This window comes from Lathamus discolor, chromosome 8 (assembly GCF_037157495.1).
Source record: "Lathamus discolor isolate bLatDis1 chromosome 8, bLatDis1.hap1, whole genome shotgun sequence".
Taxonomy (NCBI): Eukaryota; Metazoa; Chordata; class Aves; order Psittaciformes; family Psittacidae; genus Lathamus; species Lathamus discolor.
The window spans coordinates 7,409-76,624 of record NC_088891.1 but is presented as its reverse complement, the minus strand read 5'-3'; the positions used below and the strand labels follow the sequence as shown (position 1 = coordinate 76,624).

Here is a 69,216-nt window from a genome sequence, read left to right as displayed (position 1 = left end):
TGGAGAACTTAGCGTTTTGCTGGAGAACTAAGCGTTTTGCTGGAGAACTTTGTGTTTCAATTGAGAAATTAGTTCGGTAATGCAGAACTTCTTGTTTCACTGGAGAACTTAGCGTTTTGCTGGAGAACTTTGTGTTTCAATTGAGAAATTGGTTCGGTAATGTAGAACTTATCTTTTCTGAGAAGAACTTAACGTTTCGCTGGCCAACTTAGTGTTTCGCTGGAGAACATAGGGTTTTGCTGGAGAATTTAATGTTTCGCTGGAGAACATAGCGTTTCGCTGGAGAACTTAGCTTTTCGATGGAGAACATTGTGTTTCAATTGAGAAATTGGTTTGGTAATGCAGAACTTATTGTTTTGCTGGAGAACTTAGCGTTTTGCTGGAGAACTTAGCATTTTGCTGGAGAACTTTGTGTTTCAATTGAGAAATTAGTTCGGTAATGTAGAACTTATCTTTTCTGTGGAGAACTTAGCGTTTTGCTGGAGAACATAGCGTTTTGCTGGAGAACTTAGCGTTTCGCTGGAGAACTTAGCGTTTCGCTGGAGAACTTAGCGTTTTGCTGGAGAACTTAGCGTTTCGCTGGATAACTTAGAGTTTCACTGGAGAACATTGTGTTTCGCTGGAGAACTTAGCGTTTCGCAGGAGAACATAGCGTTTTGCTGTAAAACTTAACGTTTTGCTGGAGAACATTGCATTTCACTTGAGAAATTGGTTCGGTAATGCAGAACTTATTGTTTCGCTGGAGAACTTAGCGTTTTTCTTTAGAACTTAGCTTTTTGATAGAGAACATGTCGTTTCAATTGAGAAATTAGTTCGGTAATGCAGAACTTATTGTTTCGCTGGAGAACTTAGCATTTTGCTGGAGAACTTAGCATTTTGCTGGAGAACTTTGTGTTTCAATTGAGAAATTAGTTCGGTAATGCAGAAGTTAGCGTTTCACTGGAGAACTTAGCGTTTCGCTGCAGAACTTAGCGTTTTGCTGGAGAACTTTGCATTTCAATTGAGAAATTGGTTCGGTAATGTAGAACTTATCTTTTCTGTGGAGAACTTAGCGTTTTGCTGGAGAACATAGCGTTTTGCTGGAGAACTTAGCGTTTTGCTGGAGAACTTAGCATTTCTGTGGAGAACTTAGCGTTTTGCTGGAGAACTTAGCGTTTCGCTGGATAACTTATAGTTTCACTGGAGAACATTGCGTTTCGCAGGAGAACTTAGCGTTTTGCAAGAGAACATAGCGTTTTGCTGTAAAACTTAGCGTTTTGCTGGAGAACATTGCATTTCACTTGAGAAATTGGTTCGGTAATGCTGAACTTATTGTTTCGCTGGAGAACTTAGCGTTTTGCTGGAGAACTTTGTGTTTCAATTGAGAAATTAGTTCGGTAATGGAGAACTTAGCGTTTTGCTGGAGAACATAGCGTTTTGCTGGAGAACGTAGCGTTTCGCTGGAGAACTTAGCGTTTCGCTGGAGAACTTAGCGTTTTGCTGGAGAACTTAGCGTTTCGCTGGATAACTTAGAGTTTCACTGGAGAACATTGTGTTTCGCTGGAGAACTTAGCGTTTCGCAGGAGAACATAGCGTTTTGCTGTAAAACTTAGCGTTTTGCTGGAGAACATTGCATTTCACTTGAGAAATTGGTTCGGTAATGCAGAACTTATTGTTTCGCTTGTGAACTTAGCGTTTTTCTTTAGAACTTAGCTTTTTGATAGAGAACATGGCGTTTCAATTAAGAAATTAGTTCGGTAATGCAGAACTTCTTGTTTCGCTGGAGAACTTAGCATTTTGCTGGAGAACTTAGCATTTTGCTGGAGAACTTAGCATTTTGCTGGAGAACTTTGTGTTTCAATTGAGAAATTAGTTCGGTAATGCAGAACTTAGCGTTTCACTGGAGACGTTAACGTTTCGCTGGACAACTTAGTGTTTCGCTGGAGAACTTAGCGTTTCACTGGAGAACTTAGCGTTTTGCTGGAGAACTAAGCGTTTTGCTGGAGAACTTTGTGTTTCAATTGAGAAATTAGTTCGGTAATGCAGAACTTAGTGTTTCACTGGAGAACTTAGCGTTTTGCTGGAGAACTTTGTGTTTCAATTGAGAAATTAGTTCGGTAATGCAGAACTCAGCGTTTCACTGGAGAACTTAGCGTTTTGCTGGAGAACTTTGTGTTTCAATTGAGAAATTGGTTCGGTAATGTAGAACTTATCTTTTCTGAGAAGAACTTAACGTTTCGCTGGCCAACTTAGTGTTTCGCTGGAGAACATAGGGTTTTGCTGGAGAATTTAATGTTTCGCTGGAGAACATAGCGTTTCGCTGGAGAACTTAGCTTTTCGATGGAGAACATTGTGTTTCAATTGAGAAATTGGTTTGGTAATGCAGAACTTATTGTTTTGCTGGAGAACTTAGCGTTTTGCTGGAGAACTTAGCATTTTGCTGGAGAACTTTGTGTTTCAATTGAGAAATTAGTTCGGTAATGTAGAACTTATCTTTTCTGTGGAGAACTTAGCGTTTTGCTGGAGAACATAGCGTTTTGCTGGAGAACTTAGCGTTTCGCTGGAGAACTTAGCGTTTCGCTGGAGAACTTAGCGTTTTGCTGGAGAACTTAGCGTTTCGCTGGATAACTTAGAGTTTCACTGGAGAACATTGTGTTTCGCTGGAGAACTTAGCGTTTCGCAGGAGAACATAGCGTTTTGCTGTAAAACTTAACGTTTTGCTGGAGAACATTGCATTTCACTTGAGAAATTGGTTCGGTAATGCAGAACTTATTGTTTCGCTGGAGAACTTAGCGTTTTTCTTTAGAACTTAGCTTTTTGATAGAGAACATGTCGTTTCAATTGAGAAATTAGTTCGGTAATGCAGAACTTATTGTTTCGCTGGAGAACTTAGCATTTTGCTGGAGAACTTAGCATTTTGCTGGAGAACTTTGTGTTTCAATTGAGAAATTAGTTCGGTAATGCAGAAGTTAGCGTTTCACTGGAGAACTTAGCGTTTCGCTGCAGAACTTAGCGTTTTGCTGGAGAACTTTGCATTTCAATTGAGAAATTGGTTCGGTAATGTAGAACTTATCTTTTCTGTGGAGAACTTAGCGTTTTGCTGGAGAACATAGCGTTTTGCTGGAGAACTTAGCGTTTTGCTGGAGAACTTAGCATTTCTGTGGAGAACTTAGCGTTTTGCTGGAGAACTTAGCGTTTCGCTGGATAACTTATAGTTTCACTGGAGAACATTGCGTTTCGCAGGAGAACTTAGCGTTTTGCAAGAGAACATAGCGTTTTGCTGTAAAACTTAGCGTTTTGCTGGAGAACATTGCATTTCACTTGAGAAATTGGTTCGGTAATGCTGAACTTATTGTTTCGCTGGAGAACTTAGCGTTTTGCTGGAGAACTTTGTGTTTCAATTGAGAAATTAGTTCGGTAATGGAGAACTTAGCGTTTTGCTGGAGAACATAGCGTTTTGCTGGAGAACGTAGCGTTTCGCTGGAGAACTTAGCGTTTCGCTGGAGAACTTAGCGTTTTGCTGGAGAACTTAGCGTTTCGCTGGATAACTTAGAGTTTCACTGGAGAACATTGTGTTTCGCTGGAGAACTTAGCGTTTCGCAGGAGAACATAGCGTTTTGCTGTAAAACTTAGCGTTTTGCTGGAGAACATTGCATTTCACTTGAGAAATTGGTTCGGTAATGCAGAACTTATTGTTTCGCTTGTGAACTTAGCGTTTTTCTTTAGAACTTAGCTTTTTGATAGAGAACATGGCGTTTCAATTAAGAAATTAGTTCGGTAATGCAGAACTTCTTGTTTCGCTGGAGAACTTAGCATTTTGCTGGAGAACTTAGCATTTTGCTGGAGAACTTAGCATTTTGCTGGAGAACTTTGTGTTTCAATTGAGAAATTAGTTCGGTAATGCAGAACTTAGCGTTTCACTGGAGACGTTAACGTTTCGCTGGACAACTTAGTGTTTCGCTGGAGAACTTAGCGTTTCACTGGAGAACTTAGCGTTTTGCTGGAGAACTAAGCGTTTTGCTGGAGAACTTTGTGTTTCAATTGAGAAATTAGTTCGGTAATGCAGAACTTAGTGTTTCACTGGAGAACTTAGCGTTTTGCTGGAGAACTTTGTGTTTCAATTGAGAAATTAGTTCGGTAATGCAGAACTCAGCGTTTCACTGGAGAACTTAGCGTTTTGCTGGAGAACTTTGTGTTTCAATTGAGAAATTGGTTCGGTAATGTAGAACTTATCTTTTCTGAGAAGAACTTAACGTTTCGCTGGACAACTTAGTGTTTCGCTGGAGAACATAGGGTTTTGCTGGAGAATTTAATGTTTCGCTGGAGAACATAGCGTTTTGCTGGAGAACTTAGCTTTTCGATGGAGAACATTGCGTTTCACTTGAGAAATTGGTTCGGTAATGCTGAACTTATTGTTTCGCTGGAGAACTTAACGTTTTGCTGGAGAACTTAGCGTTTTTCTGGAGAACTTTGTGTTTCAATTGAGAAATTAGTTCGGTAATGGAGAACTTATCTTTTCTGTGGAGATCTTAGCGTTTTGCTGGAGAACATAGCGTTTTGCTGGAGAACTTAGCGTTTCGCTGGAGAACTTAGCGTTTCGCTGGAGAACTTAGCGTTTTGCTGGAGAACTTAGCGTTTCGCTGGATAACTTAGAGTTTCACTGGAGAACATTGCGTTTCGCAGGAGAACTTAGCGTTTCGCAGGAGAACATAGCTTTTTGCTGTAAAACTTAGCGTTTTGCTGGAGAGCATTGCATTTCACTTGAGAAATTGGTTCGGTAATGCAGAACTTATTGTTTCGCTTGTGAACTTAGCGTTTTTCTTTAGAACTTAGCTTTTTGATAGAGAACATGGCGTTTCAATTGAGAAATTAGTTCGGTAATGCAGAACTTAGCGTTTCACTGGAGACGTTAACGTTTCGCTGGACAACTTAGTGTTTCGCTGGAGAACCTAGCGTTTCACTGGAGAACTTAGCGTTTTGCTGGAGAACTAAGCGTTTTGCTGGAGAACTTTGTGTTTCAATTGGGAAATTAGTTCAGTAATGCAGAACTTCTTGTTTCGCTGGAGAACTTAACGTTTTGCTGGAGAACTTAGCGTTTTTCTGGAGAACTTTGTGTTTCAATTGAGAAATTAGTTCGGTAATGCAGAACTTAGCGTTTCACTGGAGAACTTAGCGTTTTGCTGGAGAACTTTGTGTTTCAATTGAGAAATTGGTTCGGTAATGCAGAACTTAGCGTTTCACTGTAGAACTTAGCGTTTTGCTGGAGAACTTTGTGTTTCAATTGAGAAATTGGTTCGGTAATGTAGAACTTATCTTTTCTGAGAAGAACTTAACGTTTCGCTGGCCAACTTAGTGTTTCGCTGGAGAACATAGGGTTTTGCTGGAGAATTTAATGTTTCGCTGGAGAACATAGCGTTTCGCTGGAGAACTTAGCTTTTCGATGGAGAACATTGTGTTTCAATTGAGAAATTGGCTTGGTAATGCAGAACTTATTGTTTCGCTGGAGAACATAGCGTTTTGCTGGAGAACTTAGCGTTTTGCTGGAGAACTTTGTGTTTCAATTGAGAAATTAGTTCGGTAATGCAGAAGTTAGCGTTTCACTGGAGAACTTAGCGTTTCGCTGCAGAACTTAGCGTTTTGCTGGAGAACTTTGCGTTTCAATTGAGAAATTGGTTCGGTAATGTAGAACTTATCTTTTCTGTGGAGAACATAGCGTTTTGCTGTAAAACTTAGCGTTTTGCTGGAGAACATTGCATTTCACTTGAGAAATTGGTTCGGTAATGCAGAACTTATTGTTTCGCTTGTGAACTTAGCGTTTTTCTTTAGAACTTAGCTTTTTGATAGAGAACATGGCGTTTCAATTGAGAAATTAGTTCGGTAATGCAGAACTTAGCGTTTCACTGGAGAACTTAGTGTTTTGCTGGAGAACTTTGTGTTTCAATTGAGAAATTAGTTCGGTAATGCAGAACTTAGCGTTTCACTGGAGAACTTAGCGTTTTGCTGGAGAACTTTGTGTTTCAATTGAGAAATTGGTTTGGTATTGTAGAACTTATCTTTTCTGAGAAGAACTTAACGTTTCGCTGGACAACTTAATGTTTCGCTGGAGAACATAGGGTTTTGCTGGAGAACTTAGCTTTTCGATGGAGAACTTTGTGTTTCAATTGAGAAATTGGTTCGGTAATGTAGAACTTATCTTTTCTGAGAAGAACTTAACGTTTCGCTGGACAACTTAGTGTTTCGCTGGAGAACATAGGGTTTTGCTGGAGAATTTAATGTTTCGCTGGAGAACATAGCGTTTCGCTGGAGAACTTAGCTTTTCGATGGAGAACATTGTGTTTCAATTGAGAAATTGGTTTGGTAATGCAGAACTTATTGTTTTGCTGGAGAACTTAGCGTTTTGCTGGAGAACTTAGCATTTTGCTGGAGAACTTTGTGTTTCAATTGAGAAATTAGTTCGGTAATGTAGAACTTATCTTTTCTGTGGAGAAGTGAGCGTTTTGCTGGAGAACATAGCGTTTTGCTGGAGAACTTAGCGTTTCGCTGGAGAACTTAGCGTTTTGCTGGAGAATTTAGCGTTTCGCTGGATAACTTAGAATTTCACTGGAGAACATTGCGTTTCGCAGGAGAACTTAGCGTTTCGCAGGAGAACATAGCTTTTTGCTGTAAAACTTAGCATTTTGCTGGAGAGGATTGCATTTCACTTGAGAAATTGGTTCGGTAATGCAGAACTTATTGTTTCGCTTGTGAACTTAGCGTTTTTCTTTAGAACTTAGCTTTTTGATAGAGAACATGGCGTTTCAATTGAGAAATTAGTTCGGTAATGCAGAACTTCTTGTTTCGCTGGAGAACTTAGCATTTTGCTGGAGAACTTAGCATTTTGCTAGAGAACTTTGTGTTTCAATTGAGAAATTAGTTCGGTAATGCAGAACTTAGCGTTTCACTGGAGACGTTAACGTTTCGCTGGACAACTTAGTGTTTCGCTGGAGAACTTAGCGTTTCACTGGAGAACTTTGCGTTTTGCTGGAGAACTAAGCGTTTTGCTGGAGAACTTTGTGTTTCAATTGAGAAATTAGTTCGGTAATGCAGAACTTAGTGTTTCACTGGAGAACTTAGCGTTTTGCTGGAGAACTTTGTGTTTCAATTGGGAAATTAGTTCGGTAATGCAGAACTTCTTGTTTCACTGGAGAACGTAACGTTTTGCTGGAGAACTTAGCGTTTTTCTGGAGAACTTTGTGTTTCAATTGAGAAATTAGTTCGGTAATGCAGAACTTAGCGTTTCACTGGAGAACTTAGTGTTTTGCTGGAGAACTTTGTGTTTCAATTGAGAAATTGGTTCGGTAATGTAGAACTTATCTTTTCTGAGAAGAACTTAACGTTTCGCTGGACAACTTAGTGTTTCGCTGGAGAACATAGGGTTTTGCTGGAGAATTTAATGTTTCGCTGGAGAACATAGCGTTTTGCTGGAGAGCTTAGCTTTTCGATGGAGAACATTGTGTTTCAATTGAGAAATTGGTTTGGTAATGCAGAACTTATTGTTTTGCTGGAGAACTTAGCATTTTGCTAGAGAACTTTGTGTTTCAATTGAGAAATTAGTTCGGTAATGCAGAACGTAGCGTTTCACTGGAGACCTTAACGTTTCTCTGGACAACTTAGTGTTTCGCTGGAGAACCTAGCGTTTCACTGGAGAACTTAGCGTTTTGCTGGAGAACTAAGCGTTTTGCTGGAGAACTTTGTGTTTCAATTGGGAAATTAGTTCGGTAATGCAGAACTTCTTGTTTCGCTGGAGAACTTAACGTTTTGCTGGAGAACTTAGCGTTTTTCTGGAGAACTTTGTGTTTCAATTGAGAAATTAGTTCGGTAATGCAGAAGTTAGCGTTTCACTGGAGAACTTAGCGTTTCGCTGCAGAACTTAGCGTTTTGCTGGAGAACTTTGCGTTTCAATTGAGAAATTGGTTCGGTAATGTAGAACTTATCTTTTCTGTGGAGAACTTAGCGTTTTGCTGGAGAACATAGCGTTTTGCTGGAGAACTTAGCGTTTCGCTGGAGAACTTAGCGTTTCGCTGGAGAACTTAGCGTTTCGCTGGAGAACTTTGTGTTTCAATTGAGAAATTGGTTCGGTAATGTAGAACTTATCTTTTCTGAGAAGAACTTAACGTTTCGCTGGACAACTTAGTGTTTCGCTGGAGAACATAGGGTTTTGCTGGAGAATTTAATGTTTCGCTGGAGAACATAGCGTTTCGCTGGAGAACTTAGCTTTTCGATGGAGAACATTGTGTTTCAATTGAGAAATTGGTTTGGTAATGCAGAACTTATTGTTTCGCTGGAGAACATAGCGTTTTGCTGGAGAACTTAGCGTTTTGCTGGAGAACTTTGTGTTTCAATTGAGAAATTAGTTCGGTAATGCAGAACTTAGCGTTTCAATGGAGAACTTAGCGTTTCGCTGGAGAACTTAGCGTTTCGCTGCAGAACTTAGCGTTTTGCTGGAGAACTTTGCGTTTCAATTGAGAAATTGGTTCGGTATTGTAGAACTTATCTTTTCTGTGGAGAACTTAGCGTTTTGCTGGAGAACATAGCGTTTTGCTGGAGAACTTAGCGTTTTGCTGGAGAACTTAGCGTTTCGCTGGATAACTTAGAGTTTCACTGGAGAACATTGCGTTTCGCTGGAGAACTTAGCGTTTCGCAGGAGAACATAGCGTTTTGCTGTAAAACTTAACGTTTTGCTGGAGAACATTGCATTTCACTTGAGAAATTGGATCGGTAATGCAGAACTTATTGTTTCGCTTGTGAACTTAGCGTTTTTCTTTAGAACTTAGCTTTTTGATAGAGAACATGGCGTTTCAATTGAGAAATTAGTTCGGTTATGTAGAACTTATCTTTTCTGAGAAGAACTTAACGTTTCGCTGGACAACTTAGTGTTTCGCTGGAGAACATAGGGTTTTGCTGGAGAATTTAATGTTTCGCTGGAGAACATAGCGTTTCGCTGGAGAACTTAGCTTTTCGATGGAGAACATTGTGTTTCAATTGAGAAATTGGTTTGGTAATGCAGAACTTATTGTTTCGCTGGAGAACATAGTGTTTTGCTGGAGAACTTAGTGTTTTGCTGGAGAACTTTGTGTTTCAATTGAGAAATTAGTTCGGTAATGCAGAAGTTAGCGTTTCACTGGAGAACTTAGCGTTTCGCTGCAGAACTTAGCGTTTTGCTGGAGAACTTTGCGTTTCAATTGAGAAATTGGTTCGGTATTGTAGAACTTATCTTTTCTGTGGAGAACTTAGCGTTTTGCTGGAGAACATAGCGTTTTGCTGGAGAACATAGGGTTTTGCTGGAGAATTTAATGTTTCGCTGGAGAACATAGCGTTTCGCTGGAGAACTTAGCTTTTCGATGGAGAACATTGTGTTTCAATTGAGAAATTGGTTTGGTAATGCAGAACTTATTGTTTTGCTGGAGAACTTAGCGTTTTGCTGGAGAACTTAGCATTTTGCTGGAGAACTTTGTGTTTCAATTGAGAAATTAGTTCGGTAATGTAGAACTTATCTTTTCTGTGGAGAAGTGAGCGTTTTGCTGGAGAACATAGCGTTTTGCTGGAGAACTTAGCGTTTCGCTGGAGAACTTAGCGTTTTGCTGGAGAATTTAGCGTTTCGCTGGATAACTTAGAATTTCACTGGAGAACATTGCGTTTCGCAGGAGAACTTAGCGTTTCGCAGGAGAACATAGCTTTTTGCTGTAAAACTTAGCGTTTTGCTGGAGAGGATTGCATTTCACTTGAGAAATTGGTTCGGTAATGCAGAACTTATTGTTTCGCTTGTGAACTTAGCGTTTTTCTTTAGAACTTAGCTTTTTGATAGAGAACATGGCGTTTCAATTGAGAAATTAGTTCGGTAATGCAGAACTTCTTGTTTCGCTGGAGAACTTAGCATTTTGCTGGAGAACTTAGCATTTTGCTAGAGAACTTTGTGTTTCAATTGAGAAATTAGTTCGGTAATGCAGAACTTAGCGTTTCACTGGAGACGTTAACGTTTCGCTGGACAACTTAGTGTTTCGCTGGAGAACTTAGCGTTTCACTGGAGAACTTTGCGTTTTGCTGGAGAACTAAGCGTTTTGCTGGAGAACTTTGTGTTTCAATTGAGAAATTAGTTCGGTAATGCAGAACTTAGTGTTTCACTGGAGAACTTAGCGTTTTGCTGGAGAACTTTGTGTTTCAATTGGGAAATTAGTTCGGTAATGCAGAACTTCTTGTTTCACTGGAGAACGTAACGTTTTGCTGGAGAACTTAGCGTTTTTCTGGAGAACTTTGTGTTTCAATTGAGAAATTAGTTCGGTAATGCAGAACTTAGCGTTTCACTGGAGAACTTAGTGTTTTGCTGGAGAACTTTGTGTTTCAATTGAGAAATTGGTTCGGTAATGTAGAACTTATCTTTTCTGAGAAGAACTTAACGTTTCGCTGGACAACTTAGTGTTTCGCTGGAGAACATAGGGTTTTGCTGGAGAATTTAATGTTTCGCTGGAGAACATAGCGTTTTGCTGGAGAGCTTAGCTTTTCGATGGAGAACATTGTGTTTCAATTGAGAAATTGGTTTGGTAATGCAGAACTTATTGTTTTGCTGGAGAACTTAGCATTTTGCTAGAGAACTTTGTGTTTCAATTGAGAAATTAGTTCGGTAATGCAGAACGTAGCGTTTCACTGGAGACCTTAACGTTTCTCTGGACAACTTAGTGTTTCGCTGGAGAACCTAGCGTTTCACTGGAGAACTTAGCGTTTTGCTGGAGAACTAAGCGTTTTGCTGGAGAACTTTGTGTTTCAATTGGGAAATTAGTTCGGTAATGCAGAACTTCTTGTTTCGCTGGAGAACTTAACGTTTTGCTGGAGAACTTAGCGTTTTTCTGGAGAACTTTGTGTTTCAATTGAGAAATTAGTTCGGTAATGCAGAAGTTAGCGTTTCACTGGAGAACTTAGCGTTTCGCTGCAGAACTTAGCGTTTTGCTGGAGAACTTTGCGTTTCAATTGAGAAATTGGTTCGGTAATGTAGAACTTATCTTTTCTGTGGAGAACTTAGCGTTTTGCTGGAGAACATAGCGTTTTGCTGGAGAACTTAGCGTTTCGCTGGAGAACTTAGCGTTTCGCTGGAGAACTTAGCGTTTCGCTGGAGAACTTTGTGTTTCAATTGAGAAATTGGTTCGGTAATGTAGAACTTATCTTTTCTGAGAAGAACTTAACGTTTCGCTGGACAACTTAGTGTTTCGCTGGAGAACATAGGGTTTTGCTGGAGAATTTAATGTTTCGCTGGAGAACATAGCGTTTCGCTGGAGAACTTAGCTTTTCGATGGAGAACATTGTGTTTCAATTGAGAAATTGGTTTGGTAATGCAGAACTTATTGTTTCGCTGGAGAACATAGCGTTTTGCTGGAGAACTTAGCGTTTTGCTGGAGAACTTTGTGTTTCAATTGAGAAATTAGTTCGGTAATGCAGAACTTAGCGTTTCAATGGAGAACTTAGCGTTTCGCTGGAGAACTTAGCGTTTCGCTGCAGAACTTAGCGTTTTGCTGGAGAACTTTGCGTTTCAATTGAGAAATTGGTTCGGTATTGTAGAACTTATCTTTTCTGTGGAGAACTTAGCGTTTTGCTGGAGAACATAGCGTTTTGCTGGAGAACTTAGCGTTTTGCTGGAGAACTTAGCGTTTCGCTGGATAACTTAGAGTTTCACTGGAGAACATTGCGTTTCGCTGGAGAACTTAGCGTTTCGCAGGAGAACATAGCGTTTTGCTGTAAAACTTAACGTTTTGCTGGAGAACATTGCATTTCACTTGAGAAATTGGATCGGTAATGCAGAACTTATTGTTTCGCTTGTGAACTTAGCGTTTTTCTTTAGAACTTAGCTTTTTGATAGAGAACATGGCGTTTCAATTGAGAAATTAGTTCGGTTATGTAGAACTTATCTTTTCTGAGAAGAACTTAACGTTTCGCTGGACAACTTAGTGTTTCGCTGGAGAACATAGGGTTTTGCTGGAGAATTTAATGTTTCGCTGGAGAACATAGCGTTTCGCTGGAGAACTTAGCTTTTCGATGGAGAACATTGTGTTTCAATTGAGAAATTGGTTTGGTAATGCAGAACTTATTGTTTCGCTGGAGAACATAGTGTTTTGCTGGAGAACTTAGTGTTTTGCTGGAGAACTTTGTGTTTCAATTGAGAAATTAGTTCGGTAATGCAGAAGTTAGCGTTTCACTGGAGAACTTAGCGTTTCGCTGCAGAACTTAGCGTTTTGCTGGAGAACTTTGCGTTTCAATTGAGAAATTGGTTCGGTATTGTAGAACTTATCTTTTCTGTGGAGAACTTAGCGTTTTGCTGGAGAACATAGCGTTTTGCTGGAGAACCTAGCGTTTCGCTGGATAACTTAGAGTTTCACTGGAGAACATTGCGTTTCGCAGGAGAACTTAGCGTTTCGCAGGAGAACATAGCGTTTTGCTGTAAAACAGCGTTTTGCTGGAGAACATTGCATTTCACTTGGGAAATTGGTTCGGTAATGCTGAACTTATTGTTTCGCTGGAGAACTTAGCGTTTTGCTGGAGAACTTAGCATTTTGCTGGAGAACTTTGTGTTTCAATTGAGAAATTAGTTCGGTAATGGAGAACTTAGCGTTTTGCTGGAGAACGTAGCGTTTTGCTGGACAACTTAGTGTTTCGCTGGAGAACTTAGCGTTTCGCTGGAGAACTTAGCGTTTTGCTGGAGAACTTAGCGTTTCGCTGGATAACTTAGAGTTTCACTGGAGAACATTGTGTTTCGCTGGAGAACTTAGCGTTTCGCAGGAGAACATTGCGTTTTGCTGTAAAACTTAGCGTTTTGCTGGAGAACATTGCATTTCTCTTGAGAAATTGGTTCGGTAATGCAGAACTTATTGTTTCGCTTGTGAACTTAGCGTTTTTCTTTAGAACTTAGCTTTTTGATAGAGAACATGGCGTTTCAATTAAGAAATTAGTTCGGTAATGCAGAACTTCTTGTTTCGCTGGAGAACTTAGCATTTTGCTGGAGAACTTAGCATTTTGCTGGAGAACTTTGTGTTTCAATTGAGAAATTAGTTCGGTAATGCAGAACTTAGCGTTTCACTGGAGACGTTAACGTTTCGCTGGACAACTTAGTGTTTCGCTGGAGAACTTAGCGTTTCACTGGAGAACTTAGCGTTTTGCTGGAGAACTAAGCGTTTTGCTGGAGAACTTTGTGTTTCAATTGAGAAATTAGTTCGGTAATGCAGAACTTCTTGTTTCACAGGAGAACTTAGCGTTTTGCTGGAGAACTTAATGTTTTTCTGGAGAACTTTGTGTTTCAATTGAGAAATTAGTTCGGTAATGCAGAAGTTAGCGTTTCACTGGAGAACTTAGCGTTTCACTGGAGAACTTAGCGTTTTGCTGGAGAACTTAGCGTTTTGCTGGAGAACATTGTGTTTCAATTGAGAAATTAATTCGGTAATGCAGAACTTAGCATTTCACTGGAGAACTTAGCGTTTTGCTGGAGAACTTTGTGTTTCAATTGAGAAATTGGTTCGGTAATGTAGAACTTATCTTTTCTGAGAAGAACTTAACGTTTCGCTGGACAACTTAGTGTTTCGCTGGAGAACATAGGGTTTTGCTGGCGAATTTAATGTTTCGCTGGAGAACATAGCGTTTCGCTGGAGAACTTAGCTTTTCGATGGAGAACATTGAGTTTCAATTGAGAAATTGGTTTGGTAATGCAGAACTTATTGTTTCGCTGGAGAACTTAGCGTTTTGCTGGAGAACTTAGCATTTTGCTGGAGAACTTTGTGTTTCAATTGAGAAATTAGTTCGGTAATGTAGAACTTATCTTTTCTGTGGAGAACTTAGCGTTTTGCTGGAGAACATAGCGTTTCGCTGGAGAACTTAGCGTTTCGCTGGAGAACTTAGCGTTTTGCTGGAGAACTTAGCGTTTCGCAGGAGAACATAGCTTTTTGCTGTAAAACTTAGCGTTTTGCTGGAGAACATTGCATTTCACTTGAGAAATTGGTTCGGTAATGCAGAACTTATTGTTTCGCTTGTGAACTTATCGTTTTTCTTTAGAACTTAGCTTTTTGATAGAGAACATGGCGTTTCAATTGAGAAATTAGTTCGGTAATGCAGAACTTCTTGTTTCGCTGGAGAACTTAGCATTTTGCTGGAGAACTTAGCATTTTGCTGGAGAACTTTGTGTTTCAATTGAGAAATTAGTTCGGTAATGCAGAACTTAGCGTTTCACTGGAGACGTTAACGTTTCGCTGGACAACTTAGTGTTTCGCTGGAGAACCTAGCGTTTCACTGGAGAACTTAGCGTTTTGCTGGAGAACTAAGCGTTTTGCTGGAGAACTTTGTGTTTCAATTGGGAAATTAGTTCGGTAATGCAGAACTTCTTGTTTCGCTGGAGAACTTAACGTTTTGCTGGAGAACTTAGCGTTTTTCTGGAGAACTTTGTGTTTCAATTGAGAAATTAGTTCGGTAATGCAGAACTTAGCGTTTCACTGGAGAACTTAGCGTTTTGCTGGAGAACTTTGTGTTTCAATTGAGAAATTGGTTCGGTAATGCAGAACTTAGCGTTTCACTGTAGAACTTAGCGTTTTGCTGGAGAACTTTGTGTTTCAATTGAGAAATTGGTTCGGTAATGTAGAACTTATCTTTTCTGAGAAGAACTTAACGTTTCGCTGGACAACTTAGTGTTTCGCTGGAGAACATAGGGTTTTGCTGGAGAATTTAATGTTTCGCTGGAGAACATAGCGTTTCGCTGGAGAACTTAGCTTTTCGATGGAGAACATTGTGTTTCAATTGAGAAATTGGTTTGGTAATGCAGAACTTATTGTTTCGCTGGAGAACATAGCGTTTTGCTGGAGAACTTAGCGTTTTGCTGGAGAACTTTGCGTTTCACTTGAGAAATTGGTTCGGTAATGTAGAACTTATCTTTTCTGTGGAGAACTTAGCGTTTTGCTGGAGAACATAGTGTTCTGCTGGAGAACTTAGCGTTTCGCTGGATAACTTAGAGTTTCACTGGAGAACATTGTGTTTCGCTGGAGAACTTAGCGTTTCGCAGGAGAACATAGCGTTTTGCTGTAAAACTTAGCGTTTTGCTGGAGAACATTACATTTCTCTTGAGAAATTGGTTCGGTAATGCAGAACTTATTGTTTCGCTTGTGAACTTAGCGTTTTTCTTTAGAACTTAGCTTTTTGATAGAGAACATGGCGTTTCAATTAAGAAATTAGTTCGGTAATGCAGAACTTCTGTTTCGCTGGAGAACTTAGCATTTTGCTGGAGAACTTAGCATTTTGCTGGAGAACTTTGTGTTTCAATTGAGAAATTAGTTCGGTAATGCAGAACTTAGCGTTTCACTGGAGACGTTAACGTTTCGCTGGACAACTTAGTGTTTCGCTGGAGAACTTAGCGTTTCACTGGAGAACTTAGCGTTTTGCTGGAGAACTTAGCGTTTTGCTGGAGAACATTGTGTTTCAATTGAGAAATTAATTCGGTAATGCAGAACTTAGCGTTTCACTGGAGAACTTAGCGTTTTGCTGGAGAACTTAGCGTTTTGCTGGAGAACTTTGTGTTTCAATTGAGAAATTGGTTCGGTAATGTAGAACTTATCTTTTCTGAGAAGAACTTAACGTTTCGCTGGACAACTTAGTGTTTCGCTGGAGAACATAGGGTTTTGCTGGAGAATTTAATGTTTCGCTGGAGAACATAGCGTTTCGCTGGAGAACTTAGCTTTTCGATGGAGAACATTGTGTTTCAATTGAGAAATTGGTTTGGTAATGCAGAACTTATTGTTTCGCTGGAGAACTTAGCGTTTTGCTGGAGAACTTAGCATTTTGCTGGAGAACTTTGTGTTTCAATTGAGAAATTAGTTCGGTAATGTAGAACTTATCTTTTCTGTGGAGAACTTAGCGTTTTGCTGGAGAACATAGCGTTTCGCTGGAGAACTTAGCGTTTCGCTGGAGAACTTAGCGTTTTGCTGGAGAACTTAGCGTTTCGCAGGAGAACATAGCTTTTTGCTGTAAAACTTAGCGTTTTGCTGGAGAACATTGCATTTCACTTGAGAAATTGGTTCGGTAATGCAGAACTTATTGTTTCGCTTGTGAACTTATCGTTTTTCTTTAGAACTTAGCTTTTTGATAGAGAACATGGCGTTTCAATTGAGAAATTAGTTCGGTAATGCAGAACTTCTTGTTTCGCTGGAGAACTTAGCATTTTGCTAGAGAACTATGTGTTTCAATTGAGAAATTAGTTCCGTAATGCAGAACTTAGTGTTTCACTGGAGACGTTAACGTTTCGCTGGACAACTTAGTGTTTCGCTGGAGAACCTAGCGTTTCACTGGAGAACTTAGCGTTTTGCTGGAGAAATAAGCGTTTTGCTGGAGAACTTTGTGTTTCAATTGGGAAATTAGTTCGGTAATGCAGAACTTCTTGTTTCGCTGGAGAACTTAACGTTTTGCTGGAGAACTTAGCGTTTTTCTGGAGAACTTTGTGTTTCAATTGAGAAATTAGTTCGGTAATGCAGAACTTAGCGTTTCACTGGAGAACTTAGCGTTTTGCTGGAGAACTTTGTGTTTCAATTGAGAAATTGGTTCGGTAATGCAGAACTTAGCGTTTCACTGTAGAACTTAGCGTTTTGCTGGAGAACTTTGTGTTTCAATTGAGAAATTGGTTCGGTAATGTAGAACTTATCTTTTCTGAGAAGAACTTAACGTTTCGCTGGACAACTTAGTGTTTCGCTGGAGAACATAGGGTTTTGCTGGAGAATTTAATGTTTCGCTGGAGAACATAGCGTTTCGCTGGAGAACTTAGCTTTTCGATGGAGAACATTGTGTTTCAATTGAAAAATTGGTTTGGTAATGCAGAACTTATTGTTTCGCTGGAGAACTTAGCGTTTTGCTGGAGAACTTAGCATTTTGCTGGAGAACTTTGTGTTTCACTTGAGAAATTGGTTCGGTAATGTAGAACTTATCTTTTCTGTGGAGAACTTAGCGTTTTGCTGGAGAACATAGCGTTTCGCTGGAGAACTTAGCGTTTCGCTGGAGAACTTAGCGTTTTGCTGGAGAACTTAGCGTTTCGCAGGAGAACATAGCTTTTTGCTGTAAAACTTAGCGTTTTGCTGGAGAACATTGCATTTCACTTGAGAAATTGGTTCGGTAATGCAGAACTTATTGTTTCGCTTGTGAACTTATCGTTTTTCTTTAGAACTTAGCTTTTTGATAGAGAACATGGCGTTTCAATTGAGAAATTAGTTCGGTAATGCAGAACTTCTTGTTTCGCTGGAGAACTTAGCATTTTGCTAGAGAACTTTGTGTTTCAATTGAGAAATTAGTTCCGTAATGCAGAACTTAGCGTTTCACTGGAGACGTTAACGTTTCGCTGGACAACTTAGTGTTTCGCTGGAGAACCTAGCGTTTCACTGGAGAACTTAGCGTTTTGCTGGAGAACTAAGCGTTTTGCTGGAGAACTTTGTGTTTCAATTGGGAAATTAGTTCGGTAATGCAGAACTTCTTGTTTCGCTGGAGAACTTAACGTTTTGCTGGAGAACTTAGCGTTTTTCTGGAGAACTTTGTGTTTCAATTGAGAAATTAGTTCGGTAATGCAGAACTTAGCGTTTCACTGGAGAACTTAGCGTTTTGCTGGAGAACTTTGTGTTTCAATTGAGAAATTGGTTCGGTAATGCAGAACTTAGCGTTTCACTGTAGAACTTAGCGTTTTGCTGGAGAACTTTGTGTTTCAATTGAGAAATTGTTTCGGTAATGTAGAACTTATCTTTTCTGAGAAGAACTTAACGTTTCGCTGGACAACTTAGTGTTTCGCTGGAGAACATAGGGTTTTGCTGGAGAATTTAATGTTTCGCTGGAGAACATAGCGTTTCGCTGGAGAACTTAGCTTTTCGATGGAGAACATTGTGTTTCAATTGAGAAATTGGTTTGGTAATGCAGAACTTATTGTTTCGCTGGAGAACATAGCGTTTTGCTGGAGAACTTAGCGTTTTGCTGGAGAACTTTGCGTTTCACTTGAGAAATTGGTTCGGTAATGTAGAACTTATCTTTTCTGTGGAGAACTTAGCGTTTTGCTGGAGAACATAGTGTTTTGCTGGAGAACTTAGCGTTTCGCTGGATAACTTAGAGTTTCACTGGAGAACATTGTGTTTCGCTGGAGAACTTAGCGTTTCGCAGGAGAACATAGCGTTTTGCTGTAAAACTTAGCGTTTTGCTGGAGAACATTACATTTCACTTGAGAAATTGGTTCGGTAATGCAGAACTTATTGTTTCGCTGGAGAACTTAGCGTTTTTCTTTAGAACTTAGCTTTTTGATAGAGAACATGGCGTTTCAATTAAGAAATTAGTTCGGTAATGCAGAACTTCTTGTTTCGCTGGAGAACTTAGCATTTTGCTGGAGAACTTAGCATTTTGCTGGAGAACTTTGTGTTTCAATTGAGAAATTAGTTCGGTAATGCAGAACTTAGCGTTTCACTGGAGACGTTAACGTTTCGCTGGACAACTTAGTGTTTCGCTGGAGAACTTAGCGTTTCACTGGAGAACTTAGCGTTTTGCTGGAGAACTAAGCGTTTTGCTGGAGAACTTTGTGTTTCAATTGAGAAATTAGTTCGGTAATGCAGAACTTCTTGTTTCACTGGAGAACTTAGCGTTTTGCTGGAGAACTTAATGTTTTGCTGGAGAACTTTGTGTTTCAATTGAGAAATTAGTTCGGTAATGCAGAATTTAGCGTTTCACTGGAGAACTTAGCGTTTCGCTGCAGAACTTAGCGTTTTGCTGGAGAACTTTGCGTTTCAATTGAGAAATTGGTTCGGTAATGTAGAACTTACCTTTTCTGTGGAGAACTTAGCGTTTTGCTGGAGAACATAGCGTTTTGCTGGAGAACTTAGCGTTTCGCTGGAGAACTTAGCGTTTCGCTGGAGAACTTAGCGTTTTGCCGGAGAACTTAGCGTTTCGATGGATAACTTAGAGTTTCACTGGAGAACATTGCGTTTCGCGGGAGAACTTAGCGTTTCGCAGGAGATCATAGCGTTTTGCTGTAAAACTTAGCGTTTTGCTGGAGAACATTGCATTTCACTTGAGAAATTGGTTCGGTAATGCAGAACTTATTGTTTCGCTGGAGAACTTAGCGTTTTGCTGTAGAACTTAGCGTTTTGCTGTAGAACTTAGCATTTTGCTGGAGAACTTTGTGTTTCAATTGAGAAATTAGTTCGGTAATGCAGAACTTAGCGTTTCACTAGAGAACTTAGCGTTTCGCTGGAGAACTTTGTGTTTCAATTGAGAAATTGGTTCGGTAATGTAGAACTTATCTTTTCTGAGAAGAACTTAACGTTTCGCTGGACAACTTAGTGTTTCGCTGGAGAACATAGGGTTTTGCTGGAGAATTTAATGTTTCGCTGGAGAACATAGCGTTTCGCTGGAGAACTTAGCTTTTCGATGGAGAACATTGTGTTTCAATTGAGAAATTGGTTTGGTAATGCAGAACTTATTGTTTCGCTGGAGAACATAGCGTTTTGCTGGAGAACTTAGCGTTTTGCTGGAGAACTTTGTGTTTCAATTGAGAAATTAGTTCGGTAATGCAGAACTTAGCGTTTCACTGGAGAACTTAGCGTTTCGCTGCAGAACTTAGCGTTTTGCTGGAGAACTTTGCGTTTCAATTGAGAAATTGGTTCGGTAATGTAGAACTTATCTTTTCTGTGGAGAACTTAGCGTTTCGCTGGAGAACATAGCGTTTTGCTAGAGAACTTAGCGTTTCACTGGAGAACATAGTGTTTCGCTGGAGCACTTAGCGTTTTGCTGGAGAACTTAGTGTTTCGCAGGAGAACATAGCATTTCAATTGAGAAATTGGTTCGGTAATGCAGAAATTATTGTTTCACTGGTGAACTTAGCGTTTTGCTGGAGAACTTAGCTTTTCGATGGAGAACATGGCGTTTCAATTGAGAAATTAGTTCGGTAATGCAGAACTTCTTGTTTCGCTGGAGAACTTAGCATTTTGCTGGAGAACTTAGCATTTTGCTGGAGAACTTTGTGTTTCAATTGAGAAATTAGTTCGGTAATGCAGAACTTAGCGTTTCAGTGGAGAAGTTAACGTTTCGCTGGACAACTTAGTGTTTCGCTGGAGAACTTAGCGTTTCACTGGAGCACATAGTGTTTCGCTGGAGCACTTAGCGTTTTGCTGGAGAACATAGCGTTTTGCTGGAGAACTTAGCTTTTCGATGGAGAACATTGAGTTTCAATTGAGAAACTGGTTCGGTAATGCGGAACTTATTGTTTCGCTGGAGAACTTAGCGTTTTGCTGGAGAACTTAGCGTTTTGCTGGAGAACTTTGTGTTTCATTTTTTAAATTAGTTCGGTAATGCAGAACTTATCGTTTCACTGGAGACGTTAACGTTTCGCTGGACAACTTAGTGTTTCGCTGGAGGACTTAGCGTTTTGCTGGAGAACATAGCGTTTTGCTGGAGAACTTAGCCTTTTTGTGGAGAACTTATCATTTCGCTGGTGAACTTAGCGTTTTGCTGGAGAACTTAGCTTTTCGATGGAGAACATGGCGTTTCAATTGAGAAATTAGTTCGGTAATGCAGAACTTATTGTTTCGCTGAAGAAATTAGCGTTTTGCTGGAGAACTTAGCTTTTCGATGGAGAACATTGTGTTTCAATTGAGAAATTGGTTCGGTAATGCAGAAATTATTGTTTCGCTGGAGATCTTAGCGTTTCATTTGAGAACTTAGCGTTTTGCTGGAGAACTAAGCGTTTTGCTGTAGAACTTTGTGTTTCAATTGAGAAATTAGTACGGTAATGCAGAACTTAGCGTTTCACTGGAGAACTTAGCGTTTCGCTGCAGAACTTAGCGTTTTGCTGGAGAACTTTGCGTTTCAATTGAGAAATTAGTTCGGTAATGTAGAACTTATCTTTTCTGTGGAGAACTTAGCGTTTCACTGGAGAACTTAGCGTTTTGCTGGAGAACTTTGCGTTTCAATTGAGAAATTGGTTCTGTAATGTAGAACTTATCGTTTCTGTGGAAAACCTAGCGTTTCGCTGGAGAACTTAATGTTTTGCTGGAGAACATAGTGTTTTGCTGGAGAAATTAGCGTTTTGCTGGATAACAGAGCGTTTTGCTGGAGAACTTAGCGTTTTGCCCAATTTAACCCAGTTCAGCCCACTTTACAGCCCAGCCCACTGCAGCTCAGCGCAGACAAGCTGAGCCCAATTAGGCCCACTTTAGCACAATTCAGCCCGGTTTAGCACAGCCCAGCCCAGCCAAGACATGATCAGCCACTTCAAGCCACTTTACCTCAGTTCAGCCCAGTTCAGCCCAGCCCAGCAAAATTTACTCCAATTCGGCCCAGTCCAGTCACTTTCAGACAAGCTCAGATCTGTCTAACCCAGTGAAGGCCCCTTCGGCCCAGTTCAGCCACTCCAGCACAGTTCAGCCCAGTTTGGCCCACTTCAGGAGAGTTTAGACCACTTTGGCCCACTTCAGACCAGCCCAGCCCAGTTTAGCCCACTTCAACACAGTTTAGCCTTGTCCAGCCCAGCAGAGCCCAGCCCACCCTCGTTTGCTACAGGCAGAACGGCTCGTTTGCTACACAGCATGGCTTGGCACTACTTTGGCCCAATTCAGACCAGTCCAGCCCACTTTAGCTCAGTCCACTGCAATTAAGCCCACCCAAGGACAGTTTAGCCCAGTCCAGCACATTTTGGCCCACTTCAGACCTCTCCAGACCACTTTAGCCCAGCACAGCCCAGTTTAGCCCAGTGCACACCAGTCCAGCCCAGCTTATCTCACTTCAGACACTTTACCCCACTTCAGTCCAGGCCCCATTAGCCCTGTCCAGCCCTTTCCAGCTCCCCCCAGCCCGTTCAGCCCACTTCAGCCCAGCGCAGCCAGCTTTAGCAAAGTCCGTTCCACTTCAGCCCAGCCCAGCCCACTTTAGCCCACTTCAGACCAGTTTTGCCCTGGCCAGACCAAGTTAGCTCAGCCCAGCCCAGTTCAGACCTGTCCCAACCAATTTAGCACAGTTCAGCAGGGTTTAGCCCAATTCAGACCATCCAGCACGCCTTAGCCCTCTTGAGCCCACTTCAGCCACACTTCAGACCAGCCCAGCACACTTTAGACCAGTTCAGCCTAGTTTATCCCAATTCACATCTATCCAGAACACTTTGTCACAGTTAAGCCCAATTCAGACCAGTCCAGCCCACTTTAGCCCAACGCAGCCCAGCCCACTACAGTTTAACCCACTTTAGCCCTTCCCAGACCAACGTAGCGTACTTTAGGCCAGCTCAGTCCAGCCCAGTTTAGCCCAGTCCATCTTATCCCTGCCCAGTTTAACCCAGTTCAGCCCACTTTACAGCCCAGCCCACTGCAGCTCAGCGCAGACAAGCTGAGCCCAATTAGGCCCACTTTAGCACAATTCAGCCCGGTTTAGCACAGCCCAGCCCAGCCAAGACATGATCAGCCTCTTCAAGCCACATTACCTCAGTTCAGCCCAGTTCAGCCCAGCCCAGCAAAATTTACTCCAATTCGGCCCAGTCCAGTCACTTTCAGACAAGCTCAGATCTGTCTAACCCAGTGAAGCCCCCTTCGGCCCAGTTCAGCCACTCCAGCACAGTTCAGCCCAGTTTGGCCCACTTCAGGAGAGTTTAGACCACTTTGGCCCACTTCAGACCAGCCCAGCCCAGTTTAGCCCACTTCAACACAGTTTAGCCTTGTCCAGCCCAGCAGAGCCCAGCCCACCCTCGTTTGCTACAGGCAGAACGGCTCGTTTGCTACACAGCATGGCTTGGCACTACTTTGGCCCAATTCATACCTAGAGGGCAACACCTGCAATACCAAACACAAATACTGAACCCCTTTACCAGGTTCTTCTCAATTCTAAGCTCACACACACACACACACACACACACACAAACCCCTTAACTCCTCACAGCCCTCCTCCGTTGGCACCTTCACCTCTCCCGAGTTACCTGCGGCACCTGAAACACAAAGGGAAACAGACAAACGCTGAGAGAGGGTTCCAAGATGCACCCTGCCCTCAGCAAGTCCCATCTCCCTCTCCCGTCACTCTGCTGCTCGTCCGCTGGCCTTTGCACGTCTTCCGTTCTCTTCTTTGAGCCCGTGCACCCCCTGCAGAACACAACATTAAGAGCTGGTTTTAATTTCACAAAATATATACTATCACACCCACTCCCAAGCAGACTCTCTGCCCCCGACTCATTCATTACAAGCTTATTCCCAGAGCTCTTCTGTCCATTCGCACAGATCATCAAGAGTAGACAGCTACACTGTGATTATAAAAACCCACCACCTACGCTCCAGAGCTCAAGAACTCCAGGTCAGAGAAAACCAGAGACAAACAGAACTGCCAACTACTTTATTAACATGGGAAACTACAGAGATACTCAAGGATACTTCTCATGCCTGCCTATCTTCCCAACCCCAAGGACCCTGCCAAGACCACCAGCAAACCAGCTCCGAGAATCATCACGGCCGTGCGAGGTGGCAGGCTCAACCTTAGCGGGCGTCCCCGCGCAGGCAACGGTCGCCTGGGTGGGATGAGCTTCTGCCTCCCTCACACGGCATGAGGCTCGGGCTTCCATACTCACAAACGGGCACGCTCATTGCGACGCAGGGGGCCAGCCCACATCGCAAGAAGTGGCCAACAATATCTGGGAAGGTCTGCAAGGCTCAGGACTTTTCCAGGCAGTTCTAAAGCACAACTTCCTGGGTAGGAAACAAAGCTGGACTCGTCTTGAAACAGCCAAAGCACCACTCTCTGCGAGGAGCCAAAGGCGACAAACAGCACTTGCCCACCCTTGTGTGTTTCACCACGGACCATTACCTATTGTCCCGGACGCAACACCCCAGACTTAAGCCCCACAAATGGCACCTTTTCATCCTGGCATTTAAATCTGAGGCACCACCTGCGCTATAGCTGACCATTTACCTCCCAGTCACCTCCGACTGTGTCCTCAGACATTCTGGCTCAAATACTACATTGGAATGCTACATCTCAAACTCTTTCCTGCCATTCTGACGTTGTCCCCCACGCCCTCGCCTTCTACAGGAGGCCCTCTACTTAGCGTGCGTAGTGCCGTGCGTCTCGAGGCGGCCTCACTGCTCAGAACTCCCACAGCAGACGCCAGCCATCTTGCTGCCGTTACCAAGTTCCTCTTCATCATCTGCCAGAAACAAACAAAGAAAGGGGAACACGTTGTGCTGGCCATCATCTCCAGCATCCCAGCCATCCAGCCCGGCCTCTTCCTTACCAACCGTCTGCCTCCTCCCAAGCTCCTCAACACTGTGCTCACCTGTGCCAAAGCCATTCCAGACTCTGACGCCGGGCCTCTCCTCCCCTGCGTGCCCTAGGAGTGCAACAGAAGCCAGTGACCATGGTTCTTGCCAAAGTGACCCACTCCACAATCCTTCCGCTTACCTCCCTGACTCACCTCAAGCACTCATCCGACTCCCAACCTAGAGGGCAACACCTGCAATACCAAACACAAATACTGAACCCCTTTACCACGTTCTTCTCAACTCTAAGCTCACACACACACACACACACACACAAACCCCTGAACTCCTCACAGCCCTCCTCCGTTGGCACCTTCACCTCTCCCGAGTTACCTGCGGCACCTGAAACACAAAGGGAAACAGACAAACGCTGAGAGAGGGTTCCAAGATGCACCCTGCCCTCAGCAAGTCCCATCTCCCTCTCCCGTCACTCTGCTGCTCGTCCGCTGGCCTTTGCACGTCTTCCGTTCTCTTCTTTGAGCCCGTGCACCCCCTGCAGAACACAACATTAAGAGCTGGTTTTAATTTCACAAAAACTACAAGGCACTCCATCAGGTGCTGCTTCACTCTGCTAAGCATAGCTCACCTAGTCCAAGTCAGCTCTGGGGCACAGACCTCGCTGCGCTCCTCGCTCCGCACCTCCAAATTCAAAACGCACAGCAAGCCAGAAGACAGCCAGGAGAGTAAGCTGGAACTTCCTTCTGACACCACAATTTTACCCACCTGGTACCATCGCTCCACTCAACCCTCCTCCATCAGCCTCTCACACGCGGCTATCCATCTCGCCATCTGCAAGAACAACCTGGCATTAGTCACCGCAACGCCAAGCAAACCTTAGTCTGCCTCTAAGTCTCAGGCCAGACTCACACCGGCGCTCAGGTTGACATGCATACACAGACTGACATTCACACACTCTCAACACAGACCCTCACACCCTCTGGCTCACACACTAACTCCACATAATACTACCACTCCCACTCCCAAGCAGACTCTCTCGCCCTCACTCATTCATTACAAGCTTATTCCCAGAGCTCTTCTGTCCATTCACACAGATCATCAAGAGTAGACAGCTACACTGTGATTATAAAAACCCACCACCTACGCTCCAGAGCTCAAGAACTCCAGGTCAGAGAAAACCAGAGACAAACAGAACTGCCAACTACTTTATTAACATGGGAAACTACAGAGATACTCAAGGATACTTCTCATGCCTGCCTATCTTCCCAACCCCAAGGACCCTGCCAAGACCACCAGCAAACCAGCTCCGAGAATCATCACGGCCGTGCGAGGTGGCAGGCTCAACCTTAGCGGGCGTCCCCGCGCAGGCAACGGTCGCCTGGGTGGGATGAGCTTCTGCCTCCCTCACACGGCATGAGGCTCGGGCTTCCATACTCACAAACGGGCACGCTCATTGCGACGCAGGGGGCCAGCCCACATCGCAAGAAGTGGCCAACAATATCTGGGAAGGTCTGCAAGGCTCAGGACTTTTCCAGGCAGTTCTAAAGCACAACTTCCTGGGTAGGAAACAAAGCTGGACTCGTCTTGAAACAGCCAAAGCACCACTCTCTGCGAGGAGCCAAAGGCGACAAACAGCACTTGCCCACCCTTGTGTGTTTCACCACGGACCATTACCTACTGTCCCGGACGCAACACCCCAGACTTAAGCCCCACAAATGGCACCTTTTCATCCTGGCATTTAAATCTGAGGCACCACCTGCGCTATAGCTGACCATTTACCTCCCAGTCACCTCCGACTGTGTCCTCAGACATTCTGGCTCAAATACTACATTGGAATGCTACATCTCAAACCCTTTCCTGCCATTCTGACGTTGTCCCCCACGCCCTCGCCTTCTACAGGAGGCCCTCTACTTAGCGTGCGTAGTGCCGTGCGTCTCGAGGCGGCCTCACTGCTCAGAACTCCCACAGCAGACGCCAGCCATCTTGCTGCCGTTACCAAGTTCCTCTTCATCATCTGCCAGAAACAAACAAAGAAAGGGGAACACGTTGTGCTGGCCATCATCTCCAGCATCCCAGCCATCCAGCCCGGCCTCTTCCTTACCAACCGTCTGCCTCCTCCCAAGCTCCTCAACACTGTGCTCACCTGTGCCAAAGCCATTCCAGACTCTGACGCCGGGCCTCTCCTCCCCTGCGTGCCCTAGGAGTGCAACAGAAGCCAGTGACCATGGTTCTTGCCAAAGTGACCCACTCCACAATCCTTCCGCTTACCTCCCTGACTCACCTCAAGCACTCATCCGACTCCCAACCTAGAGGGCAACACCTGCAATACCAAACACAAATACTGAACCCCTTTACCACGTTCTTCTCAACTCTAAGCTCACACACACACACACACACACACAAACCCCTGAACTCCTCACAGCCCTCCTCCGTTGGCACCTTCACCTCTCCCGAGTTACCTGCGGCACCTGAAACACAAAGGGAAACAGACAAACGCTGAGAGAGGGTTCCAAGATGCACCCTGCCCTCAGCAAGTCCCATCTCCCTCTCCCGTCACTCTGCTGCTCGTCCGCTGGCCTTTGCACGTCTTCCGTTCTCTTCTTTGAGCCCGTGCACCCCCTGCAGAACACAACATTAAGAGCTGGTTTTAATTTCACAAAAACTACAAGGCACTCCATCAGGTGCTGCTTCACTCTGCTAAGCATAGCTCACCTAGTCCAAGTCAGCTCTGGGGCACAGACCTCGCTGCGCTCCTCGCTCCGCACCTCCAAATTCAAAACGCACAGCAAGCCAGAAGACAGCCAGGAGAGTAAGCTGGAACTTCCTTCTGACACCACAATTTTACCCACCTGGTACCATCGCTCCACTCAACCCTCCTCCATCAGCCTCTCACACGCGGCTATCCATCTCGCCATCTGCAAGAACAACCTGGCATTAGTCACCGCAACGCCAAGCAAACCTTAGTCTGCCTCTAAGTCTCAGGCCAGACTCACACCGGCGCTCAGGTTGACATGCATACACAGACTGACATTCACACACTCTCAACACAGACCCTCACACCCTCTGGCTCACACACTAACTCCACATAATACTACCACTCCCACTCCCAAGCAGACTCTCTCGCCCTCACTCATTCATTACAAGCTTATTCCCAGAGCTCTTCTGTCCATTCACACAGATCATCAAGAGTAGACAGCTACACTGTGATTATAAAAACCCACCACCTACGCTCCAGAGCTCAAGAACTCCAGGTCAGAGAAAACCAGAGACAAACAGAACTGCCAACTACTTTATTAACATGGGAAACTACAGAGATACTCAAGGATACTTCTCATGCCTGCCTATCTTCCCAACCCCAAGGACCCTGCCAAGACCACCAGCAAACCAGCTCCGAGAATCATCACGGCCGTGCGAGGTGGCAGGCTCAACCTTAGCGGGCGTCCCCGCGCAGGCAACGGTCGCCTGGGTGGGATGAGCTTCTGCCTCCCTCACACGGCATGAGGCTCGGGCTTCCATACTCACAAACGGGCACGCTCATTGCGACGCAGGGGGCCAGCCCACATCGCAAGAAGTGGCCAACAATATCTGGGAAGGTCTGCAAGGCTCAGGACTTTTCCAGGCAGTTCTAAAGCACAACTTCCTGGGTAGGAAACAAAGCTGGACTCGTCTTGAAACAGCCAAAGCACCACTCTCTGCGAGGAGCCAAAGGCGACAAACAGCACTTGCCCACCCTTGTGTGTTTCACCACGGACCATTACCTACTGTCCCGGACGCAACACCCCAGACTTAAGCCCCACAAATGGCACCTTTTCATCCTGGCATTTAAATCTGAGGCACCACCTGCGTTATAGCTGACCATTTACCTCCCAGCCACCTCCGACTGTGTCCTCAGACATTCTGGCTCAAATACTACATTGGAATGCTACATCTCAAACCCCTTCCTGCCATTCTGACGTTGTCCCCCACGCCCTCGCCTTCTACAGGAGGCCCTCTACTTAGCGTGCGTAGTGCCGTGCGTCTCGAGGCGGCCTCACTGCTCAGAACTCCCACAGCAGACGCCAGCCATCTTGCTGCCGTTACCAAGTTCCTCTTCATCATCTGCCAGAAACAAACAAAGAAAGGGGAACACGTTGTGCTGGCCATCATCTCCAGCATCCCAGCTATCTGTGCCAGCCTTTTCTGTAACTCTACTTCGCCTTTACATTATGCTCACCTACTCCCAATCTATTGCAGAATACAATGCTGGGCTTCTCCTGCACTCTAGGACCTAGGAGTACAATAGAAAGAAATTACCATGGTGCTTGTAAAAAGTGACCAACCCCCACAACCCTTATTGTTACCTCTCCGACTCACCTCAAATACTCATCTGACTGCAGAAGTAGAACGCAAGACCTGCAATAACCAACACTACTACTGAACCCTTTGCCATGTTATTCTCAGCTCTTACTCACCACTCACGCAGACAACCTTCTGACAACCCTCCTCAGCTGGCAGCTTCACCTCTCTTGATTTAAGTGTGGCACCTAAAAAAGAAATGGAAACAGGCACTCATGGAGAGAAAAACAGAAGCTTTGGCCGACCCTGAAATAAGTTGCTACTGGGGTGTTCCAAGCATGGCTCACCTTGACTGAGTCATCTGAATGTTATTTTTCAGCTCGAGTGTGAGGATGAGTTTGAGCCAGGGAGTCTTAGCCAGGTAGTCAGAACCAGGAATTCTGTGTTAGAATCAACTTGAGATTTGTGTGGATGCATGAGCCAGTCAGTGTCAGACTAAGCCTAAGTGAGTGTGAGGAGAAGTCAGCGCCAGAGAACGTCTGTGCAGCTTAAACATGAACATGAGTCTGAGCCAGTCTGTGTGAGAAGGAGCCTGCACTGTCTGCCAGTCTTGAATATGAGTCTAAGCCAATGAAAGCCAGAAAATTAAAGCTGGGGAGCAGGCAATGAACCAGAACCAGACGAAACAAGACCCAGCTGTGGATCGTCAGGGTGCTTTTATCCCAGCTGGGAGTTTGCCCCACCCCTGACCCAGGGCACTGGGGGAAGGGCTGTGGGTGACACCCTCCCTCCCTAACACAGTCAAGCTGTAGCTGCCCTACCCATGTAAGCTCATGCTACAGAGTAACCCCCTGCCTTTCCCTCAGCCCCATGCTACATTTCAAACCCCGGACCTTGTCCCCCACCCTCCAGCCCCAAGCAGCAGTCCCTCTACTTAGCTTCCATAGTGCCATGGGTTTCAAGCTGGCCTTGATGCTCAGAACACCCACATCAGAGTCCTGTGATCTTGCCACAGCTGCCAAGTTTCTCTTTATCACCTGCAGCAAACAAACGAGCAAACAGGAACACACTGTGCTGGCCACCATCATCACCAGCACCCCACCCACCAGTGCTGGCCTGCTCTGTAACAGCCCTCTTTCTCCTTCAAAGCTCATCATGTGCTTGCCTGTTCCAAACCCACAGTGGAGTCCGACATTGAGCCTCTCCTCACCTCCAGGTCCTAGGAGTACAATAGAGACAAATGATCACCCTGCTTGCAAAAAGGGACCGACCCCACTATCCTTCTCCTTACCTGTCTGACTCACTTCAAGCACTCATCCGACTCCAAAGGTAGAGGGCAGCCCTGCAACACCGAGCACAAATACTGAACCCCTTTGCCATGCTCTCCTCAACAATTAAGCACCCCCAACACACACAACCCCCGATCTTCTCACAGCCCTCCTGAGTTTGCAGCTTCACCTCCCTCGAGTTATCTGCAGCACCTAGAAAAGTAAAGGGAACATGCACACACTGACAGAGATACAGAAGCTGCACCCTTCCCTCAGGAAGTCCCATCTCTCTCTCCTGTCACTTTACTACTCATCCACTAGCCCTCAGAGCTTTTCCATCCCTTTATTCTAACGTGTACACCCCCTGGAATACACCACCAACAAAAAGTAATTGCAGCTTTATGAAAATGACAAGACCCTAAAATAAATTGCTGCTTGGGTGGTCTAAGCTTTGCTCACCTTGGCTAAATCACCTGAATGTCTTTGTTTAGTTAGAATGTGAGAGCTAGTCTGAACCAGGAAGCCTATGTTAGTCTCGATGTGAGACTCGTGTGGTTGGGCGAGCCAGTCAATGCCAAATTGAGCCTAAATCTGAACTAGAGTGTCTGTGCTGTTTAAGTATATGAGCCTGAGCCAGTCTGTGTGGAAGAAAACCTCTTTGAGACTAAGCCCTAGAATGTGAGACAGAAAACCCCCACCCAGTCTGAAACCAAGTATAGTTTTGAGCCTAACTTCATAAAAGTGAAGCTATGGAATCTGAGAATTTTGAAGAGAAATCTAAGCCCCAAAAAGAAACCCAAGAAGTTAAAATCAGAGAGCAGCCAAGAAACCAAACCCAAAACAACAAAAACCAGGTGCACCTTGTCAGGCTGTTTTTATCCCAGCAGCTGGTTTGCCCCACCCCTGAGCCTGGGCACTGGGGAGGGGGGGGGTTGTGGGTAGGGCCTGGGGTATATAAGGCACAGCTTCAGGGTAAGGGTCTTCTTTAGGATTTGATGCTGTTTAAGGTAAGGTCTTTGGGGTGTTTTGTGGTTTTAATGATGTGTGTATTGCTTTGTTTTTTGAGTTTTTTGAAATGATTTTTTCTGAGCTATTTTTTTAAGCTATCTTTGGTTTGCATCTTCTTGTATAAATGAATTTCTTTGTGCTGTGGTTTTACTTGAGGTGCTGTTCTTAGTGGTGGTGTTCAGGTAAGCGTTTTTTTTAATTGCTCTCAGACACAGAACTTAAAGAAAAATTTATTTACAGTTTATGTTCTTATTATTTGTCTTTTATTTCTCATAAAATATTTATAACAGTGGTTACTGAGCAAACATTCCATTTATATGTTTAAGAGTTTCTTCAAGAGTGCCTTTGGGTTTGTGCTCTTTCAAAAACTAAGTTGGACACTTGGGTCTAAAGAATACCAAAACATAATATTAATGTTCTTTTGGGATGTAGTGACTGTTAAATAACTGATGACTTTTGGCAGGGAAAGATAAAAGAATGCTTTTCAGCTTGTATATTTCTCATTTTAAAACTGTAAATTACAGAGTGCTTGTTCATTACAGTCTGCATATAATAAATATTTCAGGGAATTTCCTTGTCTTAGTCTGCAGAATGTTGTGTGGCAGTTCTTTTATTTTTTCCTTTTACTCCTGTTACTGCAAATGATAAAAATAAATTGGGTGGGTGCAGTAAACACCCATGTGTCCAGTGTGGGAGATCTGAGCAACAATTTTAGTTTGAGACTTATGACACTATAAAAACTAAGCAGAAAGATTAGTTTTCCACAGAACAGATGGGGGAAACAGCATCAGGATAGCAGAAAGAGATTTGAAATACACCATGGGGATGAGAAAAAATAAGTGGGACTTTTTTTAGCACCATCTTATAGTGGGCAGGGTAGTACAGCTTGACTGTTTTAATGAGTGCATTAGCTTGTGAGCTGTTTTGGTGCTTCCAACTCACTGCTAGAACTGAAAGTGTTAAGCTTGTTCTTGGAACTTAGTCCTTTATGTACTGAGTGCTTGTGTTGGCTGGTTAAAAGCTGGTCAGGCATTCGTGTTCATTACTTACAAACATAAAGCAGAGGACAGCTTTTTTTTCAGTCACATCAGCAGGAGCCTTCTAAGGGTTTCATCCAGCTTCCAGTTCCAGCTATAAAAAGGTAAAGGGTTTCATTTTGAGTGTGATGCCCTCATGTTTAGAAAAACATGGAAAAAAGATTCAGTATTTGTGTTTGGTATTGCAGGTGTTGCCCTCTAGGTTGGGAGTCGGATGAGTGCTTGAGGTGAGTCAGGGAGGTAAGCGGAAGGATTGTGGAGTGGGTCACTTTGGCAAGAACCATGGTCACTGGCTTCTGTTGCACTCCTAGGGCACGCAGGGGAGGAGAGGCCCGGCGTCAGAGTCTGGAATGGCTTTGGCACAGGTGAGCACGGTGTTGAGGAGCTTGGGAGGAGGCAGACGGTTGGTAAGGAAGAGGCCGGGCTGGATGGCTGGGATGCTGGAGATGATGGCCAGCACAACGTGTTCCCCTTTCTTTGTTTGTTTCTGGCAGATGATGAAGAGGAACTTGGTAACGGCAGCAGCATGGCTGGCGTCTGCTGTGGGAGTTCTGAGCAGTGAGGCTGCCTCGAGACGCACAGCACTACGCACGCTAAGTAGAGGGCCTCCTGTAGGAGGCGAGGGCGTGGGGGACAACGTCAGAATGGCAGGAAGTTTCTTTTTGGGGCTTAGATTTCTCTTCAAAATTCTCAGATTCCATAGCTTCACTTTTATGAAGTTAGGCTCAAAACTATACTTGGTTTCAGACTGGGTGGGGGTTTTCTGTCTCACATTCTAGGGCTTAGTCTCAAAGAGGTTTTCTTCCACACAGACTGGCTCAGGCTCATATACATAAACAGCACAGACACTCTAGTTCAGATTTAGGCTCAATTTGGCATTGACTGGCTCGCCCAACCACACGAGTCTCACATCGAGACTAACATAGGCTTCCTGGTTCAGACTAGCTCTCACATTCTAACTAAACAAAGACATTCAGGTGATTTAGCCAAGGTGAGCAAAGCTTAGACCACCCAAGCAGCAATTTATTTTAGGGTCTTGTCATTTTCATAAAGCTGCAATTACTTTTTGTTGGTGGTGTATTCCAGGGGGTGTACACGTTAGAATAAAGGGATGGAAAAGCTCTGAGGGCTAGTGGATGAGTAGTAAAGTGACAGGAGAGAGAGATGGGACTTCCTGAGGGAAGGGTGCAGCTTCTGTATCTCTGTCAGTGTGTGCATGTTCCCTTTACTTTTCTAGGTGCTGCAGATAACTCGAGGGAGGTGAAGCTGCAAACTCAGGAGGGCTGTGAGAAGATCGGGGGTTGTGTGTGTTGGGGGTGCTTAATTGTTGAGGAGAGCATGGCAAAGGGGTTCAGTATTTGTGCTCGGTGTTGCAGGGCTGCCCTCTACCTTTGGAGTCGGATGAGTGCTTGAAGTGAGTCAGACAGGTAAGGAGAAGGATAGTGGGGTCGGTCCCTTTTTGCAAGCAGGGTGATCATTTGTCTCTATTGTACTCCTAGGACCTGGAGGTGAGGAGAGGCTCAATGTCGGACTCCACTGTGGGTTTGGAACAGGCAAGCACATGATGAGCTTTGAAGGAGAAAGAGGGCTGTTACAGAGCAGGCCAGCACTGGTGGGTGGGGTGCTGGTGATGATGGTGGCCAGCACAGTGTGTTCCTGTTTGCTCGTTTGTTTGCTGCAGGTGATAAAGAGAAACTTGGCAGCTGTGGCAAGATCACAGGACTCTGATGTGGGTGTTCTGAGCATCAAGGCCAGCTTGAAACCCATGGCACTATGGAAGCTAAGTAGAGGGACTGCTGCTTGGGGCTGGAGGGTGGGGGACAAGGTCCGGGGTTTGAAATGTAGCATGGGGCTGAGGGAAAGGCAGGGGGTTACTCTGTAGCATGAGCTTACATGGGTAGGGCAGCTACAGCTTGACTGTGTTAGGGAGGGAGGGTGTCACCCACAGCCCTTCCCCCAGTGCCCTGGGTCAGGGGTGGGGCAAACTCCCAGCTGGGATAAAAGCACCCTGACGATCCACAGCTGGGTCTTGTTTCGTCTGGTTCTGGTTCATTGCCTGCTCCCCAGCTTTAATTTTCTGGCTTTCATTGGCTTAGACTCATATTCAAGACTGGCAGACAGTGCAGGCTCCTTCTCACACAGACTGGCTCAGACTCATGTTCATGTTTAAGCTGCACAGACGTTCTCTGGCGCTGACTTCTCCTCACACTCACTTAGGCTTAGTCTGACACTGACTGGCTCATGCATCCACACAAATCTCAAGTTGATTCTAACACAGAATTCCTGGTTCTGACTACCTGGCTAAGACTCCCTGGCTCAAACTCATCCTCACACTCGAGCTGAAAAATAACATTCAGATGACTCAGTCAAGGTGAGCCATGCTTGGAACACCCCAGTAGCAACTTATTTCAGGGTCGGCCAAAGCTTCTGTTTTTCTCTCCATGAGTGCCTGTTTCCATTTCTTTTTTAGGTGCCACACTTAAATCAAGAGAGGTGAAGCTGCCAGCTGAGGAGGGTTGTCAGAAGGTTGTCTGCGTGAGTGGTGAGTAAGAGCTGAGAATAACATGGCAAAGGGTTCAGTAGTAGTGTTGGTTATTGCAGGTCTTGCGTTCTACTTCTGCAGTCAGATGAGTATTTGAGGTGAGTCGGAGAGGTAACAATAAGGGTTGTGGGGGTTGGTCACTTTTTACAAGCACCATGGTAATTTCTTTCTATTGTACTCCTAGGTCCTAGAGTGCAGGAGAAGCCCAGCATTGTATTCTGCAATAGATTGGGAGTAGGTGAGCATAATGTAAAGGCGAAGTAGAGTTACAGAAAAGGCTGGCACAGATAGCTGGGATGCTGGAGATGATGGCCAGCACAACGTGTTCCCCTTTCTTTGTTTGTTTCTGGCAGATGATGAAGAGGAACTTGGTAACGGCAGCAAGATGGCTGGCGTCTGCTGTGGGAGTTCTGAGCAGTGAGGCCGCCTCGAGACGCACGGCACTACGCACGCTAAGTAGAGGGCCTCCTGTAGAAGGCGAGGGCGTGGGGGACAACGTCAGAATGGCAGGAAGGGGTTTGAGATGTAGCATTCCAATGTAGTATTTGAGCCAGAATGTCTGAGGACACAGTCGGAGGTGGCTGGGAGGTAAATGGTCAGCTATAACGCAGGTGGTGCCTCAGATTTAAATGCCAGGATGAAAAGGTGCCATTTGTGGGGCTTAAGTCTGGGGTGTTGCGTCCGGGACAGTAGGTAATGGTCCGTGGTGAAACACACAAGGGTGGGCAAGTGCTGTTTGTCGCCTTTGGCTCCTCGCAGAGAGTGGTGCTTTGGCTGTTTCAAGACGAGTCCAGCTTTGTTTCCTACCCAGGAAGTTGTGCTTTAGAACTGCCTGGAAAAGTCCTGAGCCTTGCAGACCTTCCCAGATATTGTTGGCCACTTCTTGCGATGTGGGCTGGCCCCCTGCGTCGCAATGAGCGTGCCCGTTTGTGAGTATGGAAGCCCGAGCCTCATGCCGTGTGAGGGAGGCAGAAGCTCATCCCACCCAGGCGACCGTTGCCTGCGCGGGGACGCCCGCTAAGGTTGAGCCTGCCACCTCGCACGGCCGTGATGATTCTCGGAGCTGGTTTGCTGGTGGTCTTGGCAGGGTCCTTGGGGTTGGGAAGATAGGCAGGCATGAGAAGTATCCTTGAGTATCTCTGTAGTTTCCCATGTTAATAAAGTAGTTGGCAGTTCTGTTTGTCTCTGGTTTTCTCTGACCTGGAGTTCTTGAGCTCTGGAGCGTAGGTGGTGGGTTTTTATAATCACAGTGTAGCTGTCTACTCTTGATGATCTGTGTGAATGGACAGAAGAGCTCTGGGAATAAGCTTGTAATGAATGAGTGAGGGCGAGAGAGTCTGCTTGGGAGTGGGAGTGGTAGTATTATGTGGAGTTAGTGTGTGAGCCAGAGGGTGTGAGGGTCTGTGTTGAGAGTGTGTGAATGTCAGTCTGTGTATGCATGTCAACCTGAGCGCCGGTGTGAGTCTGGCCTGAGACTTAGAGGCAGACTAAGGTTTGCTTGGCGTTGCGGTGACTAATGCCAGGTTGTTCTTGCAGATGGCGAGATGGATAGCCGCGTGTGAGAGGCTGATGGAGGAGGGTTGAGTGGAGCGATGGTACCAGGTGGGTAAAATTGTGGTGTCAGAAGGAAGTTCCAGCTTACTCTCCTGGCTGTCTTCTGGCTTGCTGTGCGTTTTGAATTTGGAGGTGCGGAGCGAGGAGCGCAGCGAGGTCTGTGCCCCAGAGCTGACTTGGACTAGGTGAGCTATGCTTAGCAGAGTGAAGCAGCACCTGATGGAGTGCCTTGTAGTTTTTGTGAAATTAAAACCAGCTCTTAATGTTGTGTTCTGCAGGGGGTGCACGGGCTCAAAGAAGAGAACGGAAGACGTGCAAAGGCCAGCGGACGAGCAGCAGAGTGACGGGAGAGGGAGATGGGACTTGCTGAGGGCAGGGTGCATCTTGGAACCCTCTCTCAGCGTTTGTCTGTTTCCCTTTGTGTTTCAGGTGCCGCAGGTAACTCGGGAGAGGTGAAGGTGCCAACGGAGGAGGGCTGTGAGGAGTTCAGGGGTTTGTGTGTGTGTGTGTGTGTGTGTGTGAGCTTAGAGTTGAGAAGAACGTGGTAAAGGGGTTCAGTATTTGTGTTTGGTATTGCAGGTGTTGCCCTCTAGGTTGGGAGTCGGATGAGTGCTTGAGGTGAGTCAGGGAGGTAAGCGGAAGGATTGTGGAGTGGGTCACTTTGGCAAGAACCATGGTCACTGGCTTCTGTTGCACTCCTAGGGCACGCAGGGGAGGAGAGGCCCGGCGTCAGAGTCTGGAATGGCTTTGGCACAGGTGAGCACAGTGTTGAGGAGCTTGGGAGGAGGCAGACGGTTGGTAAGGAAGAGGCCGGGCTGGATGGCTGGGATGCTGGAGATGATGGCCAGCACAACGTGTTCCCCTTTCTTTGTTTGTTTCTGGCAGATGATGAAGAGGAACTTGGTAACGGCAGCAAGATGGCTGGCGTCTGCTGTGGGAGTTCTGAGCAGTGAGGCCGCCTCGAGACGCACGGCACTACGCACGCTAAGTAGAGGGCCTCCTGTAGGAGGCGAGGGCGTGGGGGACAACGTCAGAATGGCAGGAAGGGGTTTGAGATGTAGCATTCCAATGTAGTATTTGAGCCAGAATGTCTGAGGACACAGTCGGAGGTGGCTGGGAGGTAAATGGTCAGCTATAACGCAGGTGGTGCCTCAGATTTAAATGCCAGGATGAAAAGGTGCCATTTGTGGGGCTTAAGTCTGGGGTGTTGCGTCCGGGACAGTAGGTAATGGTCCGTGGTGAAACACACAAGGGTGGGCAAGTGCTGTTTGTCGCCTTTGGCTCCTCGCAGAGAGTGGTGCTTTGGCTGTTTCAAGACGAGTCCAGCTTTGTTTCCTACCCAGGAAGTTGTGCTTTAGAACTGCCTGGAAAAGTCCTGAGCCTTGCAGACCTTCCCAGATATTGTTGGCCACTTCTTGCGATGTGGGCTGGCCCCCTGCGTCGCAATGAGCGTGCCCGTTTGTGAGTATGGAAGCCCGAGCCTCATGCCGTGTGAGGGAGGCAGAAGCTCATCCCACCCAGGCGACCGTTGCCTGCGCGGGGACGCCCGCTAAGGTTGAGCCTGCCACCTCGCACGGCCGTGATGATTCTCGGAGCTGGTTTGCTGGTGGTCTTGGCAGGGTCCTTGGGGTTGGGAAGATAGGCAGGCATGAGAAGTATCCTTGAGTATCTCTGTAGTTTCCCATGTTAATAAAGTAGTTGGCAGTTCTGTTTGTCTCTGGTTTTCTCTGACCTGGAGTTCTTGAGCTCTGGAGCGTAGGTGGTGGGTTTTTATAATCACAGTGTAGCTGTCTACTCTTGATGATCTGTGTGAATGGACAGAAGAGCTCTGGGAATAAGCTTGTAATGAATGAGTGAGGGCGAGAGAGTCTGCTTGGGAGTGGGAGTGGTAGTATTATGTGGAGTTAGTGTGTGAGCCAGAGGGTGTGAGGGTCTGTGTTGAGAGTGTGTGAATGTCAGTCTGTGTATGCATGTCAACCTGAGCGCCGGTGTGAGTCTGGCCTGAGACTTAGAGGCAGACTAAGGTTTGCTTGGCGTTGCGGTGACTAATGCCAGGTTGTTCTTGCAGATGGCGAGATGGATAGCCGCGTGTGAGAGGCTGATGGAGGAGGGTTGAGTGGAGCGATGGTACCAGGTGGGTAAAATTGTGGTGTCAGAAGGAAGTTCCAGCTTACTCTCCTGGCTGTCTTCTGGCTTGCTGTGCGTTTTGAATTTGGAGGTGCGGAGCGAGGAGCGCAGCGAGGTCTGTGCCCCAGAGCTGACTTGGACTAGGTGAGCTATGCTTAGCAGAGTGAAGCAGCACCTGATGGAGTGCCTTGTAGTTTTTGTGAAATTAAAACCAGCTCTTAATGTTGTGTTCTGCAGGGGGTGCACGGGCTCAAAGAAGAGAACGGAAGACGTGCAAAGGCCAGCGGACGAGCAGCAGAGTGACGGGAGAGGGAGATGGGACTTGCTGAGGGCAGGGTGCATCTTGGAACCCTCTCTCAGCGTTTGTCTGTTTCCCTTTGTGTTTCAGGTGCCGCAGGTAACTCGGGAGAGGTGAAGGTGCCAACGGAGGAGGGCTGTGAGGAGTTCAGGGGTTTGTGTGTGTGTGTGTGTGTGTGTGTGAGCTTAGAGTTGAGAAGAACGTGGTAAAGGGGTTCAGTATTTGTGTTTGGTATTGCAGGTGTTGCCCTCTAGGTTGGGAGTCGGATGAGTGCTTGAGGTGAGTCAGGGAGGTAAGCGGAAGGATTGTGGAGTGGGTCACTTTGGCAAGAACCATGGTCACTGGCTTCTGTTGCACTCCTAGGGCACGCAGGGGAGGAGAGGCCCGGCGTCAGAGTCTGGAATGGCTTTGGCACAGGTGAGCACAGTGTTGAGGAGCTTGGGAGGAGGCAGACGGTTGGTAAGGAAGAGGCCGGGCTGGATGGCTGGGATGCTGGAGATGATGGCCAGCACAACGTGTTCCCCTTTCTTTGTTTGTTTCTGGCAGATGATGAAGAGGAACTTGGTAACGGCAGCAAGATGGCTGGCGTCTGCTGTGGGAGTTCTGAGCAGTGAGGCCGCCTCGAGACGCACGGCACTACGCACGCTAAGTAGAGGGCCTCCTGTAGGAGGCGAGGGCGTGGGGGACAACGTCAGAATGGCAGGAAGGGGTTTGAGATGTAGCATTCCAATGTAGTATTTGAGCCAGAATGTCTGAGGACACAGTCGGAGGTGGCTGGGAGGTAAATGGTCAGCTATAACGCAGGTGGTGCCTCAGATTTAAATGCCAGGATGAAAAGGTGCCATTTGTGGGGCTTAAGTCTGGGGTGTTGCGTCCGGGACAGTAGGTAATGGTCCGTGGTGAAACACACAAGGGTGGGCAAGTGCTGTTTGTCGCCTTTGGCTCCTCGCAGAGAGTGGTGCTTTGGCTGTTTCAAGACGAGTCCAGCTTTGTTTCCTACCCAGGAAGTTGTGCTTTAGAACTGCCTGGAAAAGTCCTGAGCCTTGCAGACCTTCCCAGATATTGTTGGCCACTTCTTGCGATGTGGGCTGGCCCCCTGCGTCGCAATGAGCGTGCCCGTTTGTGAGTATGGAAGCCCGAGCCTCATGCCGTGTGAGGGAGGCAGAAGCTCATCCCACCCAGGCGACCGTTGCCTGCGCGGGGACGCCCGCTAAGGTTGAGCCTGCCACCTCGCACGGCCGTGATGATTCTCGGAGCTGGTTTGCTGGTGGTCTTGGCAGGGTCCTTGGGGTTGGGAAGATAGGCAGGCATGAGAAGTATCCTTGAGTATCTCTGTAGTTTCCCATGTTAATAAAGTAGTTGGCAGTTCTGTTTGTCTCTGGTTTTCTCTGACCTGGAGTTCTTGAGCTCTGGAGCGTAGGTGGTGGGTTTTTATAATCACAGTGTAGCTGTCTACTCTTGATGATCTGTGTGAATGGACAGAAGAGCTCTGGGAATAAGCTTGTAATGAATGAGTGAGGGCGAGAGAGTCTGCTTGGGAGTGGGAGTGGTAGTATTATGTGGAGTTAGTGTGTGAGCCAGAGGGTGTGAGGGTCTGTGTTGAGAGTGTGTGAATGTCAGTCTGTGTATGCATGTCAACCTGAGCGCCGGTGTGAGTCTGGCCTGAGACTTAGAGGCAGACTAAGGTTTGCTTGGCGTTGCGGTGACTAATGCCAGGTTGTTCTTGCAGATGGCGAGATGGATAGCCGCGTGTGAGAGGCTGATGGAGGAGGGTTGAGTGGAGCGATGGTACCAGGTGGGTAAAATTGTGGTGTCAGAAGGAAGTTCCAGCTTACTCTCCTGGCTGTCTTCTGGCTTGCTGTGCGTTTTGAATTTGGAGGTGCGGAGCGAGGAGCGCAGCGAGGTCTGTGCCCCAGAGCTGACTTGGACTAGGTGAGCTATGCTTAGCAGAGTGAAGCAGCACCTGATGGAGTGCCTTGTAGTTTTTGTGAAATTAAAACCAGCTCTTAATGTTGTGTTCTGCAGGGGGTGCACGGGCTCAAAGAAGAGAACGGAAGACGTGCAAAGGCCAGCGGACGAGCAGCAGAGTGACGGGAGAGGGAGATGGGACTTGCTGAGGGCAGGGTGCATCTTGGAACCCTCTCTCAGCGTTTGTCTGTTTCCCTTTGTGTTTCAGGTGCCGCAGGTAACTCGGGAGAGGTGAAGGTGCCAACGGAGGAGGGCTGTGAGGAGTTCAGGGGTTTGTGTGTGTGTGTGTGTGTGTGTGTGAGCTTAGAGTTGAGAAGAACGTGGTAAAGGGGTTCAGTATTTGTGTTTGGTATTGCAGGTGTTGCCCTCTAGGTTGGGAGTCGGATGAGTGCTTGAGGTGAGTCAGGGAGGTAAGCGGAAGGATTGTGGAGTGGGTCACTTTGGCAAGAACCATGGTCACTGGCTTCTGTTGCACTCCTAGGGCACGCAGGGGAGGAGAGGCCCGGCGTCAGAGTCTGGAATGGCTTTGGCACAGGTGAGCACAGTGTTGAGGAGCTTGGGAGGAGGCAGACGGTTGGTAAGGAAGAGGCCGGGCTGGATGGCTGGGATGCTGGAGATGATGGCCAGCACAACGTGTTCCCCTTTCTTTGTTTGTTTCTGGCAGATGATGAAGAGGAACTTGGTAACGGCAGCAAGATGGCTGGCGTCTGCTGTGGGAGTTCTGAGCAGTGAGGCCGCCTCGAGACGCACGGCACTACGCACGCTAAGTAGAGGGCCTCCTGTAGGAGGCGAGGGCGTGGGGGACAACGTCAGAATGGCAGGAAGGGGTTTGAGATGTAGCATTCCAATGTAGTATTTGAGCCAGAATGTCTGAGGACACAGTCGGAGGTGGCTGGGAGGTAAATGGTCAGCTATAACGCAGGTGGTGCCTCAGATTTAAATGCCAGGATGAAAAGGTGCCATTTGTGGGGCTTAAGTCTGGGGTGTTGCGTCCGGGACAGTAGGTAATGGTCCGTGGTGAAACACACAAGGGTGGGCAAGTGCTGTTTGTCGCCTTTGGCTCCTCGCAGAGAGTGGTGCTTTGGCTGTTTCAAGACGAGTCCAGCTTTGTTTCCTACCCAGGAAGTTGTGCTTTAGAACTGCCTGGAAAAGTCCTGAGCCTTGCAGACCTTCCCAGATATTGTTGGCCACTTCTTGCGATGTGGGCTGGCCCCCTGCGTCGCAATGAGCGTGCCCGTTTGTGAGTATGGAAGCCCGAGCCTCATGCCGTGTGAGGGAGGCAGAAGCTCATCCCACCCAGGCGACCGTTGCCTGCGCGGGGACGCCCGCTAAGGTTGAGCCTGCCACCTCGCACGGCCGTGATGATTCTCGGAGCTGGTTTGCTGGTGGTCTTGGCAGGGTCCTTGGGGTTGGGAAGATAGGCAGGCATGAGAAGTATCCTTGAGTATCTCTGTAGTTTCCCATGTTAATAAAGTAGTTGGCAGTTCTGTTTGTCTCTGGTTTTCTCTGACCTGGAGTTCTTGAGCTCTGGAGCGTAGGTGGTGGGTTTTTATAATCACAGTGTAGCTGTCTACTCTTGATGATCTGTGTGAATGGACAGAAGAGCTCTGGGAATAAGCTTGTAATGAATGAGTGAGGGCGAGAGAGTCTGCTTGGGAGTGGGAGTGGTAGTATTATGTGGAGTTAGTGTGTGAGCCAGAGGGTGTGAGGGTCTGTGTTGAGAGTGTGTGAATGTCAGTCTGTGTATGCATGTCAACCTGAGCGCCGGTGTGAGTCTGGCCTGAGACTTAGAGGCAGACTAAGGTTTGCTTGGCGTTGCGGTGACTAATGCCAGGTTGTTCTTGCAGATGGCGAGATGGATAGCCGCGTGTGAGAGGCTGATGGAGGAGGGTTGAGTGGAGCGATGGTACCAGGTGGGTAAAATTGTGGTGTCAGAAGGAAGTTCCAGCTTACTCTCCTGGCTGTCTTCTGGCTTGCTGTGCGTTTTGAATTTGGAGGTGCGGAGCGAGGAGCGCAGCGAGGTCTGTGCCCCAGAGCTGACTTGGACTAGGTGAGCTATGCTTAGCAGAGTGAAGCAGCACCTGATGGAGTGCCTTGTAGTTTTTGTGAAATTAAAACCAGCTCTTAATGTTGTGTTCTGCAGGGGGTGCACGGGCTCAAAGAAGAGAACGGAAGACGTGCAAAGGCCAGCGGACGAGCAGCAGAGTGACGGGAGAGGGAGATGGGACTTGCTGAGGGCAGGGTGCATCTTGGAACCCTCTCTCAGCGTTTGTCTGTTTCCCTTTGTGTTTCAGGTGCCGCAGGTAACTCGGGAGAGGTGAAGGTGCCAACGGAGGAGGGCTGTGAGGAGTTCAGGGGTTTGTGTGTGTGTGTGTGTGTGTGTGTGAGCTTAGAGTTGAGAAGAACGTGGTAAAGGGGTTCAGTATTTGTGTTTGGTATTGCAGGTGTTGCCCTCTAGGTTGGGAGTCGGATGAGTGCTTGAGGTGAGTCAGGGAGGTAAGCGGAAGGATTGTGGAGTGGGTCACTTTGGCAAGAACCATGGTCACTGGCTTCTGTTGCACTCCTAGGGCACGCAGGGGAGGAGAGGCCCGGCGTCAGAGTCTGGAATGGCTTTGGCACAGGTGAGCACAGTGTTGAGGAGCTTGGGAGGAGGCAGACGGTTGGTAAGGAAGAGGCCGGGCTGGATGGCTGGGATGCTGGAGATGATGGCCAGCACAACGTGTTCCCCTTTCTTTGTTTGTTTCTGGCAGATGATGAAGAGGAACTTGGTAACGGCAGCAAGATGGCTGGCGTCTGCTGTGGGAGTTCTGAGCAGTGAGGCCGCCTCGAGACGCACGGCACTACGCACGCTAAGTAGAGGGCCTCCTGTAGGAGGCGAGGGCGTGGGGGACAACGTCAGAATGGCAGGAAGGGGTTTGAGATGTAGCATTCCAATGTAGTATTTGAGCCAGAATGTCTGAGGACACAGTCGGAGGTGGCTGGGAGGTAAATGGTCAGCTATAGCGCAGGTGGTGCCTCAGATTTAAATGCCAGGATGAAAAGGTGCCATTTGTGGGGCTTAAGTCTGGGGTGTTGCGTCCGGGACAGTAGGTAATGGTCCGTGGTGAAACACACAAGGGTGGGCAAGTGCTGTTTGTCGCCTTTGGCTCCTCGCAGAGAGTGGTGCTTTGGCTGTTTCAAGACGAGTCCAGCTTTGTTTCCTACCCAGGAAGTTGTGCTTTAGAACTGCCTGGAAAAGTCCTGAGCCTTGCAGACCTTCCCAGATATTGTTGGCCACTTCTTGCGATGTGGGCTGGCCCCCTGCGTCGCAATGAGCGTGCCCGTTTGTGAGTATGGAAGCCCGAGCCTCATGCCGTGTGAGGGAGGCAGAAGCTCATCCCACCCAGGCGACCGTTGCCTGCGCGGGGACGCCCGCTAAGGTTGAGCCTGCCACCTCGCACGGCCGTGATGATTCTCGGAGCTGGTTTGCTGGTGGTCTTGGCAGGGTCCTTGGGGTTGGGAAGATAGGCAGGCATGAGAAGTATCCTTGAGTATCTCTGTAGTTTCCCATGTTAATAAAGTAGTTGGCAGTTCTGTTTGTCTCTGGTTTTCTCTGACCTGGAGTTCTTGAGCTCTGGAGCGTAGGTGGTGGGTTTTTATAATCACAGTGTAGCTGTCTACTCTTGATGATCTGTGTGAATGGACAGAAGAGCTCTGGGAATAAGCTTGTAATGAATGAGTGAGGGCGAGAGAGTCTGCTTGGGAGTGGGAGTGGTAGTATTATGTGGAGTTAGTGTGTGAGCCAGAGGGTGTGAGGGTCTGTGTTGAGAGTGTGTGAATGTCAGTCTGTGTATGCATGTCAACCTGAGCGCCGGTGTGAGTCTGGCCTGAGACTTAGAGGCAGACTAAGGTTTGCTTGGCGTTGCGGTGACTAATGCCAGGTTGTTCTTGCAGATGGCGAGATGGATAGCCGCGTGTGAGAGGCTGATGGAGGAGGGTTGAGTGGAGCGATGGTACCAGGTGGGTAAAATTGTGGTGTCAGAAGGAAGTTCCAGCTTACTCTCCTGGCTGTCTTCTGGCTTGCTGTGCGTTTTGAATTTGGAGGTGCGGAGCGAGGAGCGCAGCGAGGTCTGTGCCCCAGAGCTGACTTGGACTAGGTGAGCTATGCTTAGCAGAGTGAAGCAGCACCTGATGGAGTGCCTTGTAGTTTTTGTGAAATTAAAACCAGCTCTTAATGTTGTGTTCTGCAGGGGGTGCACGGGCTCAAAGAAGAGAACGGAAGACGTGCAAAGGCCAGCGGACGAGCAGCAGAGTGACGGGAGAGGGAGATGGGACTTGCTGAGGGCAGGGTGCATCTTGGAACCCTCTCTCAGCGTTTGTCTGTTTCCCTTTGTGTTTCAGGTGCCGCAGGTAACTCGGGAGAGGTGAAGGTGCCAACGGAGGAGGGCTGTGAGGAGTTCAGGGGTTTGTGTGTGTGTGTGTGTGTGTGTGTGAGCTTAGAGTTGAGAAGAACGTGGTAAAGGGGTTCAGTATTTGTGTTTGGTATTGCAGGTGTTGCCCTCTAGGTTGGGAGTCGGATGAGTGCTTGAGGTGAGTCAGGGAGGTAAGCGGAAGGATTGTGGAGTGGGTCACTTTGGCAAGAACCATGGTCACTGGCTTCTGTTGCACTCCTAGGGCACGCAGGGGAGGAGAGGCCCGGCGTCAGAGTCTGGAATGGCTTTGGCACAGGTGAGCACAGTGTTGAGGAGCTTGGGAGGAGGCAGACGGTTGGTAAGGAAGAGGCCGGGCTGGATGGCTGGGATGCTGGAGATGATGGCCAGCACAACGTGTTCCCCTTTCTTTGTTTGTTTCTGGCAGATGATGAAGAGGAACTTGGTAACGGCAGCAAGATGGCTGGCGTCTGCTGTGGGAGTTCTGAGCAGTGAGGCCGCCTCGAGACGCACGGCACTACGCACGCTAAGTAGAGGGCCTCCTGTAGGAGGCGAGGGCGTGGGGGACAACGTCAGAATGGCAGGAAGGGGTTTGAGATGTAGCATTCCAATGTAGTATTTGAGCCAGAATGTCTGAGGACACAGTCGGAGGTGGCTGGGAGGTAAATGGTCAGCTATAGCGCAGGTGGTGCCTCAGATTTAAATGCCAGGATGAAAAGGTGCCATTTGTGGGGCTTAAGTCTGGGGTGTTGCGTCCGGGACAGTAGGTAATGGTCCGTGGTGAAACACACAAGGGTGGGCAAGTGCTGTTTGTCGCCTTTGGCTCCTCGCAGAGAGTGGTGCTTTGGCTGTTTCAAGACGAGTCCAGCTTTGTTTCCTACCCAGGAAGTTGTGCTTTAGAACTGCCTGGAAAAGTCCTGAGCCTTGCAGACCTTCCCAGATATTGTTGGCCACTTCTTGCGATGTGGGCTGGCCCCCTGCGTCGCAATGAGCGTGCCCGTTTGTGAGTATGGAAGCCCGAGCCTCATGCCGTGTGAGGGAGGCAGAAGCTCATCCCACCCAGGCGACCGTTGCCTGCGCGGGGACGCCCGCTAAGGTTGAGCCTGCCACCTCGCACGGCCGTGATGATTCTCGGAGCTGGTTTGCTGGTGGTCTTGGCAGGGTCCTTGGGGTTGGGAAGATAGGCAGGCATGAGAAGTATCCTTGAGTATCTCTGTAGTTTCCCATGTTAATAAAGTAGTTGGCAGTTCTGTTTGTCTCTGGTTTTCTCTGACCTGGAGTTCTTGAGCTCTGGAGCGTAGGTGGTGGGTTTTTATAATCACAGTGTAGCTGTCTACTCTTGATGATCTGTGTGAATGGACAGAAGAGCTCTGGGAATAAGCTTGTAATGAATGAGTGAGGGCGAGAGAGTCTGCTTGGGAGTGGGAGTGGTAGTATTATGCGGAGTTAGTGTGTGAGCCAGAGGGTGTGAGGGTCTGTGTTGAGAGTGTGTGAATGTCAGTCTGTGTATGCATGTCAACCTGAGCGCCGGTGTGAGTCTGGCCTGAGACTTAGAGGCAGACTAAGGTTTGCTTGGCGTTGCGGTGACTAATGCCAGGTTGTTCTTGCAGATGGAGAGATGGATAGCTGCGTGTGAGAGGCTGATGGAGGAGGGTTGAGTGGAGCGATGGTACCAGGTGGGTAAAATTGTGGTGTCAGAAGGAAGTTCCAGCTTACTCTCCTGGCTGTCTTCTGGCTTGCTGTGCGTTTTGAATTTGGAGGTGCGGAGCGAGGAGCGCAGCGAGGTCTGTGCCCCAGAGCTGACTTGGACTAGGTGAGCTATGCTTAGCAGAGTGAAGCAGCACCTGATGGAGTGCCTTGTAGTTTTTGTGAAATTAAAACCAGCTCTTAATGTTGTGTTCTGCAGGGGGTGCACGGGCTCAAAGAAGAGAACGGAAGACGTGCAAAGGCCAGCGGACGAGCAGCAGAGTGACGGGAGAGGGAGATGGGACTTGCTGAGGGCAGGGTGCATCTTGGAACCCTCTCTCAGCGTTTGTCTGTTTCCCTTTGTGTTTCAGGTGCCGCAGGTAACTCGGGAGAGGTGAAGGTGCCAACGGAGGAGGGCTGTGAGGAGTTCAGGGGTTTGTGTGTGTGTGTGTGTGTGTGTGAGCTTAGAGTTGAGAAGAACGTGGTAAAGGGGTTCAGTATTTGTGTTTGGTATTGCAGGTGTTGCCCTCTAGGTTGGGAGTCGAATGAGTGCTTGAGGTGAGTCAGGGAGGTAAGCGGAAGGATTGTGGAGTGGGTCACTTTGGCAAGAACCATGGTCACTGGCTTCTGTTGCACTCCTAGGGCACGCAGGGGAGGAGAGGCCCGGCGTCAGAGTCTGGAATGGCTTTGGCACAGGTGAGCACAGTGTTGAGGAGCTTGGGAGGAGGCAGACGGTTGGTAAGGAAGAGGCCGGGCTGGATGGCTGGGATGCTGGAGATGATGGCCAGCACAACGTGTTCCCCTTTCTTTGTTTGTTTCTGGCAGATGATGAAGAGGAACTTGGTAACGGCAGCAAGATGGCTGGCGTCTGCTGTGGGAGTTCTGAGCAGTGAGGCCGCCTCGAGACGCACGGCACTACGCACGCTAAGTAGAGGGCCTCCTGTAGGAGGCGAGGGCGTGGGGGACAACGTCAGAATGGCAGGAAGGGGTTTGAGATGTAGCATTCCAATGTAGTATTTGAGCCAGAATGTCTGAGGACACAGTCGGAGGTGGCTGGGAGGTAAATGGTCAGCTATAGCGCAGGTGGTGCCTCAGATTTAAATGCCAGGATGAAAAGGTGCCATTTGTGGGGCTTAAGTCTGGGGTGTTGCGTCCGGGACAGTAGGTAATGGTCCGTGGTGAAACACACAAGGGTGGGCAAGTGCTGTTTGTCGCCTTTGGCTCCTCGCAGAGAGTGGTGCTTTGGCTGTTTCAAGACGAGTCCAGCTTTGTTTCCTACCCAGGAAGTTGTGCTTTAGAACTGCCTGGAAAAGTCCTGAGCCTTGCAGACCTTCCCAGATATTGTTGGCCACTTCTTGCGATGTGGGCTGGCCCCCTGCGTCGCAATGAGCGTGCCCGTTTGTGAGTATGGAAGCCCGAGCCTCATGCCGTGTGAGGGAGGCAGAAGCTCATCCCACCCAGGCGACCGTTGCCTGCGCGGGGACGCCCGCTAAGGTTGAGCCTGCCACCTCGCACGGCCGTGATGATTCTCGGAGCTGGTTTGCTGGTGGTCTTGGCAGGGTCCTTGGGGTTGGGAAGATAGGCAGGCATGAGAAGTATCCTTGAGTATCTCTGTAGTTTCCCATGTTAATAAAGTAGTTGGCAGTTCTGTTTGTCTCTGGTTTTCTCTGACCTGGAGTTCTTGAGCTCTGGAGCGTAGGTGGTGGGTTTTTATAATCACAGTGTAGCTGTCTACTCTTGATGATCTGTGTGAATGGACAGAAGAGCTCTGGGAATAAGCTTGTAATGAATGAGTGAGGGCGAGAGAGTCTGCTTGGGAGTGGGAGTGGTAGTATTATGTGGAGTTAGTGTGTGAGCCAGAGGGTGTGAGGGTCTGTGTTGAGAGTGTGTGAATGTCAGTCTGTGTATGCATGTCAACCTGAGCGCCGGTGTGAGTCTGGCCTGAGACTTAGAGGCAGACTAAGGTTTGCTTGGCGTTGCGGTGACTAATGCCAGGTTGTTCTTGCAGATGGCGAGATGGATAGCCGCGTGTGAGAGGCTGATGGAGGAGGGTTGAGTGGAGCGATGGTACCAGGTGGGTAAAATTGTGGTGTCAGAAGGAAGTTCCAGCTTACTCTCCTGGCTGTCTTCTGGCTTGCTGTGCGTTTTGAATTTGGAGGTGCGGAGCGAGGAGCGCAGCGAGGTCTGTGCCCCAGAGCTGACTTGGACTAGGTGAGCTATGCTTAGCAGAGTGAAGCAGCACCTGATGGAGTGCCTTGTAGTTTTTGTGAAATTAAAACCAGCTCTTAATGTTGTGTTCTGCAGGGGGTGCACGGGCTCAAAGAAGAGAACGGAAGACGTGCAAAGGCCAGCGGACGAGCAGCAGAGTGACGGGAGAGGGAGATGGGACTTGCTGAGGGCAGGGTGCATCTTGGAACCCTCTCTCAGCGTTTGTCTGTTTCCCTTTGTGTTTCAGGTGCCGCAGGTAACTCGGGAGAGGTGAAGGTGCCAACGGAGGAGGGCTGTGAGGAGTTCAGGGGTTTGTGTGTGTGTGTGTGTGTGTGTGTGAGCTTAGAGTTGAGAAGAACGTGGTAAAGGGGTTCAGTATTTGTGTTTGGTATTGCAGGTGTTGCCCTCTAGGTTGGGAGTCGGATGAGTGCTTGAGGTGAGTCAGGGAGGTAAGCGGAAGGATTGTGGAGTGGGTCACTTTGGCAAGAACCATGGTCACTGGCTTCTGTTGCACTCCTAGGGCACGCAGGGGAGGAGAGGCCCGGCGTCAGAGTCTGGAATGGCTTTGGCACAGGTGAGCACAGTGTTGAGGAGCTTGGGAGGAGGCAGACGGTTGGTAAGGAAGAGGCCGGGCTGGATGGCTGGGATGCTGGAGATGATGGCCAGCACAACGTGTTCCCCTTTCTTTGTTTGTTTCTGGCAGATGATGAAGAGGAACTTGGTAACGGCAGCAAGATGGCTGGCGTCTGCTGTGGGAGTTCTGAGCAGTGAGGCCGCCTCGAGACGCACGGCACTACGCACGCTAAGTAGAGGGCCTCCTGTAGGAGGCGAGGGCGTGGGGGACAACGTCAGAATGGCAGGAAGGGGTTTGAGATGTAGCATTCCAATGTAGTATTTGAGCCAGAATGTCTGAGGACACAGTCGGAGGTGGCTGGGAGGTAAATGGTCAGCTATAACGCAGGTGGTGCCTCAGATTTAAATGCCAGGATGAAAAGGTGCCATTTGTGGGGCTTAAGTCTGGGGTGTTGCGTCCGGGACAGTAGGTAATGGTCCGTGGTGAAACACACAAGGGTGGGCAAGTGCTGTTTGTCGCCTTTGGCTCCTCGCAGAGAGTGGTGCTTTGGCTGTTTCAAGACGAGTCCAGCTTTGTTTCCTACCCAGGAAGTTGTGCTTTAGAACTGCCTGGAAAAGTCCTGAGCCTTGCAGACCTTCCCAGATATTGTTGGCCACTTCTTGCGATGTGGGCTGGCCCCCTGCGTCGCAATGAGCGTGCCCGTTTGTGAGTATGGAAGCCCGAGCCTCATGCCGTGTGAGGGAGGCAGAAGCTCATCCCACCCAGGCGACCGTTGCCTGCGCGGGGACGCCCGCTAAGGTTGAGCCTGCCACCTCGCACGGCCGTGATGATTCTCGGAGCTGGTTTGCTGGTGGTCTTGGCAGGGTCCTTGGGGTTGGGAAGATAGGCAGGCATGAGAAGTATCCTTGAGTATCTCTGTAGTTTCCCATGTTAATAAAGTAGTTGGCAGTTCTGTTTGTCTCTGGTTTTCTCTGACCTGGAGTTCTTGAGCTCTGGAGCGTAGGTGGTGGGTTTTTATAATCACAGTGTAGCTGTCTACTCTTGATGATCTGTGTGAATGGACAGAAGAGCTCTGGGAATAAGCTTGTAATGAATGAGTGAGGGCGAGAGAGTCTGCTTGGGAGTGGGAGTGGTAGTATTATGTGGAGTTAGTGTGTGAGCCAGAGGGTGTGAGGGTCTGTGTTGAGAGTGTGTGAATGTCAGTCTGTGTATGCATGTCAACCTGAGCGCCGGTGTGAGTCTGGCCTGAGACTTAGAGGCAGACTAAGGTTTGCTTGGCGTTGCGGTGACTAATGCCAGGTTGTTCTTGCAGATGGCGAGATGGATAGCCGCGTGTGAGAGGCTGATGGAGGAGGGTTGAGTGGAGCGATGGTACCAGGTGGGTAAAATTGTGGTGTCAGAAGGAAGTTCCAGCTTACTCTCCTGGCTGTCTTCTGGCTTGCTGTGCGTTTTGAATTTGGAGGTGCGGAGCGAGGAGCGCAGCGAGGTCTGTGCCCCAGAGCTGACTTGGACTAGGTGAGCTATGCTTAGCAGAGTGAAGCAGCACCTGATGGAGTGCCTTGTAGTTTTTGTGAAATTAAAACCAGCTCTTAATGTTGTGTTCTGCAGGGGGTGCACGGGCTCAAAGAAGAGAACGGAAGACGTGCAAAGGCCAGCGGACGAGCAGCAGAGTGACGGGAGAGGGAGATGGGACTTGCTGAGGGCAGGGTGCATCTTGGAACCCTCTCTCAGCGTTTGTCTGTTTCCCTTTGTGTTTCAGGTGCCGCAGGTAACTCGGGAGAGGTGAAGGTGCCAACGGAGGAGGGCTGTGAGGAGTTCAGGGGTTTGTGTGTGTGTGTGTGTGTGTGTGAGCTTAGAGTTGAGAAGAACGTGGTAAAGGGGTTCAGTATTTGTGTTTGGTATTGCAGGTGTTGCCCTCTAGGTTGGGAGTCGGATGAGTGCTTGAGGTGAGTCAGGGAGGTAAGCGGAAGGATTGTGGAGTGGGTCACTTTGGCAAGAACCATGGTCACTGGCTTCTGTTGCACTCCTAGGGCACGCAGGGGAGGAGAGGCCCGGCGTCAGAGTCTGGAATGGCTTTGGCACAGGTGAGCACAGTGTTGAGGAGCTTGGGAGGAGGCAGACGGTTGGTAAGGAAGAGGCCGGGCTGGATGGCTGGGATGCTGGAGATGATGGCCAGCACAACGTGTTCCCCTTTCTTTGTTTGTTTCTGGCAGATGATGAAGAGGAACTTGGTAACGGCAGCAAGATGGCTGGCGTCTGCTGTGGGAGTTCTGAGCAGTGAGGCCGCCTCGAGACGCACGGCACTACGCACGCTAAGTAGAGGGCCTCCTGTAGGAGGCGAGGGCGTGGGGGACAACGTCAGAATGGCAGGAAGGGGTTTGAGATGTAGCATTCCAATGTAGTATTTGAGCCAGAATGTCTGAGGACACAGTCGGAGGTGGCTGGGAGGTAAATGGTCAGCTATAGCGCAGGTGGTGCCTCAGATTTAAATGCCAGGATGAAAAGGTGCCATTTGTGGGGCTTAAGTCTGGGGTGTTGCGTCCGGGACAATAGGTAATGGTCCGTGGTGAAACACACAAGGGTGGGCAAGTGCTGTTTGTCGCCTTTGGCTCCTCGCAGAGAGTGGTGCTTTGGCTGTTTCAAGACGAGTCCAGCTTTGTTTCCTACCCAGGAAGTTGTGCTTTAGAACTGCCTGGAAAAGTCCTGAGCCTTGCAGACCTTCCCAGATATTGTTGGCCACTTCTTGCGATGTGGGCTGGCCCCCTGCGTCGCAATGAGCGTGCCCGTTTGTGAGTATGGAAGCCCGAGCCTCATGCCGTGTGAGGGAGGCAGAAGCTCATCCCACCCAGGCGACCGTTGCCTGCGCGGGGACGCCCGCTAAGGTTGAGCCTGCCACCTCGCACGGCCGTGATGATTCTCGGAGCTGGTTTACTGGTGGTCTTGGCAGGGTCCTTGGGGTTGGGAAGATAGGCAGGCATGAGAAGTATCCTTGAGTATCTCTGTAGTTTCCCATGTTAATAAAGTAGTTGGCAGTTCTGTTTGTCTCTGTTTTTTCTGACCTGGAGTTCTTGAGCTCTGGAAGGGAGGTGGTGGGTTTTTATAATCACAGTGTAGCTGTGTACTCTTGATGATCTGTGTGAATGGAGAGAAGAGCACTGGGAATAAGCTTGTAATGAATGAGTCGGGGGCAGAGAGTCTGCTTGGGAGTGGGTATGATAGTATATATCTGGAGTTAGTGTGTGAGCCGGAGGGTGTGAGGGCCTGTTCTGAGAGTGTCTGAATGCCAGTGTGTGACTGCATGTCAACCTAAGTGTCGGTGTGAGTGTGGCCTGAGGCTTTTAGGCAGACTAAGCTTTTGCTTGGCGTTGCAGTGACTAATACCAGGTTGTTCTTGCAGATGGCGGGGTGGATAGGCACGTGTGAGAGGCTGCTGTGGGTGGGTTGAGCAGAGTTGAAGGTACCAGGGGGGTGAACTTGCTATGTCAGAAGGAAGAAGTTCCAGCTTAATCTCCTGTCTGGCTTATGCTTTGCTGTTTATTTTCAATTAGGAGGTGCAGAAGAAGGAGTTGAGCAAGACCTCTGACCCAGAGCTGCCTTGGGCAACCTGCTGCTTCAGCCCGCTAAACATAGCTCAACTGATGGAATGTCTTGCAATTGTCATGAACTTGGAAACATTCCTTGTATTTGTGTTCTGTAGACAGTGCACGGGCTTGTAGAATAGAACCGCAGGCCTGCGAAGGCCAGTGGATGAGCAGTAAAGTGACGGGAGAGGGAGGCTGGACTTCCGGAGGCATGGTTGCTGCTTTGAACCTTCTCTGTGTGTTTCCAATTAGTTGTTTTTCAGGTGCTGCGGCCAACTCAGGAGAGGTGAAGAGGCAAATGGGGGAGGGCCGTGAGAAGATAAGTGGGTTGTGTGTATGGGCTCAGATTTGAAAATATCACGGCAAGGGGGTGCAGTATTTGTGTTTGGTGTTGCAGGTCCTGTGTTTTACATCTGGAGTCAGGTGAGTGTGTGTGGTGAGGCAGGGAGGTAACAATAGGGGTTGTGGCTTGGTCCCTTCTTGCAAGCACGGTGGTAATTTGTCTCCCTTGTACTCCTAGGTTCTGGATTGCAGGAGACAGCCCGTCATCATGCTCCGGAATCAATGTGGAGCCTGCGAGCACCGTGTTGAGGAGCATTGGAGGAGGCAGGGGTTTGTTACGGAACAGGCTGGCATTGCTGGTTGGGTGGGGGTAGTGACAGCCAGCACAGTGTGCTCCCGTTTGTTTGTTGTTGCAGATGATGGAAAGGAACTTGGCAACTGTGGCAAGATCCTAAGAATTCCAAGATTCCTTGGAAGCAAGTTCCAGTTGATTATCCTGGCGGGCTTTTGATTTGCTGCGTGTTTTAAATTAGGAGGTGCAGATGGAGGAGCGCAGTAGGGCTCTGTGTCCCGCAGCTTACTTGGACTGGGTGAGCTATGCTTAGCTGGGTGAAGCAGCAACTGATAGTGTCTTTCAGTTTTTGTGAAATTAAAAGCATCTCTTAAGGCTGTGTTCTGCAGGGAGAGCCCGGGCTCAATGAAGAGCAGGTAAGACGTGCAAAGGCCAGCAGATGAGCAGCAGAGTGACAGCAGAGCGAGAAGGGACTTGCTGAGGTAAGGGTGCATCTTTAAACCCTCTCTCAGCATTTGTCTGTTTCCCTTTGTGTTTCAGGTGCTGCAGGTAACCTGGGGGAGGTGAAGGTGGCAGCTGAGGAGGGCTGTGAGGAGTTAAGGGGTTTGTGTGTTTGTGTGTGTGTGTGTGAGCTTAGAGTTGAGAACAACGAGGAATTTGAAGCTTCTCTTGTGTTGTACTTTGTAAGCAATACATTGTCTCATACAGGGAACCAAAGATCTGCAAAGTCCACTGTGCGAGCAGTAAAATGACAATAGAAGGAGATGGCACTTGGTAAGTTAAAGGTGCATCTTTGAGTCCTCTCTCAGCATGCCTGCTTTTGTTTCTTTTTCACGTGCTGCCGCCAGCTTGGGAGATGTGAAGGCACAAAGCGTGGATAGTTGTAAAGAGTTAAGGGGTTTTTGTGTGTGTGTGTGATGTCTGGGCAATGAGGAGAACATGGCAAAGGGATTGAGTATTTGCATTTGGTATTGCAGGGCCTGTCCTATAGCTTGGGAGTCAGATGAGTGCTTGAGGTGAGTCAGGGAGGTAAGCAGGAGGATAGTGGGGTTAGTCCGTTTTTGCAAACACTCTGGTCATTTTTCTCTATTGCACTCCTAGGTTGCGGAATCCATGAGAGTCCTAGTCCTAGTCCGTTTGGGACAGGCAAGGCGAGCACAATGTTGAGAATATTTGGAGGAGGCAGAAGGTTATGATAGGTCAGGTCGCTCTGGTCGGCTGGTGTGGTGGTGATGACGGCCAGGATAGTGTGTTCCCCTTTCTTTGTTTGCTTCTGGCAGATGATGAAGAGGAACTTGGTAACGGGTGTGGCATTGGTGAAGTCTGCTGCAGGAGTTCTGAGCAGGGAGGCTGCCTGAAGACCCATGGTACAATGCATGCTAAGTGAAGGTACTGTTTTTTTGGGGCAGGGGTGGGGGACAATGTCAGAATGGCAGGAAGGGCTTTGAAATATAGTGTTCCGATGTACTATCTGAGTCAGAATGTCTGGAAGTCTCAGAACACACTTGGAGGGGCCTTTGAGAGGAATGGACAGCTGTAGTGAAGCTAGTACTTTGGAATCAAAAGCAAGGATATAAAGGTGCTATTTGTGCTGCTTAAGTCTGTGCTGTTGTGTCAGGGACAACAGGCTATGGTCTGTGGTGAAACACACAAGGGTGGGAAAGTACTGTTTGTTGTCTTTGGCTCTTAGCAGAGATAGCTGCTTTGGCTGTTTCATGACAAGTCCAGCTTTGTTTCCTCCCTGTAGAGTTCTGCTTTAGAACTGCATGAAGTGTAACCCTTGCAGACCTTCCTAGATATTGTTGGCCACTTCATCTGATGTAGGATGGCCCCTTGCGTCGCAATGAGTATTCTTTTTTGTGAGTATGAAAGCCCAAGCCTCATGCTATGTGAGGGAGGGAGAAGGTCATCCTGCCCAGGTGACCGTTGCCTACATGGGGACACCCGCTAACGCTGAGCCTGCCACCTCGCACCACTGTGACAGTTCTTGGACCTGGTTTGCTGATGGTCTTCACAGGGTCTTTGGGGTTGGTGAGCTAAGCAACCATGAAACCATACCCTTTACTGTATTCTTACTATGTCTGTATTTTCCGATATTAATAAGCCTATTGGCAGTTACATGCTTGTCTCTAGTTTTCTCTGACCTGAAGTTCTTGAGCTCTGGAACATAGGTGGTGGGTTTTTATAATCACACTGTAGCTGTTTATCCGTAATGATCTCTGTGACAGTTAACATTTGTCATAGCCTATGTTTGAGCAGCGGTAGGTGCAGGGATATAGTTTTGGCAAAAGGGTGTTTAGGATGTTCCCGAGAACCCGGTTCCCACAGATTGATTATGACGAGGCAGGGGTAGGCATGGCAGCGACAAGTGGAGGCGGAGTTTGTACCTGCGTGGCATGCAGCAGGGTGATCTATTTGGAATGCCTGAGAGCATGTATAGATGTGTGGAATCATGTGTGGGCGGTTCTAGGCTTAGGGGTTGTCTCTATGCGTGGGACGTGGGTTTTAGATTGAATTTTTTTTTTCAGGTCTTTGGATGTTTAGAAACAACAGTCACTGACAGAGGACTTTTTTTTCCCTCCCTCAGGTGAGTTTTTTTTTATTGTTTCCAGCCAGTCCATGATTTGATGTGCATCTCTGCCTATGTTTGAGTTGTGGTTGGTGCAGTTATGGGTTATTCAGGCAGGGTAATTTTGAGGCTTCAGCAAATTCAGTTGCTGAGAATTCATGAAGCCACTCTGTGGGGGTGTTGTTTTGTATTGGGAAAGAACATGTGAGAGTTGGTGTGGCAGCCCTTAAGTTGCTGTCTCCTATGTGGGTGTAGGTGGTTGTTAAGCATGTTTAGGTGCAGTGAGTATTGTCTGTTGCATGCAAATAGTTATCTTTGCAGAAATAGAGAAAAGTAAAGTGAGGGGAGAATTTTTAGAGGACATATTGTAATAATATTGATAGAAATGTATTTTTGTCTGCAGGTAAGCACGTTGAGAACCTATAGATTTAAAAGCAGCTCTGTTTGTTCTTGGATGGAGATTCGCAGCATATAGAAGATTTCAGTTAAAGGTATGAAAGTTTTCCATGACAAATGGAAGGCTGCATTGCCGTTTGTAAAGGGACGTCTGATGATCGTTATGTGACAAAGCATGCTACGTGTTGAGCGTCTTGTGTAAGTACTAAAGTGTTGTTGAATTTCTAAGGATTGAATTTTAAAATGTGAACAATGTCATTTATGTATGTAAATGTATTTAAAAGAAATGTGTGATGTTACTAATTTCCTAAGTTTATGTAAGGTAAAAGTTATTGGTGTTAGGCTTAGAATGCAGGTGTTAGGCTTAGAATGCTGCTGTTAGGAGAGCATAGCGTTTCGATGAAGAGCATAGCGTTTCGATAGGTAACTTAGTTTGGTAATGCAGGACGTAGCATTTCGCCGAAGACGGTGGTGTTTCGCCACAGACCGTGGTGTTTCATAATGCAGACGGTGGTGTTTCGTAGTGCAGAACGTGGCGTCTCCCTGGGGAACTTAGTTTCGGAATGTACAACTCAGCCTTTCACAATGCAAAACTCAGCGTTTCAATTGAGAAATAAGATGCATAATGCAGAACTCAGCCTTTCGTAATGCAGAACTTACTGTTTCGTGATGTAGAACTCAGCGTTCTGCTGGAGAACTCATTGTTTCGCTGGAGAACTCAGCCTTTTGTAATGCAGACCTGAGCGTTGTGTAATGCAGACCTGAGCGTTGCGTAATGCAGAACTTAACACTTCAATTGAGAACATAGTTTCGTAATGCAGAACTTAGCGTTTTGCTGGAGAACTTTAGCGTTTCACTGGAGAAAGTAACGTTTTCCTGGAAAATTAGTGTTTCAAGTGAGAAGTTAGTTTCATAATGCAGAACTTAGTGTTTTCCTGGAGAACTTAGCATTTCAATTGAGAAATTAGTTTCGTAATGCAGATCTTAACATTTCACTGGAGAACTCTAGCGTTTTGCTGGAAAACTTAGCGTTTTCCTGAAGAACTTTGCGTTTCAATTGAGAAATTACTTTCGTCATGCAGAACTGAGTGTTTTGCTGGAGTACTTAGCACTTCAATTGAGAAACAAGTTCCATAATGCAGAACTTAGTGTTTTCCAGGAGAACTTAGTGTTTCAGTTGAGAAATTTGTTTTGTAATGCAGAACTTAGCGTTTTGCTGGAGAACTTAACGTTTCCCTGGAGAACATAGCATTTCAATTGAGAAATTACTTTTGTAATGCAGAACTTAGTGCTTCGCTGAAGAACTTAGTGCTCCGCTGGAGAACTTAGCGTTTTCCTGGAGAACTTAGCTTTGTAATGCAGAAATTTGTGTTTTGCTAGAGAACTTGGTGTTTTTCTGAAGAACTCAGCTTGTTGCTGGAGAACTCAGTGTTTCGCTGGAGTAGTCAGCCTTTCCTAATGCAGAACTCAGCCTTTCCTAATGCAGAACTCAGCCTTTCCTAATGCAGAACTTAGTGTTTCCCCGGAGAACTTAGCGTTTAAAGTGAGAATTTACTTTCGTCATGCAGAACTTACGGTTTCGCTGGAAAACATACAGTTTTGCTGGAGAACTGAGCATTTCGTAATGCATACCTTATTTTCGTAATGTCGAACTCGGCGTTTTGGAATGCAGAACTCGACGTTTTGGAATGCAGAACTCGACGTTTAGGATTGCAGAACTCTGCATTTTGCTGGAGAACTCTGCATTTTGCTGGAGAACTCTGCGTTTTGCTAGAGAACTCTGCGTTTTGCTGGAGAACTGTCGTGGTTCAAACCCAGCCATAAACCTCGTTTGCTCACTCCCCCCCTTCTTGCCCCCCCCTGCTCCTGGAGGGACGGAGAGAAGAATCAAAAGGAATGCAACTGCCACCGGTTGAGATAAGAACAGTTTAGTAACTAAGGTATAACACAAATCACTACCGCTACCACCAATAATAATAAAGGAAATAACAAGAGGAAAGAAAACTACACCTCAACACCAGCTGACCAATAATTCGCCCCACTCCCCCCAGCCGAGCACCAACGGATACCTCTTCCAACCCTGCAGTCCCCCAGCTCTTCCGGGTAACTCTGTTACATCCCAGGCATGATGTGCTGTGGTATGGAATACCTCTTTTGTCAGTTTGGGTCAGGTGTCCTGTCTCTGCTTCCTCCCAGCTTTCCCTCCTTCCTGGCAGAGCATGTGGCTCAGAAAGTCCTTGGCCAGACCAAACTTTTGAGCACCAACTGAAAACATCAGCCTTACCAACACTGTTCCCAGGCCAAAAAATCAAAACACAGCACTACAGTACTTACTAAGAAGGAGAAAAAATAACTGCTACTGCTGAACCCAGGACAGTATCCTATGCCATTCAAGTCATGCTCAGATCCCACATTTTCAATATACCATCACTCTTATCTCAGTGCACTCTTATCTTAGTGCATGGCCCAGTCCCTATAAAGCTGTTGAGTCCATCAAGTCCATGATATCAAGTTCCATCTCTTGTAACAGTATCTCAGAGCAGGAGAGGCTGCATGCACTGTTCACACTAGTGAATAACGTAAGCAATAGTGTCCATCGCTAAGTCCACTCCTGGATCATGAGTCCATCTCTATGTTGCATCTCTACCCTGATGGCCTGAAGTGTCATGGGACCACGAGGCTCAAAATAATTCACCGTTCCCTTCAGCAGTTTCTACAGCTTGTTGCTGGGGACTCCATACAGCTGCCTTCCATCTCCGACGCTTCCAAAGCACTGGAGGGGTCCAGTGGACCAGATACTTGCTCATGCTGTCCCACATACACTGCCACTCATGACTGTCCAGCCTTGAGGAAGATCTCTTGGTCCTCCCATATTGTCGTCTAACCCCAGACAAGAAACAAACTTGACTCTGCTTAACTTCTGAGATCAGACAAAATGGTTGCGGGCAGAACACACTCTGTGTGTGTGTGCCAACATGCTGATCCCCATCACAATCAGCAGGCATGTCCCAGAGGTACCCAAAGGAAAAAAACATTTACGCACCACGAGGTGCAAAAATGTGGGATCTGAGCATGACGTGAATGGCATGGACTAAGGGGTGGATACTGTCCTGGGTTCAGCAGTAACAGTTAATTTTTTTTTCTCCTTCTTAGTAAGTGGTGTAAGCTCTGTGTTTTGACTTCCAGCCTGGGCAGAGAGGTGATAACACCAGTTGTTAGTAATTGTTGTTAAGTAATGTTTATTCTGGCCAAGGACTTTGTGAGTCTCATGCTCTGCTGGGGACGAGAGGAGGCCGGGAGGAAGCAGAGACAGGACACCTGACCCAAACTGACCAAAGACGTATTCCATACCACAGCATGTCATGCCCAGGGAGGTAACTGGGAATTACCCGGAACGGCACACTCTCTCTTGGGGGGGGGTTAAACTCGTTCGGAGGTGGTATCGTATTCTCTTGTTACTTTCTCGTATCAATATTATGATTGGTGGTAGCAGTGGTGATGTGTATTATACCTTACTTACTGGACTTTTGATCTCAACCCATGGGAGTTACTTTCTCTCGATTCTCCTCCCAATCCCTCCGGGAGAAGGTTGGGTCCGGGGTGGGGGGTGGACGGGGTGAGTGGACGAACTGTGTGGATCGGTTTAAACCACGACGAGAACTTAGTTTCCTAATGCAGAACTTTGTGTTTTCCTGGAGAACTCAGCATTTGAAGTGAGAAATTAGTTTCATAATGCCGAACTCAGACTTTCATAATACAGAACGTAGCGTTTCGTAATGCAGAGCGTAGCATTTCATAATGCAGAACGTAGCATTTCATAATGCAGAACGTAGCGTTTCATAATATAAAACATAGCTTTTTCCTGGAGAACTTAGCATTTTGCTGAAGAACTTAGTGTTTCACTGGAGAACTTAAGAGTTTTGCTGGAGAACTCAGCCTTTTGTAATGGAGAGCTTAGCGTTTCGTAATGCAGAACTTAACGTTTTGTAATGCAGACCTTAGCGTTTCGTAATACAGAACTTAGCGTTTCGCTGGAGAACTTGGCATTTCAAGTGAGAAATTAGTTTCGTAATGCAGAACTTAGCATTTCATAATGCAGAACTTAATTTCTGAATATAGAAATTAGCCTTTTGCTGGAGAACTTAGCGTTTCGCTGGGGAATTTAGTGTTCCGCTGGAGAACTTGGCGTTTCACTGAAGAACTTAGCATTTCAAGGGAGAAATTAGTTTCGTAATGCAGAACTTAGCGTTTTGCTGGAGAACTTATTGTGTCGCTGGAGAAGTCAGCGTTTTTCTAGAGAACATAACGTTTCAATTGAGATATTAGTTTCGTAATGCGGAACTTAGCGTTTCGCTGGAGAACTTGGCATTTTGCTGCAGAACTTAGCTTCATAATGCAGAACTTCTTGTATCCCTGTAGAACTTAGTGTTTCAAGTGAGAAATTAATTCCGTAATCCAGAACTTAGCGTTTTGCTGGAGAACTTAGCGTTTCGCTGGGGAGCTTAGCGTTTCAATTCAGAAAGTAGTTCCGTAATGCAGAACTTGGTGTTTCGCTGGAGAACATAGCGTTTCACTGGAGAAGTCGGCGTTTTCCTGGAGAATTAGCGTTTCAATTGAGTTACTAGTTTCGTAATGCAGAACTTAGCGTTTCGCTGGAGAACTTAGCGTTTTCCTGGCGAACTTGGGTTCGTAATGCAGAACTTTGCATTTTCCTGGAGAACGTAGCGTTTGAATCGAGATGTAAGTTTTGTCATGCAGAACTTAGTGTTTCGCTGGAGAACTTAGCATTTTGCTGGTGAAGTTGGCGATATCCTGGAGAACGTAGCGTTTCAGGAGAGAAATTACTTTTGTAATGCAGAACTTAGCTTATCACTGGAGAATTTAGCATTTCACTGGAGAAATGCTAATGTTTTCCTGGAGAACTTTGCTTTCTAAAACAGAAGTTCTTGTTTCCCTGGAGAACTTAGCGTTTCAGTTGAGAAAGTAGTTCCGTAATGCAGAACATAGCGTTTCGATGGAGAACTTAGTGTTTCACTGGTGAACTTACCGTTGTCATGGAGAACTTAGCTTCGTACTGCGGTACTTAGTGTTTTGTGGGAGAACTTCCCATTTCAAATGAGAATTTAGTTTCGTAATGCAAAACATAGCGTTTTCGCTGGAGAAGTGAGCGTTTCACTGGAGAAGTTAGCATTTCAAGTGAGAAAAGACTTTCGTAATGCAGAACTTAGCGTTTCACTGGAGAACTTGGCATTTTCCTGGAGAACTTAGTGTTTTGCTGGAGAAGTCAGTGTTTTCCTCGAGATCTTAGGGTTTCAATTGAGATGCTAGTTTTGTAATGCAGAACTTACTGTTTTGCTGGAGAACTTGGGGTTTCGCTGGAAAAGCCAACGTTTCAAGTGAGAACTTACTTTCATAATGCAGAACTTAGAGTTTCGCTGGAGAACTTAGCATTTCAAGTGAGAAATTAGTTTTGTAATGGAGAAGTTAGCGTTTTGCTGGAGAAGTTAGCGTTTTGCTGGAGAAGTTAGCGTTTTGCTGGAGAAGTTAGCGTTTTGCTGGAGAAGTTAGCGTTTTGCTGGAGAAGTTAGCGTTTTGCTGGAGAACTTAGCGTTTCGCTGGAGAACTTAGCGTTTTGCTGGAGAACTTAGCGTTTCGCTGCAGAACATAGCGTTTTGCTGTAAAACTTAGTGTTTCGATAGAGAATTTAGCATTTCACTGGAGAACTTAGCGTTTTGGCGGAAAACTTAGCGTTTTGCTGGAGAACATAGTGTTTTGCTGGAGAACTTAGCGTTTTGCTGTAGAACTTTGTGTTTCAATTGAGAAATAAGTTCGATAATGCAGAACATATCGTTTCGCTGGACGAAAACTTAGTGTTTTGCTGGAGAACTTAGCATTTCACTGGAGAACTTAATGTTTCGCTGGACAACTTAGCGTTTAGCTTCAGAACTTAGCGTTTCACTGGAGAACTTAGCGTTTCACTGGAGAACTTAGGGTTTTGCTGGAGCACTTAGCGTTTCGCTGGAGAACTTAGCGTTTTACTGGAGAACTTTGCGTTTCAATTGAGAAATTAGTTCAGTAATGCAGAACTTATCGTTTCTGTGGAGAACTTAGCGTTTTGCTGGTGAACTTAGTGTTTCGCAGGAGAACTTAGCGTTTTGCTGGAGAACATAGCGTTTCGCTGTAGAACTTAGCGTTTTGCTGGAGAACATAGCGTTTCAATTGAGAAATTAGTTTGGTAATGCAGAACTTATCGTTCCACTGGAGAACTTAGTGTTTCGCTGGAGAACTTAGTGTTTCGCTGGAGAACTTAGTGTTTCGCTGGAGAACTTAGCGTTTCGCTGGAGGACATAGCGTTTTGCTGGAGAACTTAGCTTATCACTGGATAACATAGTGTTTCGATGGACAACTTAGCATTTTGCTGGAGAACATAGCATTTCGCTGCAGAACTTAGCGTTTTGCTGTAAAACTTAGTGTTTTGATAGAGAATTTAGCGTTTCACTGGAGAACTTAGCGTTTTGGTGGAAAACTTAGCGTTTCGCTGGAGAACATAGTGTTTTGCTGGACAACTTAGTGTGTCTCTGGAGAATATAGCGTTTTGCTGGAGAACTTAGCGTTTTGCTGGTGAACTTCGCGTTTCACTGTAAAACTTAGCGTTTTGCTGGAGAACATAGCGTTTCAATTGAGAAATTAGTTCGGTAATGCAGCACTTAGCGTTTCACTGGAGAACTTAACGTTTCGCTGGACAACTTAGTGTTTCGCTGGAGAACTTAGCGTTTCACTGAAGAACTTAGTATTTCGCTGGAGCACTTAGCGTTTCACTGGAGAACTTAGCGATTTGCTGAAGAACTTAGCGTTTTGCTGGAGAACTTTGCGTTTCAATTGAGAAATTAGTTCGGTAATGCAGAACTTAGCGTTTCACTGGAGAACTTAGCGTTTTGCTGGATAACATAGCGTTTTGCTGGAGAACTTAGCCTTTCGCTGGATAACAAAGCGTTTTGCTGTAGAACTTAGCGTTTTGCTGGAGAACTTAGCGTTTTGCTGGAGAACATAGCGTTTCACTGGAGAACTAAGCGTTTCGCTGGAGAACTTAGCGTTTTGCTGTAAAACTTACTGTTTCAATGGAGAACTTAGCGTTTTGCTGGAGAACTTAGCGTTTTGCTGGAGAACTTAGCGTTTTGCTGGAGAACTTAGCGTTTTGCTGGAGAACTTAGCGTTTTGCTGGAGAACTTTGTGTTTCAATTGAGAAATTGGTTCGGTAATGCAGAACTTACCGTTTTGCTGGAGAAGTAAGCGTTTTGCTGGAGAACTTAGCGTTTCGCTGGAGAACTTAATGTTTCGCTGGACAACTTAGTGTTTCCGTGGAGCACTTAGCGTTTCACCGGAGAACATAGCGTTTTGCTTTAATACTTAGTGTTTTGCTGGTGAACTTAGCGTTTCGCTGGAGAACTTAGCGTTTTGCTGGAGAACATAGCGTTTCACTGGAGAACTAAGCGTTTCGCTGGAGAACTTAGCGTTTTGCTGTAAAACTTACTGTTTCAATGGAGAACTTAGCGTTTTGCTGGAGAACTTAGCGTTTTGCTGGAGAACTTAATGTTTTGCTGGTGAACTTAGCGTTTCGCTGGAGAAGTTAGCGTTTTGCTGGAGAACTTTGTGTTTCAATTGGGAAATTAGTTCGGTAATGCAGAACTTACGATTTTGTTGGAGAACTTAACGTTTCGCTGGACAACTTAGTGTTTCACTGGAGAACTTAGGATTTCGCTCTAAAAATTAGTGTTTTGCTGGAGACCTTAGCGTTTCAATTGAGAAATTAGTTCGGTAATGCAGAACTTATCATTTCGTTGGAGATCTTAGCGTTTTGCTGGAGAACTTAGTGTTTCGCTGGAGAACTTAGCGTTTCACTGAAGAACTTAGTATTTCGCTGGAGCACTTAGCGTTTCACTGGAGAACTTAGCGATTTGCTGGAGAACTTAGCGTTTTGCTGGAGAACTTTGCGTTTCAATTGAGAAATTAGTTCGGTAATGCAGAACTTAGCGTTTCACTGGAGAACTTACCGTTTTGCTGTAGAACTTAGCGTTTTGCTGGAGAACTTAGCGTTTCGCTGGAGAACATAGCGTTTTGCTGGAGAACTTAGCCTTTCGCTGGATAACAAAGCTTTTTGCTGTAGAACTTAGCGTTTTGGTGGATAACATAGCGTTTTGCTGGAGAACTTAGCCTTTCGCTGGATAACAAAGCGTTTTGCTGTAGAACTTAGCGTTTTGCTGGAGAACTTAGCGTTTTGCTGGAGAACATAGCGTTTCACTGGAGAACTTAGCGTTTTGCTGGAGAACAAAGCGTTTCGCTGGAGAACTTAGCGTTTTGCTGTAAAACTTACTGTTTCAATGGAGAACTTAGCGTTTTGCTGGAGAACTTAGCGTTTTGCTGGAGAACTTAGCGTTTTGCTGGAGAACTTAATGTTTTGCTGGAGAACTTAGCGTTTTGCTGGAGAACTTTGTGTTTCAATTGAGAAATTAGTTAGATAATGCAGAACTTACCGTTTCACTGGAGAACTTAGCGTTTTGCTGGAGAAGTAAGCGTTTTGCTGGAGAACTTAGCGTTTTGCTGGCGAACTTAATGTTTCGCTGGACAACTTAGTGTTTCGCTGGTGAACTTAGCGTTTCGCTGGAGAACATAGCGTTTCTCTGTAATACTTAGTGTTTTGCTGGAGCACTTAGCGTTTCACTGGAGAACTTAGCGATTTGTTGGAGAACTTAGCGTTTTGCTGTGAAACTTAGTGTTTCGATGGAGAACTTATCATTTCACTGGAGAACTTAGTGTTTCGCTGGAGAACATATCGTTTTGCTGGAGAACTTAGCGTTTCGTGGGATAACATAGCGTTTTGCTGGAGAACCTACCGTTTTGCTGGAGAACTTTGCGTTTTGCTGGAGAACTTTGCGTTTTGCTGGAGAACTTAGCGTTTCGCTGGAGAACTTAGCGTTTTGCTGGAGGACTTAGCGTTTTGCTGGAGGACTTTGTGTTTCAATTGAGAAGTTGGTTCGGTAATGCAGAACTTACCGTTTTGCTGGAGAAGTAAGCGTTTTGCTGGAGAACTTAGCGTTTCGCTGGAGAACTTAATGTTTCGCTGGACAACTTAGTGTTTCCGTGGAGCACTTAGCGTTTCACCAGAGAACATAGCGTTTTGCTTTAATACTTAGTGTTTTGCTGGTGAACTTAGCGTTTCGCTGGAGAACTTAGCGTTTTGCTGGGGAACTTTGCGTTTCAATTGAGAATTTGGTTCGGTAATGTAGAACTTATCTTTTCTGTGGAGAACTTAGCGTTTCGCTGGAGAACATAGCGTTTTGCTGGAGAACTTAGCGTTTCACTGGAGAACTTAGTGTTTCGCTGGAGAACTTAGTGTTTCGCTGGAGAACTTAGCGTTTCATTGGAGAACTTAGCGTTTCGCTGGAGAACTTAACGTTTCGCTGGAGAACTTAGCGTTTTGCTGGAGAACTTAACGTTTCGCTGGAGAACATAGCATTTCGCTTTAATACTTAGTGTTTTGCTGGTGAACTTAGCGTTTCGCTGGAGAAGTTAGCGTTTTGCTGGAGAACTTTGTGTTTCAATTGGGAAATTAGTTCGGTAATGCAGAACTTACGATTTTGTTGGAGAACTTAACGTTTCGCTGGACAATTTAGTGTTTCGCTGGAGAACTTAGGATTTCGCTCTAAAAATTAGTGTTTTGCTGGAGAACTTAGCGTTTCAATTGAGAAATTAGTTTGGTAATGCAGAACTTATCGTTTTGCTGGAGAACTTAACATTTCAATTGAGGAATTAATTCGGTAATTCAGAACTTATCGTTTTGCTGGAGAACTTAACATTTCGCTGGACAACTTAGTGTTTCGCTGGAGAACTTAGTGTTTCGCTGTAAAACTTAGTGTTTTGCTGGAGAACTTAGCGTTTTGCTGGAGAACTTTGCGTTTCAATTGAGAAATTAGTTCAGTAATACAGAACTTATAGTTTCACTGGAGAAGTTACCGTTTCGCTAGAGAACATTGCATTTTGCTGGAGAACTTAGCGTTTCGCTGGAGATCTTAGCGTTTTGCTGGAAAACTTAGCGTTTCGGTAGAGAATTTTGCATTTTGCTTTGGAAGTTAGCGTTCTGCTGGATACCGTAGCATTTTCCTTGAGAACTTACCTCTTCAAGTGAGAGATTAGTTTTGTTATGCATGTTATCTGTTAGGGTTAGCAGTGAGGGTTGCAGTTAGGGTTAGTAGTTAGTGTTACAGCTAGGGTTAGCGGTTATGGTTAGCAGTTATGGTTAGCTGTTAGGGTTACAGTTAGGGTTAGCAGGGTTAGCAGTTAGGGTTAGCGGTTAGGGTTACAGTTATAGTTAGCGGTTAGGGTTAGGGTTAGGAGTTAGGATTACATTTAGGGTTAGCGGTTAGGGTTACAGTTAGGGTTAACCGTTAGGGTGTGGGTTAGCAGTTAGGATTAGGGATAGCAGTTCAGGTTACAGTAAGAGTTAGCGGTTAGTGTTAGCGATTAGGCTTAGCAGTTAGGTTTGCAGGTAGGGTTAGCGGTTAGGGTTGAGTTTTCAGTTCGGGTTACAGTTAGGGCTAGCGGTCAGGGTTATCAGTTCAGGTTACAGTTAGGCTTATCTGTTCGAGTTATAGTTAGGGTTAGCGGTTAGGGTTACAGTTAAGGTTAGCGGTTAGGGTTAGCAGTTAGGCTTAGCAGATAGGGTTACAGTTAGGGTTAGCATTTAGGGTTACAGTTGGGGTTAGCCGTTAGGGTTAGAGTTAGCACTTAGCATTAGAGTTAGTATTTCGGGTTACAGTTAGGGTTAGCAGTTAGGGTTAGCGGTTAACCTTAGCAGATAGGGTTAGAGTTATTGTTAGCGGTCAGGGTTAGGGTTAGGGTTGCAGTTAGGGTTACAGTTAGGGTTAGCGGTTACGGTTAGCAGATAGGGTTAAAGTTAGGGTTAGTGGTTAGGGTTACAGTTAAGGTCAGCGGTTACGGTTAGCTGTTAGGGTTAGCGGTTAACCTTAGCAGATAGGGTTAGAGTTATTGTTAGCGGTCAGGGTTAGCAGTTAGGGTTGCAGTTAGGGTTACAGTTAGGGTTAGCGGTTAGGGTTAGCAGATAGGGTTAAAGTTAGGGTGAGCGGTTAGGGTTACAGTTAAGGTTAGCGGTTAGGGTTAGCAGTTAGGGTTAGCGGTTAACCTTAGCAGATAGGGTTAGAGTTATTGTTAGCGGTCAGTGTTAGCAGTTAGGGTTACAGTTAGGGTTAGCGGTTAGGGTTAGCGGATAGGGTTAAAGTTAGGGTGAGCGGTTAGGGTTACAGTTAAGGTTAGCGGTTAGGGTTAGCAGTTAGGGTTAGCGGTTAACCTTAGCAGATAGGGTTAGAGTTATTGTTAGCGGTCAGGGTTAGCAGTTAGGCTTGCAGTTAGGGTTAGCGGTTAGGGTTAGCAGATAGGCTTAAAGTTAGGGTGAGCGGTTAGGGTTACAGTTAAGGTTAGCAGTTAGGGTTAGCAGCTAGGGTTAGCGGTTAACCTTCGAAGATAGGGTTAGAGTTATTGTTAGCGGTCAGGGTTAGCAGTTAGGCTTGCAGTTAGGGTTACAGTTAGGGTTAGCGGTTAGGGTTAGCAGATAGGGTTAAAGTTAGGGTTAGCAGTTAGGGTTACAGTTAAGGTTAGCGGTTAGGGTTAGCAGTTATGGTTAGCGGTTAACCTTAGCAGATAGGGTTAGAGTTATTGTTAGCGGTCAGGGTTAGCAGTTAGGGTTGCAGTTAGGGTTACAGTTAGGGTTAGCGGTTACGGTTAGCAGATAGGGTTAAAGTTAGGGTTAGGGGTTAGGGTTACAGTTAAGGTCAGCGGTTAGGGTTAGCTGTTAGGGTTAGCGGTTAACCTTAGCAGATAGGGTTAGAGTTATTGTTAGCGGTCAGGGTTAGCAGTTAGGGTTGCAGTTAGGGTTACAGTTAGGGTTAGCAGATAGGCTTAAAGTTAGGGTGAGCGGTTAGGGTTACAGTTAAGGTTAGCAGTTAGGGTTAGCAGCTAGGGTTAGCGGTTAACCTTCGAAGATAGGGTTAGAGTTATTGTTAGCGGTCAGGGTTAGCAGTTAGGCTTGCAGTTAGGGTTACAGTTAGGGTTAGCGGTTAGGGTTAGCAGATAGGGTTAAAGTTAGGGTTAGCAGTTAGGGTTACAGTTAAGGTTAGCGGTTAGGGTTAGCAGTTATGGTTAGCGGTTAACCTTAGCAGATAGGGTTAGAGTTATTGTTAGCGGTCAGGGTTAGCAGTTAGGGTTGCAGTTAGGGTTACAGTTAGGGTTAGCGGTTACGGTTAGCAGATAGGGTTAAAGTTAGGGTTAGGGGTTAGGGTTACAGTTAAGGTCAGCGGTTAGGGTTAGCTGTTAGGGTTAGCGGTTAACCTTAGCAGATAGGGTTAGAGTTATTGTTAGCGGTCAGGGTTAGCAGTTAGGGTTGCAGTTAGGGTTACAGTTAGGGTTAGCAGATAGGGTTAAAGTTAGGGTTAGCGGTTAGGGTTACAGTTAAGGTTAGCGGTTAGGGTTAGCAGTTAGGGTTAGCGGTTAACCTTAGCAGATAGGGTTAGTGTTATTGTTAGCGGTCAGTGTTAGCAGTTAGGGTTACAGTTAGGGTTAGCGGTTAGGGTTAGCGGATAGGGTTAAAGTTAGGGTGAGCGGTTAGGGTTACAGTTAAGGTTAGCGGTTAGGGTTAGCAGTTAGGGTTAGCGGTTAACCTTAGAAGATAGGGTTAGAGTTATTGTTAGCGATCACGGTTAGCAGTTAGGCTTGCAGTTAGGGTTAGCGGTTAGGGTTAGCAGATAGGCTTAAAGTTAGGGTGAGCGGTTAGGGTTACAGTTAAGGTTAGCAGTTAGGGTTAGCAGCTAGGGTTAGCGGTTAACCTTAGAAGATAGGGTTAGA

The 69,216-nt window shown here is 46.7% G+C and overlaps 6 long non-coding RNA genes across 6 annotated transcripts; 4 read left to right on the top strand and 2 right to left on the bottom strand.

Annotated features, from left to right (window-relative positions):
• Window positions 1–28,447: 28,447 nt before the first annotated feature.
• Window positions 28,448–29,404, bottom strand: LOC136018840 (uncharacterized). Its single transcript, XR_010614610.1, has 3 exons — window positions 28,853–29,404; window positions 28,584–28,753; window positions 28,448–28,497 (listed from the first exon to the last, which is right to left on the bottom strand). It is a non-coding gene; the product is annotated as an uncharacterized LOC136018840 (long non-coding RNA).
• A 43-nt stretch (window positions 29,405–29,447) lies between these two features.
• LOC136018839 (uncharacterized) lies at window positions 29,448–30,602 on the bottom strand. Its single transcript, XR_010614609.1, has 3 exons — window positions 29,797–30,602; window positions 29,671–29,724; window positions 29,448–29,542 (listed from the first exon to the last, which is right to left on the bottom strand). It is a non-coding gene; the product is annotated as an uncharacterized LOC136018839 (long non-coding RNA).
• Window positions 30,603–31,986: 1,384 nt separating this feature from the next.
• LOC136018838 (uncharacterized) lies at window positions 31,987–32,379 on the top strand. The gene is made up of 3 exons (XR_010614608.1): window positions 31,987–32,045; window positions 32,130–32,183; window positions 32,313–32,379. It is a non-coding gene; the product is annotated as an uncharacterized LOC136018838 (long non-coding RNA).
• Window positions 32,380–32,455: 76 nt separating this feature from the next.
• LOC136018836 (uncharacterized) lies at window positions 32,456–33,597 on the top strand. The gene is made up of 3 exons (XR_010614606.1): window positions 32,456–33,245; window positions 33,318–33,371; window positions 33,500–33,597. It is a non-coding gene; the product is annotated as an uncharacterized LOC136018836 (long non-coding RNA).
• Window positions 33,598–33,637: 40 nt separating this feature from the next.
• Window positions 33,638–34,594, top strand: LOC136018837 (uncharacterized). Its single transcript, XR_010614607.1, has 3 exons — window positions 33,638–34,189; window positions 34,289–34,458; window positions 34,545–34,594. It is a non-coding gene; the product is annotated as an uncharacterized LOC136018837 (long non-coding RNA).
• An 18,904-nt stretch (window positions 34,595–53,498) lies between these two features.
• Window positions 53,499–54,092, top strand: LOC136019037 (uncharacterized). Its single transcript, XR_010614719.1, has 3 exons — window positions 53,499–53,637; window positions 53,729–53,821; window positions 54,048–54,092. It is a non-coding gene; the product is annotated as an uncharacterized LOC136019037 (long non-coding RNA).
• Window positions 54,093–69,216: the final 15,124 nt, after the last annotated feature.